The 72,089-nt window shown below is 36.6% G+C and overlaps 2 protein-coding genes and 1 long non-coding RNA gene across 5 annotated transcripts; 2 read left to right on the top strand and 1 right to left on the bottom strand.

Annotated features, from left to right (window-relative positions):
• Positions 1-252: 252 nt before the first annotated feature.
• On the bottom strand, positions 253-11,999 carry LOC127839140 (uncharacterized). 3 transcript variants are annotated; one of them, XM_052367340.1, is made up of 10 exons: positions 11,600-11,992; positions 10,109-10,333; positions 9,315-9,563; positions 8,591-8,785; positions 7,954-8,202; positions 6,803-7,012; positions 6,461-6,558; positions 4,370-4,493; positions 3,518-3,605; positions 253-2,520 (listed from the first exon to the last, which is right to left on the bottom strand). In XM_052367340.1, exons 5-10 carry the CDS (start codon positions 7,997-7,999, stop codon positions 2,394-2,396), a joined length of 693 nt encoding a protein of 230 aa, XP_052223300.1. In that variant the 5' UTR covers positions 8,000-8,202; positions 8,591-8,785; positions 9,315-9,563; positions 10,109-10,333; positions 11,600-11,992; the 3' UTR covers positions 253-2,393. The 3 variants fall into 3 exon arrangements, 1 of the variants encoding a protein (XP_052223300.1); XR_008030178.1 differs by having other exon boundaries at positions 260-2,520; positions 4,370-5,142; positions 11,600-11,996; XR_008030179.1 differs by lacking the exon at positions 7,954-8,202 and having other exon boundaries at positions 257-2,520; positions 4,370-5,142; positions 11,600-11,999.
• A 12,849-nt stretch (positions 12,000-24,848) lies between these two features.
• LOC127839694 (protein sax-3-like) lies at positions 24,849-27,048 on the top strand. Its single transcript, XM_052368078.1, has 5 exons — positions 24,849-24,976; positions 25,362-25,459; positions 25,637-25,789; positions 26,339-26,464; positions 26,873-27,048. Exons 1-5 carry the CDS (start codon positions 24,849-24,851, stop codon positions 27,046-27,048), a joined length of 681 nt encoding a protein of 226 aa, XP_052224038.1.
• Positions 27,049-42,571: 15,523 nt separating this feature from the next.
• Positions 42,572-48,695, top strand: LOC127838434 (uncharacterized). Its single transcript, XR_008029806.1, has 6 exons — positions 42,572-42,750; positions 44,402-44,626; positions 45,151-45,399; positions 45,932-46,129; positions 46,632-46,859; positions 47,607-48,695. It is a non-coding gene; the product is annotated as an uncharacterized LOC127838434 (long non-coding RNA).
• Positions 48,696-72,089: the final 23,394 nt, after the last annotated feature.

Here is a 72,089-nt window from a genome sequence, read left to right as displayed (position 1 = left end):
TTTGAAGACTGGGTATTGCCATTATGTACATGTGTTGCATCTGAAAACATTACGTCGTTATAATCAGCTTTTGAAACAAGCCACTTCTTTCTTATACATTCGGACCATATTTGTATGTTTCATATGTCATGTGGTTGTATATATGTACATAATGATCGGTTTACCTTCATGAGCAACATAAATTTAACCCAGAATGTTACATAAATAAGAAATGGATGTATTTCGTTGTTAGTGCATTTTTAATGAAGTAATCGTATTCACATATTGTTAATGGATTTGAAAAAGACAATAACCACATAGTATTACATTAATAATTTCAAGGAATACATTGACACACATGTAATTGTAAATGTATAAAGGCATATAATTCTGCCCATTTCGTGTCAAAAGGTTAATACATAAGCAGTGTCTTATTGCAACATCAAGGGTATATCACTGCTGTCCTTGCGTGAGAATATGTAAGTTATCCATGACATGAGTACCTTTATATGTTAGATTACATGTCAACTTGTTTTTGGTTGGACGCTTCTTTTGTTTAGCAGCTGAACTACCGTTAAATGTTTCCTGACTTAGTATTTTATTTTAAATAGAAAAACATATTTGCATTTGTCATTGTAGCAGACAATCTTTGCAAAGCAATTCGTTGATTCTTCTATATTTTTAAAAAGCGTTAAACTCTGGCCAAAACGAACATGATATTTATTCAAATGATACCAACTCAATCTTAATACATACACAGGTAAGCTTTTCATGCGCAATAAATGCCCAGTCTCACTATGATGCCAGTGGAGCACCGGTGCGTGAATCGGGATCTACCGGGATGAACCGGGGCTCTACCGGGATGAACCGGGGCTCCACCGGGGACGACCGGGATGAACCGGAGACGACGGGGGACAACCGGGGGTCCACCGGGTAAGTATTTAAATGTCTAATACCTCCGGCCTGAACCGGGAGTCACCGGAAAGGACCGGCAACGACCGGCGCGGCACCTGATACAACCGGGATGGCACCGTAGCTTCACCGGCGCCTATAAAGACCCCGACAGAGCTATGGCAACGCCCCGGTTGTCGCCGGTGGTGCCCAGGTGGATCCCCGTTGAATGCCGACAAAGTCCTGGTATAGCTATGGTACATCGGTAAACTGGCGCTCTGCCGGGAGGCCACCGGTATTCACCGGGGCTCCGCCTGTGCATTATCGGCGCCGACCGCGATTTACCCGGGGCGTTGCCGTAGCTCTGTCGGGTTCTGATGCCGGTGTAGCACCGGTGAGTGCCGGCGGAGTTACGGTAGACCGGGGCTCTGCCGGGACGCTGTCGGCTTTCATCGGGCCTCCACCTGGGCATTACCGGCGACAACCGGGGCTCTGTTAGGGCTTCACCGGGATAAATCGTTGCTAGTCCGGGGTTGACCAGGAATCTGCCGGGTTGTTGAACGGTTTCAACCGTGGCGGCACCGGGAAATAGTATGACCCCGGCAAAGCTATGGCAACGCCCCGGTTGTCGCCGGTGGTGCCCAGGTGGAGCCCCGGTGAATGCCGACAGAGTCCCGGTATAGCTACGGAACATCGGTAAACTGGCGCTCTGCCTGGAGGCCACCGGGTAAGACTTGGGCTTAAAGCATTGCTATGAACACATACCAAGATGAATGTATCATCTATTTGTAATTGATCATGTATTCAACAATTATTGATTATCAAAGGACGGAATTAGACTAGTTTCATAAATGTATGCTATATATAGAAATAAATACCTTTGACAAACAGGTGAATAAGGTGTCGAAAAGAACATCATAATTACGATATCAACGGGCACAATCTACTACCATTAATTGCACATATCCTTTTAGAGACCTCAGAAGATACGAATTAAGTCACATAATACAATTAATCTTGCTCGACAACAAAAACACGTCTACAACCGCAATAAACGTGAGTCCTATGATTTTTCCATTCGAATACCATCCGATGTTGGGTTTTCCATTAGGTCATTATTGTTTAAAACACCTGCCAATAACCACACCTCGATCAATTGTGTTTTAGTTCAAAGGCTGATTATACACAAATCATGCAAAAACATAAACCATTATCTCAGATAAATGACAAACTCTTTCTGCAACGCTCAGAAGTTTTTGACCACACATCAAATAAAAATATGTTTCTAAATGTAAAACATTTAATGAAAGTAACAACAATGTTTCGAGGGATGATGTCGTGTTATCATTTTTATTTTTAACAATTGGAATTCAATTTTATTTTCAAACTTAGCCATTTTATAGCATACGTGCTAACATTTATCTTTGTTGTACTCGCATCAAATAAGGCTGTAAGACGAAATTTAAACGGATTGATTAGTTAACCGTGCTTTTGATGAAACTGCGTTTGTGTTCGACGCATCGTTAACGGTTCGTTCCACTGCCCTGCCCTGTGACTGTGTATGTGTCAAACATGTCGTATTTTGATTGGCCCTTTAACACCTCGGTTGTTGTGAAATAGTTTGTATCTGTCGGTTTCTCTGTTTGCTTTCTAACGTTTATGAAAAACAAAACAAGATAACATTTACATTTAAAACCAACATGTTTCGTATGCGATCGAACTTATTTAACATAAAGATATACTTCCAAAATAACGAAATAATGACATCGAAGAGATGTCTTAAGGACTCTATACTGAGTACTAAGTTCAAGTATGCGTGTATGCAGACCTTACTATTGCTTACAGATCTAGATAATGTCATCACACGAACAACCACGCAGCAATTCGTGCTCGCTTACATGCTAGTTTGCATACATTTCAAGCACGTTTGTGTGATATGGTATGCGTTGGGGCCAAATTTCGTGGTAAGATGCTGAACCATTTTGTTCATGCTCAGCTTTATTCACTAACATTGATAAGCAGTCTGTGAAAACGCGAAGTAACGCTACATGCACGCACACTTAACTTACGGAAAAATAGACAAATGCGCTGGTCAAACGCTCCTTATTAGCAATCTATAATACGTCATTTGTAACTCATCAACTCATTCGAAAGACATGCGCATTGGCATTTTTTTCGCGTAACGCCAAATTCTTTGCTATAAGCAAAGGACAAATCACGATATCATTATTTTTATTTTGTTTATTTATAGGTATTTTTGTATTTTCTTAAAATACAAATGGTTTACCAGATAATGTGCATGCAAGGTGAAGTATATTGTTCAACAAAACCTTAAACGTTCGAATAGTGTGTATTCAAGTAAATCATATACGTTATTTTAACGTTTATATTAATTTCCGTCATGTTTTCAATGCATCTCGACATAAATAAAAACTAAACATATTATTTGTTTAATAAACAAGACATTATTAATAACATAGTGATTATATTTTTGAAAACCACAATTACAAATAATTGCACAATGTTGTTAAATATGATTGTCTTATTTAATAGAGTTTCAATAAGTAAGATTTTAAACTTTAAAGGCATATGCAGTATGTGTTTAATAGTTCCTTGGAAGGTTTGCGAAAATGTATTTATATCGTACCTTTTAAGTTTACAGCAATGAATAGCTAGAGCAATGACTGCACCGAGTAACGCCACCGAAGTTACCACTGAGGCGATCATTATTGTTGCTGAAATACACAAAATTAGTGTTGGAGAAGTGCCCGCGACGCTTAAATCGGGTGCCTGTAATTGTTTTTATTTAGCTAACAAGAAATCCCGTGTATCATATCAACTTTGGTCACAGCCTTAAACAGCATTGATTGATACACATATAATAAGGAAAAAGTGAACAATTGCATGTTATATGTCAGCTATATTTACAAAAATGAAACAGATCATAAAACATGGGTAAACTTTTTATTTTGTAAACAAATGAAACATCTGTCTAATCATATTAGGTTATTTAACTGCGTGGTGTACTATACTGTGTCTCCGCGGTGTCTCTAACATAGTGTGAGGGTTGTTTAGAATCCTTATCGGATCTTGCCCTAACACAACTATGGTTTCATGTTTGTAAATAAGTGTGTATGTATCATTGTACATTCTGTGTATGTAAAAAATGTTCCCACGTCGAGATGTGTTGCTGTGTAAGTTCGAGATATATAACTGTGAATGAACCATCTTTTTTGGGGATGGGGATTTCATAGTATGTATGTCTCGTTCTGCACCGTAGCTAGGCGCACACGCCGAAGTCTCAAATGGGAATATGTATGTCTGTTTGTATGTCTGTGTATCTGGTTGTTCACACACCTTTCTCCTTATATATAAGAGTCATCAGAGAATATTATGAAAGAAATTTAAAGCATATTGAAATATAGTATAAGTTAAGCATGTTTTCGCAGTTCTGCAGTATGTCAAGTTTCAACGTCATGGAATCCTTTGGGAATGATACCTTGTTTATTTGAAATTTGTTGGTTTCCTCCATCGCAATTCGGCAGGGCTGGATCCCAACGAAGATCTCGGCACGTAGAGTCATAACTTGATATCCCTTTCGATGCGATGCATTCTGCGTGAACCTAGGAAAGGATAAAATAACACACGATATACATTGGCATTCAGTTTACTTGCCAATGTTTTGGTATCAACGCAAGGTCAATACACAAGTTAATCGGCATATAAATGTTTACAAATGTGTTATTTGTTCATGGGAAATTATTTCTGCTTTAAATACGTTTTGATAGTTGATTAATTTGATTAATAATAAATCAAAATAATTGACCATAAAGACCATTCAAAATAGGCTCTCTTAAGGAATGTGTGCTGTAATGATTTTGCAACAAGAGATCTTTTCTACTTCACGGTTAGTAGCGTCCCACATGTGTTATTAGCCAAACTATGTCTGTCAAATTCTACCACGATTTTAAGAATTATATTTATAAAATTACACACTGGAAATGTTCTTTGAAATGATACTTGATTTTTGTTGTTTTTTTACCAATGGATTGATACCATAAAGTATGTATTCTAGATTAAATATCCTTTCCGTGCAATTCCATTAGAACTATACATGTCGCCATAAGACAATGATACATCCACATTGCAATGTTGTCTCGAAATATCACTGATGTCGTGGGAAAATATCGTTGACTAATCTTCCCTGATCGCATCGGGTTTTGTCATCTATGAAGTCAATCTTGTCGAACGTATTCATCGCGGAAATTTCAACTGTTCAAAAAAGGAATAAAACGATCAACTGCAAGCATTTGTTAATCGGGGTCATCGTATCATCGCGCGACAAATGTTTTCTAATCGTTTTGGTGATCGCAGTCGATCTCGTGCAAAACAAAACGTAAGGTTCTGCTTTGATCTTTTGCGATCTTAGATTACATGAAACGGACAATATATCATGTTATTATTATATAATTCTTTTCCAGTCCTGGCTCTTATCGTTAATATAATATATTAAAAGACAAATATATCGCACTCATAATCGAATCGTATCGTAACGGAGCAAATCGATTCTTGATAAACGTAAGGCAACGTATCATCAAATCGGGGCACAATTCTGGAATAATTCGAAACACGACCACCGAACCGTCTTAAATAGTATCTGAACTGGACAACATACTTTATCAGATGGTGGCACCTGTAATTGTTCAATCATTAACAAATTTCAAAGCAGTGTAGCATAACGTTATATCATATTTAAGCCTCAAATCTCAGAGAAATATATTAGTTAAATGTGGCCAATCTCGTTTCGAAACACAGAATAGTGCGAACTAATTTAAACTAAATTTCGTTTGTCAAGTCTCATCCCTGAAGAAGCAATAATGTTTAGTTACGCACGTCATAAATTACAAACATGCCAAAAGGGTGTTTAGTTCAAAAGTCCCAACCAAATTATAGAGGTGCCCAAGTCCACATATTGATTTATATGTCTGCAAAATTTCATCACTCTCGTAGCATACAAGCATATAAGTCAAAACATGTATTTTATTTTGTAAAAAAAGGACCATAACTGCGGTTTTGTATCAAGCAAATATGACAGTGCGTGAGTTTACATGCTGGTCAATATATTCTTATAGTGTCATACTTTTAGCAGCAATACGTTGTAAGTTAGGTGCGACGCAAAACAAATTCCTTACAAAATGACCTTACTTCAATATTTAGGAACATTCGGCATAAAAATGAAGCATGATAATTAATATATACAAATATGTTTTGCACAGTTCCATTTTTCTACCAGAAATACTTTTAAAGTGTGGCACACAAAAATCGAACGGACGGAAGAATGTACGATCGGACAAGAGAAAATATGTTGTGGTGCACGTGGCATTCACGTGAAGTCGTCATAAGGGCAGTTGAATATATTCATACATAAAAGTCAGCGCCAATTAATTGTTGTCAATCTAAATACTATGCAAAAGTCAACTCTTAATAGTTAATAATCCACGAAATTACAAAATAGTTAAGTCTTATCTCTTCAGAATTATGATATAAAGAAAATGCTTAACATGAACGTTAAGTAGACCGTAGCGCTTACAAATGTTCCAGAGTTTACGTATTCCGTGGTTCGGCCAAATCCGTCCGCAGTAATGTTCGGTGTGAAGACATATCGGGTCCTGTCGTACACACACCGATCTAGATCAAAGCAGAAGGTGTTTGTTGATGCAGATATTAAGGCGTAAAGTCGAAAAGACTTGACCAAAGGTACGTATGCCTTCAGTGGAGTTCCCGAGACAAAATTATGTAAGTAGTACTTATGGCATTTCAATTGTGTATGAGTTACTAATGATGCATGTGCTTTATAATAAATATACCAATATCGGTCATCGTATAAAGTAGTAATATACCGTTATAAATAATATTACAACCTAGTTAGTACCTGGATTGCAGTTAGCATTAGCGACCCATTGGCCTTCATGGCAGGTATAGCTTCCGGTTCCACGATAGGAGCACCGGGGGTCCACCACAGTGAGGACAGTTCCTTTCGGATGCCGGGTACCAGAAAGATCATCCATCTTTGTCTTGTTGTTGATCAACCAATGGATGGAAAAGTCAATATCCGGGTTTTCACAGAACACTGATGGTATTCCTAAGAGAGAACACGACACACATATAACACGTGTACGCGATAACAAGATATGTCCGATTAATGGCTTAATACGTGTTTCACAGAAACAATATGCAAGTTTGAATACCAGGTGTATTCATAAGAACGATTTAAAATGGCTCGGGGACTTGGTCGTTATGTGGTTTCATGGAAGTTTGATCTATCTTGTTATATTTAACATGGATGCTTCGATATGTGTGTGTGTGTTTGTGCGGGTGTGTTTACGTGTGTGCGCGCGCGTGTGTGTGCGCGTGCGTGTATGTGCGTGCGTGCATGCGTGTGTGAATGTATTAACTGCTTTATAAATTATGTTTTGGTTCTGAATACAGGTTAAATATTGCATCCAAGGTCGCCCTAGTGTAATGGATAGTGTGTCCGCCTAGCTACCGGGAGGTCATGGGTTCGATCCCCACCGTGGGAGCGTTCTTTAGATCTCTCCCAAAGACACCAAGTACTGGTTCGAAGCCCAGGAAACGAACTTGAGAGCGTTTATATAAGCCTCAGGCTTTCGATGCAATCGAGCTAAAATAAATGGGTTCAAACTCAATATTGCATTCGAACAAACAAACTAATGCATTTAAATTACAAGCTATATTATATGTGCAAAACACCTGTTGCTAATTGTTTAAGGTTGATGTACCATTTTCTTTATGAATTCACTTAAGATTGATTCGGCTTAATTGCAGTGCAGTATTGCTTAAATATGATTATAATAAATAAACGAAATAAAAAAAGACCATTTGTTTTCTAAATTAATTAACTTATCAGTTGTTTAAAAACTCCGATGATGTATATGTTTATATGATTTTTTTTCTAGACATACAACACTTTGTCAAAATTTAAAGTTAACAAAATTCGTGTTGACTTTAAACTTATTTTATGACTAGATCACTTTGATCTATATTGTTATACAACTTACTCACCGTTTTGAGTAGTTGTTTCAATAGTCTCTTTTATCTCTGTCGTCATCGTTGTCCTATCAACGCAAATGACGTCGGCTGACGTCCATTCGCCGTCTACGCACTTTACGTACGATGTCGTTCCACGCTTATCGAAGCCTGCTTTACATTTGTAGGTTACAACAGTCTGGTGGGGAAAGGTTATGTAGGGCGTGATTCTTTCGGACGCTGTGGCATTCTCAACCCTAGGGGGCGCTCCACACCGCGCGTGTTCTAAAATTGAGCCGTGTTCTGTGAAAACGGGGCTTTATGCACGTGTGTAAAGTGTCGTGCGTACAGGCTCCTCATGGACGACACTTTCTGCTTGTATTGTATTTTTCGCTTCAGGGAAGTCTTTTCTTAGCGAAAATCCACTTAATGCGGAACGTGTCGTCCCTATTAGAATGCGTGAACTGCACAGTCTAATCTGTGACGACACCTGACGTACATGCATTAAACCCCGTTTCCCCCAGAGCGAGGCTATATTATAAATGGATAAAAAAATTGAACTTCAAACTGTAAGAACAAGTGAAAATTAACACAGTTCGTTGTTATGTCTCATTCCTGTATCTCAGTAACAAGATTACACAATTGCATGAAGGTCTCGAATATTTTCACTTACTTGCACATTGCGGTATCGGCTCGCTCCAAACTCCTCTCAAGCATCTGACACTTTAAGGTGATATAACTTTGAAGCCTACGTCACAAATGACGTCATAGGAACCGGAAGAGACGTTCTTCACGAGCTTGCCGTATGGAATGTCTGGTTCTGTACACAATGGTATCGTCCCGACGGTAGTTATTGGGATGCGAAAATCTGATTAATGTAATAATTACAATAGTGACTTCATAAAATAATTAAATAAGTAGTTCCACACCATTAATGCATTTGAAATTACGGTGAAAAAATACAACGACATTTTTGTTCTTTGAATACATTTTATGATTTATAAAATATCTGTTCGCCCTTAATGCAGTTAAATCGTGCATTCGATTTTAAACATACGACAAAAAAACTCATTACTTAAATTACAAACTATATTTTATGTGAAAAAAAATCATGTTTTTTACTATTTATAAAAGAGTAAATCAACTGATTTGCAATGCATTAGTGCTTATTAATATTACAGCAATATTAAAATATTAATATTCAAATATTCGTATTATACAAACGCTTGTTCGTTCAATTAATTAATAAAATCCTCTTTTTCCGATGATTTATCATTATTTTATATTCTAGCCACGAAATACAATACTTTCTAAAAATTAAAGATAAACAATATTCGTGTTGACAGCAAACTTTATTTATACCTTGATCACTTTGATTTATATTTTGGTCAACATACTATTTTGAGAAGTGATGTCTACATTCTCTGTTATCTCCGACGTAATCGTTGTCGTTTCAACGCAAATGACGTCGGCTGACGTCCATTCGCCGTCTACGCACTTAACGTGCGATGTCGTTCCATGCTTGTCGAAGCCTGCGTTACATTTGTAATGAACAACAGTCTGGTGGGGAAAGGTTATGAAGGGCGTGATTCTTTCGGACGCTGTAGCATTCTCAACCCTAGGGGGCGCTCCGCACCGTGCGTATTCTAAAAAAAATGGTCCGTTCTCTATGAAAACGGAGCGCTATGCATATGCGTAAAGAGTCGTCCACACAGGCTTATCAGGAACGCAACTTTCAGCTTTTATTTTAAAATAGTTTTCGTTTGAAGCGTCCTTCAGTCTTCTTAGCGCAAATCCACTTTAGGCGGAAAGAGTCATGCGGAGGCCTGTGCGAAATGCTCAGTCTAACCTGAGACGGCACTTAACGCACATGCATTACACCCCGTTTCCTCAGAACGAGGCTCAATTATGTCTGCATATAATGTTTTAGTTAATACATATATTTTCTTTCAATATTTTATTGTTACAGATGATGTGCTTTGAATACAGACTTACAATCTTATAAACTTATTATAACTATCATAACAGATAAGAATGTTTATTGCTTGTTTTGTGGATATGTTGTATGCCATTAAACTGTGTAATTGCGAGAACGATTTATATCAGCTGAAAGATACATTTATAAAACTGCAAACACGAACGATTCTCCAAATAATGCTTGACAGAACAAATTATTCCAACATTTTAATACCTTGGCAAACCGGAAGTGCTGGGCTCCAATTTCCGGCGCTGCATAAATGATTGCTGACGTTTAAAACAGAATCCCCTTGACGGTCCTTGTTACATACCACCCGGATCCACGTGCCGACATTTACCCGCTCTCCGGCGTTGTAGAAAGTATTTCCGGAAGCAGTCAGCCCGTGATACGGCCGGTAACTCGCCCTGCTGAACTGCGAACCCGATGGGATCACACAGTCTGAGGAAAAAAATAACTATGAGCCTCGCTCTGTGAACATTGGATGTAAGTGCGTAACGTGTCATCCAAAATAGACTGTGCAGTCCGCACTGGTTTATTAAGGACAAATAAGTGCAATAGCTCACTAACTTAACGGTATGATGGGTACGTATATTGTAGGAGGTGAAGTGATTTTCGCTACGAATGGACACGCAAAAGATAAGCAACATAAAATTCACTTAGTAAAACCTCAAAACGCACCTTTGACATAATTGATTGGCTTCGATTGACCGGATCTATACTTCAATCCGCCTACAGTCAAGTGAAGTATTGCAAATAAGACATTACGCAACAAACCTGCATTATTGTCACTAGTGATTTAGTTCGAAAACTCGAACTTTAACGTCATTTCTGTTCATCTTTCGCGTACTTCATAAGAACTTTGAACAATTACCAATACCGACCTTTTTGACATTGTTTATATTCTTTCGGAAAGAAGTATACAATGTTATTATATATAGACCAAACATTTATCATCGAGTTATAAGTACAGATTCTGACAATGAACGGAACAAATGACATTGGTAGACTGTTATATTAAGACAACCTACTCAATTTAAGTCCCTGCGCTCTTATGTTACTAAAATATGGAAGGGTAAACCACCAGATAGAAGCCCACTGCCCAAGCCTCTGCTATCTTTGTTGACACTTAAAACGTTATAATCAAACAAATTCATCGCGTTCACCCGGAAGTTATCTTACCATCCTCTATAGATAACTGCATTATCTTGTTTTGCCCTATGAACGTATGGCAGAGGCTTTAGTGGCATTGTTCCAGAAAAAAACATTTGTTGACATGTATTTACACTTGAGAACAAATAAAACATATGCACATCGAAGACGACGTTCGTGCAATCAAGATTAAGCACGTAAGCATTTATAAACTGTTATATTGATTTTAATCGACCTTCGCGTGTACAGTATTACCGAACTCATTTGAGAACCTGAGAAAACGAGTCTTAATGCATGTCCGTTAAGTGTCGTCCCAAATAATCCTGTGCAGTCAGCAAATGCTAATCAGGAACGACACTTCCCTCTTTAATATAATTTTCATTTAAACGAAGTCTCTTCTAAACGAAAGTCCAGTTTTGGCGTAAGGTGTAATCCCTGATAAAGCTCTGCGGACTTAATCGGCAAATCTGGAACGACACATTACACACATGCAGTAAGACCAGTTTTCCCAGAACTCGTCTGATTAAGTATAGTGAAATACAAAAACGTTCTCACCTTGTGCTGAAATCTTCGACGCACAGGCTAGAGCGATTATCAATTGTCCCCACATGCTGTTCAAATGTTTGAGGTTAAATGACTGACACGGTTGAGCCCTCGTTTTGATACCGACCGAACGAATCATTCCAAAGTGATTGTCGTGTAGATAAGTGTTCATTATAATATAATAATTATGCGTTTCATCTTGATAAAGCCAAATCGCAGTCAATATTTGTTCTTCAAACAACAATACACACTTGACATAGTCCTTTCTTGAAGTGTTAAAGCGTCTTGCTCATCCTCAGTGCACTGGAAATCCGCTATTTAGGTTGTTATCAGACTTTACTGTAACATGTCTTTCAAATTCACATGCCTCGAGGAAGTTGAATGGCTGAGTTCTTGAGTACAATTATGTACAGTGGTACTTCATACGTAGTAAGCTTAGCAAAGAAACAAACACACCAACGTCATTTAACGGAAATGTTCGACAGTAATGATTGTAATGGCATGCAGTCCTAAATGCTGGTATGCGCCACGTCTAAAATCATAAATCAAAGTGCTGTTGTGTTTGAAAGATGGTGCTGCTATGTGTGGCAAGTCAGTGTTGTCCAGCATAACAAGTCTCTTTTGTCATGTATGACAAGTGTTGTTATATATAAAAGTCAGTATTGTCATGTATGACAAGTCAGTGTTGGTATGTATTAATTCAGTATTGTCATATATGACAAGTCAGTGTTGTTATATATAAAAGTCAGTATTGTCATGTATGACATGTCAGTGTTGTTATGTATAAAAGTCAGTATTGTCATGTATGACAAATCAGTGTTGTTATGTATAACAAGTCAGTATTGTCATGTATGACAAGTCAGTGTTGTTATGTTAGTGTTATCGTGTGTAAACAGTCACTGTTTTTATGTTTAACAATTAAGTGTTGTTATGTATGAGAAGTCAGTGTTGTTATGTATAACAAGTCAGTATTGTCATGTATGACAAGTCAGTGTTGTTATGTATAAAAGTCAATACTGTCATATATGACAAGTCAGTGTTGTTATATTTAAAAGTCAGTATAATCCTGAGTAAAAGGTCAGTGTTGTTATGTATATAAGTCAGTATTGTCATGTAAGACAAATCAATGTTGTTATGTATAACACGTCAGTATTGTAATGTATGACAAGTCAGTGTTGTGATGTAAGTTCTATCGTGTGTAAAAAGTCAGTGTTTTCATGTTTAACAATTAAGTGTTGTTATGTATGACAAGTCAGTTTTGTTATGTATGACAAGTCAGTGTGTTCATGTTTGACAAGTCTGTGTTGTTATGTATGTGTTGTTATGTATGACAAACTAGAGGTGTTATGTATGAAAAGTAACTGGTGTAATGTATGACAAGTCGGTGTTGTTATGTATTAAAACCAGTTTTGTCATGTATGACAAGTCAGTGTTGTTATGTATAAAAGTCAGTATTGTCATATATGACAGTCAGTGTTGTTAAATATAAAGTCAGTATTGTCATGAATGACAAGTCGTTGTAGTTATGTATAAAGAATCAGTGTTTTCGTGTGTAAAAAGTCAGTGTTTTGATGTTTAACAATAAAGTGTTGTTATGTATGCCAAATCAGTGCTGTTATGTATGACAAGTCAGTGGTGTTATGTATGACAAGTCAGTGTTGCCATGTATGACAAGTCTGTGTTTTTATGTATGACAAGCTTGAGGTGTTACGTATGAAAAGTCAGTTGTGTTATGTATGACACGTCAGTGTTGTTATGTATGACAAGTCAGTGCTGATATGGATGACAATCTAGAATTGTTATGTATGAAAAGTCAGTGTTGTTATGTATTACATGTCCGTGTTGTTATGTTTTACAAGTCAGTATAGTTATGTATGACAAGTCAGTGTTGTTATGTATGACAGGCTAGAGTTGTTATGTATTAAAAGTCATTGTTGTTATGTATAAAAAGTCAGTGTTGTTAAGTATGACAAGTCAGGGTTGTTATGTTTGACCAGTCAGTATTGTAATGTATGACAAGCTAAGTTTGTTATGTATGACAAGTCAGTGTCGTTTTGTATGAAAATTTAGTGTTGTTATGTATAACAAGCTAAGTTTGTTATCTATGAAAAGTTAGTGTTATTATGTATGACAAGTCACTGTTGTTTTCTATGAAAAGTTAGTGTTGATATGTATGCGAGTGAGTGTTGTTATGCATGAAAAGTCAGTGTTGCTATGCATGAAAAGTGAGTGTTTTATATATGACAATGCAGTGTTGTTATGTATGACAAGTCAGTGTTGTTATTTATGACAAGCCAATGTTGCTATGTATGAAAAGTCAGTGTTTATGAAGGACAATTCAATGTCGTCATGTTTGATAAGTTAGTGTTTTTTAATGTATGAAAAGTCAGTGCTGAAGGTTTGTTTACACACATGCACATTCAATACGTTTGAAATTCTCTCCGAGCTCATATTTTATTACATCTTAATTAATATCTTCCACAGTTAATTGACATTAAATATGAGATTAATGATTAATGAAATTCTAGTGTTCACACTTATGAGTTCTTAGAGTTTTACAAGTTCGTGTACTTTCAACAATTACACACTTTAAATAACTTCCTAATTTCCCGCTGTGAAATTAACAATGGTTATTGATAAGAAATGAAGTGACATCCTTGATTAATCTAGTGCTCGTTTGTGCTGGCTAAATGTTCTAGGAATACCTTAAAAGGCGGTAAGCGGCTCAATAGATAGTGTGTGTAAGTAGTTCCTGTTCATTATACTCAAAGCTTTCAACGACGAAAATACAAAAATACGAAATCCGAAAGTCATGCACGTCAAGAATTCAAATTTTTCGTAGATCGCATGCTTAAATAATTTTTACTTTATATATAGTTTTGTTAATGGGGATCAGATATGATACAATATTACAAAAACAACAACAAACTGTGTGAATGAATTTGTGTTTGTTACTGCAGCGAATCGTTTTTGTTTATCGGGAAATTTTAATAACAAAACCTGAATGAAATAGTTAATTAAATTCTTTGTTTCAATGTTTCAAATACCGGATTTGACATTTTATGACACAATTTTAAATGATAGACATTAGTCTCTGCGTTCTTATGTTTATAAATATGGACATATTCCGGGCAGTGTTTCGTGTAAACCACCAGAAAGATGCAGCCGCTTCAAGAAATATGGTCAAACGTGTAACATGGTTACTTAGCCCACTCACCATGCCTCTACCCTCTATTTTCTCATCTTTAATACGTTATTATAAATAGAATAAAAGAACAATGAAATATACGAACAGACACATATATATAAATGCAATTAATTCATCGCGTTCACTTGAAGTTATCTTTACTTTCTCAAGAGATAACTGCAATATCTGTTTTACCTTTTTACTTATGGCAGATGCTTAAATGATATCAGTACTTGAAAAACGTTGTTGCTCACAGGCCGTTTTTCCAGAGCCCGTATTAGTTAGTTATATATTTCTAGATGTGTTGTTTTCAGGCGTTTTCGGTTATGTAAACATTCGTTAAATCTTGAAAATATGTAATACATATTCACATTGTGGACGATGTTCGTTCCAGAAAGATTGAGTAAAACAGCAAGATATAGTCTTATCAACCTCCGCGTTTACAGCTGTATCACCTAATTCGTTTGAGATTCGCTCTGAAGTAACGCAGCTAAATGTATGGGCGTAAAGTGTCGTCCCATATTAGCTTGGCATTCAGCCCATGCTTGTCAGGGACGACATTTCCGCTTGTATGGTATTTTCTGTTGAATGAAGTCTCTTATTAGCGAAAATCGCGGGCTGAAAATTAGGCTGAAATTTTCGTCCCTGATAAGCCTGTTTGAACTGCACATACTTATTCTGGACGACACTTTATGCACATTCATAAAGCCCCGTTTTCCCAGTGCACGGCTAATTATTTTCAGTGAAATACTTAGCGTTCTCACCTTGAGCTTAAATCGTCGAAGCACAGGCTAGAGCGATTATCAATTGTCCCAACATATTGTTCCAGCGTTTGAGGTTAAATGACTGACATAGTTGCGCTCTGGTTTTTATTCCGACCGAATGAATCATTCCAAAGTGATTGCCGTTTGGTGAAGTGTTACGTGCTCTTGAACATAATTATGCATTGTATTTCGATGAAGCAGACTCGTAGTATATATGAGTTTCGTTCTTAGACAACTGGGCGTTATGCATTCGCGTTAAGTGTCTAATCAGGGATGCATTGTCGTTAAGTGTCACCGCAGAATAACCTATGCAGTCCACACAAGCTAATCAGGGACGATAATTTCCGCCTTTACTTGATTTTCGTTATGAAGAGACTTCCTTGAAACGAATACTTCCGTACAAGCGGAATGGGTTGTACCGATTAACATCTTTAAAACAGTCCATTTGATAACAATGTTTAAAGCTCTTGTAAATGTGTAACTGACCATGCAGTTGTGCTTTCTTGCGTCTGCGTACCTTATGACCATCTTCAACCCCGCGTTTGAATATTTGAAACTTTTTTTTCTCCTGAAGAATGAATAGGCAAATTTAATGATAGGCATGTTTGTGAATTTTTCTGATAAAAGCTGATAGTGCTTTATTTAAACTACATGTATATTCCAATCCAGGCTTTAAGCTTTAGATGTGTTACTGTTTTATTAAACGTATACGAAACGCTCGTGAATCTTTTTTATGTTTGTTAATATTTGTTTTAATTTGATGTGTGTTTGTGTTGTGTTAGTACTAGTCAGTATGTGAATTAGATTGAATTTCCTTTCTTGCCTACAACGCCATCTAACATAATTGCCTTCAATGCCATCTAACATAATTGCCGAAACTCTTGAGCCACTTATGTGTTTATCTTCCACGTATGTCATCATTTAAACATTAACACTGTATGTATCATCGAGTGAGGCAAGAACTCCTGAGATATTTTACATGTTTATAACATCTTCTTTCCTAAAGGTGTGTGAGTGTGTGTGAAGGTCTTCAAAAACTAGGTTATTAGGTCAAATATTAGGTGAACCTAAGCTGTACATTACAATTGTTTATATTTATAATATCTAGGCAAACGTTTGAAAATGGATCATGTGTGTCCAAAACTAGGTAACCAGGTCAAATGTTCGAAACAGTGTGTAACCACTTTCGAAGGTAAATTCATGACTCGATGTTGGTGAAAAGTGGTCAGAACGTTAATCTTGATAGTATTTACCTTAATAAGGTGTGTCCGAAATCTAGGTTAACAGATCAAACATAAATTTAAACCGTGTTTTCACTCTATAATCCACATTTTCGACTCACAAACTGATGATAAGCAGGTTTATCGTGACCATTTCAATGTTAAGTTTGAATATAGGGCAGATATATTCAAAAGCTAGATCACCAGATAAAATCTTTATAAAAAGTTTGTACAATTTTGGAAGACTTATATATGTCTCGATTTGAATTGATATTGGTCAGATTGTTTATTTTGACAATATCTAAGTCATTTTTTGTGTCCAAAAAGTGTCACCAGGTGACATTTTGTTTGACTCATCCTTCATGTACTTTGTCAGAATTTTTATCTTTACACTATCAAGCCATCTTTGAGTCTGGATCAAGTGGGGTCAAAACCTAGGCAACCATGGAAAGTCTTCCAACATTAATGTATTTTAAGTGCGCGGTTCATGGCCATCTGGGCCCTCTTGTTATTTATAGCAGATAGGATCTGTGTCCTTACAAACCACCTCATGAAATATGAAAATGGAATGGCAATAGTTACAATCACTAATTTTATAATGAGCCAGAAATGTTTTTATCGTTCAATGATGTCCGCGCTAAATGCCGCAAGACATTAGTATTGGGTTGCCTGTCAGGATATGAATGTTACATCTAAATAATACACACAATAATTTAGGGCAAACACTTTAAGATGATATAGTAAGAGTTATGCATCTTGTGATTCTACAAATCCTTTAAATATGATCTACCTTAATATTACTTTTCAAGCTGATACCTCTTTTACTTTTCAAGACATGCTACGCGCACAATTTAAATAATAAATAACAAAAGGTGATAACTCTACGGAACAGTTACACGGAGGAAATAGTTATCTTTCTTGTGAACTACAAATTCCCATTATGAGGCTATACCAATCTTTTTAGTTTCTAATTGATACCTCTTGGTTTTCAGAATATGTTTCTGACACAATTTGAGAACACAAAATTAAATTTGGCAAACTCTCTACAAAAAGGGATTATGAGTTATGTTTCTAGTAGACTGCACATTATTCAAGCGAGATTTACCAAAATTTTAGGTTTCAAATTGAAACGTACGTCAGTTTCCGAGTAATTTGTTCGAAATTAATTATGAATTAACATAAACATAGGTCAATTACTCTAAGAAAGAGGGAAAAATATTAATGTTTCTTGTAAACACATTCCAAAATTGAAATATACCTACCTATACAAATTTAATTGCTACCTCTTTTAAATGTTCAGATATGCTCTGTACAAAAAAAATCGAAGGACAATCAATCAAGGGTGATTCCAAAGTCCACGGTGTATTTTGCTGGTTATTATACTTAGCTTTCATGGTATGCTTATATATCAGAACCTTTTGTGACGATCACATCAAACGAGTGTTTGTGACGAACACTGGTTCAGTTAAAGAGCGGACACTAAAACATGCGGACATGTGGAACAAAGCGTGGAAACTGTATGTATCCATTCGTGGGCCAAAAATATGGGAATACATTCTCAGATTAAATATCTTAAAGAAGATTATATATGTCTTCATTGTTGTGTACTTTTCTTTTTCATTAGTCTCTAAGTTGTTATAATAGTGACTAGTTTCTGTAACAATATAAGTAATACCGGATTGTTTACCAAGCACGACAGGAACATGATTAAACTAGTCTCGAATGCGATGTCTTTGGAATACGCAAAATGCCTGAGGTCGATCCCTGCATTTAGTTTCGATTTTTTCTACGTTTTGTTCTTTGATGATGATGATGATGATGATGATGATGATGATGATGATGATGATGATGATGATGATAATGATGATGATGATGATGATGATGATGATTCTTATTATTCTTATTCTTATTATTATTCTTATTCTTCTTCTTATTATTATTATTATATTGTTAGTGAGATGGTGTTTTTGTTGTTGATGATAATGTTTGTTAATACAACGATCGTGCTATGATTCTAAGCAATAAGCATCAAACCCGCTTGTTGACTTTTCAACTGATTCCCCAGTGTAAAAGATGTCTGGCGTGTTCATGATGTTAATGACAAAAGTGTGCCCTAAACATTAAGTGCAATACGACTTCTGCGATGTGAACACTAGTCAATCTAATAACAATGAAAGCTTTTTTTCTTGATGGACTCGTTATTTATTCAATGATGTGTGTGTTAATTAAATATTTGGCACAAACGCCGACAGCGTGTGTCTATAAATTAGGGGTAATTGTCCAGACAGTTCATACAGCGCTGTAATGAAGAAACAAGCTATTCAGTACTTAATAACCAAGAAATTAGAATTTACCTGGAATATCACATTTTAAAGACTATAACAGACTTTTAGACATGGTGAATTAATAAGTTTTCAGTTTCGAGTTGATTTTCGTCGAACGGCTTTTTGTTGACTTTGGTACCAAACAATGATGTAGTTTTGCAAATTTCGAACGAAAAACAACGTCAATACGATGTACGCAACACATTCTATGTGTTTATTAAAAAGTATTACGGTCTTCAATATTTGTATTAATTTTTGCAAACGGAATTTGTTCATCGCGAAATAAAACACTGGCCACATGATCGATTGAAGATTATTCTTAACAAATCGAGATTTATGTATACAATTTTTGATATTTACGAGTTTTCATTCATGTATTAAGATGGTTTACATGCATCATACACTATTTGCGAGAAAGCGGAAGAAGTTTTTATTGTAGCACATTTGAATTATATAACTAACAATTACATCATTAAAGATATTAAATGATGTTATTGTTAGTTATAAATATATTAGAAACAAACCAAAAAATAAAATATATACTGAAACATATAACGCAAGTATCTCGAAAATATCTCAAATTAATGATTGGCTATACCAGAAAAATTGATTCATTTATAGGAGTAACTGTATTAAAATATTAGTTTTTCTTGTTTTAGGCAAAATCTCAAACTGCGTATTTAATTTAAATGTGCACTTCGTAAAATTAATAGTTATAATTGCGTGTATGTAAACTCAACGCTGACATGTACATGAATGTTTGTACTACTCAAAATACACATTTATATAATATTATATTAAATGATTGACATTTGTGACAATTTATTTCAAAATCCATCACCATATGTTATTGGTTTTGCGGTGACAGGAAAGCACAGTGGTAGACGGACAGAACACAGGCGGACAGTGCAGCTGCAATATTTCGTTTTGATTGAAGGGGAGGTTCGAAATTAAAAAAACAACAATGAAACGTCATTATTGGAAAAACATTGCAAAGTACCACTATCCTCGATAAAATACCAACAGTGTGTCCTCATGATACTACATGGCATTTGGTTGTCTGGAAACTAATCCATGTGACATGTTTCGTTGATCATTTCATTAACTATATGTTTGTTGATAAATTTATCGATATGGATTTAATCGTGATATTCTTCATATATGTAATGGGTAAGTGTTCGGAATATATTTTCTCCATCTCCATTGATAAATTCAGCTTCGTTCTTGGAAAACTGGCCTAAATACATGTGCGCCAAGAGTCGGATTAGCCGGTGCAGTTCGCATACATTTCTATGAGACGAAAATTTTGACCAACTCTTTATTTTCGTCAGAAAACAGACGAAAAATACCATATAAGCGGAAACTGTTACCCCTGAGAAGTATGTGTGGACTTCACAGGCTAATCTTGATACTTCACCCACATGCATTCAACCCAGTTTTACCAGAACGACATTCAATTGACTCGAATTGCTTAATCAACACAGTTGCCACAGCACAGAGGCATCCAACTTCGCCTTTCAGGTCTTCCAGACAAAACAACGGCATTAAAGGAACAATTACAAAGAAATAAGCCATTGCAATTAATAGTAAGGCACCGATTAATCATTTTAATGTTTTCTATTATTCTGCTTAATGTTAATGGTTATATACAAAATAAGCCTTGTAATTGTGTAACGATTTTGTTATTATTTATCCCAAGCATTCATTTATGACACAAAGTACCAACCATGAAAAAGTGTGTAGCAATGTGCGGGGAATTTCTTTGAAATAATCTTCATTTTATCACACACAATTTATGTGATAAAACTGTCTAAATACAGATAACTAAAACATGTTTTGTATGACATAAATGATTAAATCGAATACCTGATGAAAACGTTTCCAATACCTGGTGACACATTTTTTGTTTGACATAATACATAAGTTGTCATACCTGGTGAACACATTTTTTGTTTGACATAATACATAACGTTTCATACCTGGTGAACACATTTTTTGTATGACATACTAGATAATAAACCAATTCCAATGCCTGGTGAACACACTTTTGTATTATATACTACATAATACATAAATTCAATACCTGATGAAGACTTATTTTGTGTGGCATACTACATAATACATAAATTCCAATACCTAGTCAATACCTTTTTTTATAACATACCGTACTACATAATACATAAATTTAATATCTGATCAACACATTTTTTGTATGACACAGTACATCTATTTCAATACCTGGTCAATATAAAGAAGTAAAACTCCAGCTGCTGGAGCAGTATTGAATTCTCATTATAAACAATTAGTTGGTCCTTTATTTAAGGCAAGTGATCAATTGCCAAAACAGTAGAAAACAGCACAATATAAAACAACATACATAACACATAAAAAATAAAGCTGGGGTCACCGCCTTGGAACGGTCATGGCAAAGCATTGGGGTTTAAACCGGTTTAAGAGCGCTCAACCTCACACTTGGTCCAGCAATATCCATGATACATTTAAGTGTAAATAAAATTTAACCTCATAGCATTGCAACTCAAATGAAACAATAATAAAAGGGAATTTAAACGCATTCAATTTAATTACCATTTAATTACTCAATAGTAGGAAAGTGACTAGATTAAAAAAGCTACAACTTTTTGAGGAACGATGGAATGAAACTAAGAACAAGTGTCAACTATATTCCTTCTTTATAGAAAAAGATTTAGGAATATAGCATCATAAAGATAATATTTCAGATCATCATCGCGCAAATACAAGAAGAAGCAGCAATAATGGGTGTAAAAGTTCCATATTACATAGCTTGGTTGTTTATGTGACTGCTAAAATATCAATCAAACAAATAACGCCTGTCAGAGAGAAAATAAATAAAAAATTGAACGCTATAAACCCAATGACCTATGCATGTATATTTTACACATTTTTGTATGACATAATACATAAATTCCAATGTCTGATTTTGACCGAATTTTAAAGGATGAGTATACTAATAGGTTTATATGTGATACCGCAACGATCAAGATATTCGAAATGTAAATATTTCGTATTTCACATCAGAGAAGTTGCAACTGTTAAAAAGCTTGCACATGTTTAGTTTCTGTTTTTTCTCGCAGCGCTCGAGGCTGTGGCAGACACAATTACCATACCGGAAGGAGGAACCCTTCGACTCCCGTGTATACTTCCGCCAACAGCTAACGAGAATATCACGGTACGGAAAGGTCATGGTCTCGGTTTATCCTAATGTAACAACTGACACCAGTTTGTTTTAACTTTTACGAAATAAGCTTTAAAAAAATACTTTTAGCATTTTAACAATCTTAATACAATTAAAATAGAATTTAGGGAAACGTTTGCATTTATCGATATTAGACGTTTTTTATTAAAAATTAAGCCATTATTTTCTATATTGTGCACCAGTACCGAACCGTTTGTTTTGTCGTGTTTTGTTTATGTTGTTTGGTTGTTGTTGTTTGTTATGGGGAGGGGCGAGTAATTCAGAGCTAAATCAATGTATTTCAATCTCAGTCAGTCAAAATCAGTTGAACAGTACCCTGAGAGAACATCGCATTGACATAAGCAAGACAAATAATTGTAGTAATATCGTACGAATACCCTCATATCAACAGTCTCCAGGTATCGATAAGTTTATTTACCATAGGAACGAGGCTATCTTGATGACGTCACATGCATGCTCTCCCAGTATTTTGTTTCACTATGCTTGATAATGAATACAATCACAATCAAAATGAGGAAAAAACACCTTTAATTTCATTACAAAATTTCACTTTAACTGAAATAATAAAAATGTATCGCATATTCCATTCATTTTTGTTTTCGTCCTCTTCATTAAACTTCCACATAAATCGCAAAGTGAAGCAGACGACTGTGCTAGTGTTAACACAACACTCACATGTATTTGATTTATTTTCAAGAAAATACTCAAACTTTTTCTCGATTCTAAGAAAAAGTCTTTCATAAAAATTATTAGCATACATCGCGAAAATAGGCGACGTAACGATATACATGTACATATGTTAAGTGGGAATACCCCCTCCCAATTGGATACTAATTTCATCAAATCATTTAGTAGATGCATACATGCCGAAATTTATTTGAACAAATTGCGAACGTTTGTGTCTATGTAATTCTTCAAGTGACCCTTTCACGTTTTGGTTAATTGACAAAATTGAAAAATTTGCACCCAATATTTTTTTGCGAGTAAAAAATCTATTGTACTATAAGTTGCACCCAACTTTATTCCACGCAAAAAAAACGGTTATTTATCTTTTCCCGGAATCCAGTTAGTCCTCGTATTTTGGCGTTACAATAATGTTAAATTCAATAGGCTACTGACAGGTCACCATATACTTAATTTCTCGATGAAGTCATTTCCAATATAGCGCGTGATTTTTTTTACAATTCATGTATTTGAAATATGATTCAATAAATCGTTTAGAAAAAGATAACTAATTTGATAAAAATAGTTAAAAAAATTAAAGTAACCAGTTATACATTTATGATTTCTGATTAGTAGAATTAGAGCAGATTAGAGAAGATCCAGTTTTGTTTATCAGTTTTTGTTGTACAATACACTATTAGCACGTTTAGAGCAATGCTAGGCCTCTAGTACTAGCAGATAAACAATTGTTTTGAAAAAAGTAGAATATTTTCTTTTGTTTGATTTATGAATGGTAGAATTTTGGAATGGTAAAATACACCAATGTGTTCAAGATTCCAAGATTCCAATAAATAATGATATTTTAAACCGTTCTTATTGTTGATTTTACATTCTATAAATTTGTTGTTGCATATGTAAACAAAATGTGTTCGCGCATACAAGTGTCGGGTTAAACACCGTATAAAATCATGTATTTCCGTGACTGATCGCAAAAGGTGGTTATTGAAAAACGGTTGTGGGGAATACATGTATGTTATATCATTTTCATGTCGATCAGTCATTGAGTATGGTCAAGGAAAGTGAAATTTCATATAAAAATGCTCTATAATTGCAGTCTCTAAATACAGATAAAATGTCGCTAAAATGCAGGATTTAACGTTTCGTTTTCAAAATTTTCTAGGGTGAGGACACTCCCTCCCGCACCTACCCTCTTCGCCACTTTGTTGTTAAATGACAATCGTTGATGGGAAAATTCGCACCCCCCTTTTCAAAACCCTGGCTGCGGGTCTGCACCAATCACTGTTTAGACAGGGATGGCTGAGTGGTTTATGTGATAACGGAAACTCGTTCGGAAACTATGCGGATACCGAACTATCGTTCGGACAGCTTCCGGGAATTTCGTACAATAAGCGGAAATGCTGATCGATATCGTCTGCATGCGTTTTATAGTAAGCTCGTTTGTGACGAAACACCGGCAGTACGTAGACGTTATTATCCCCGTAATCGTCTTCATGACACACTCAATAGACGTATTTCAGAATAGTCTTCTTCTCGATTGTATCGTCATTTCAGCACCTCATTTTAAACAGTATTATAAAAATAATTACAACAAAATTGGGGACACAATGAACTGTATTAGTTCCTTTTTTCTGTATAAATGCTAGAGTTTAAATATAGTTTTCAACGTAGTAACCAGTCAGAAAAAAAGTAATATAAAGTTTTCCGGTTTATTCTGAATGATGTCAAACATGACGCCATCGGATTTGACGGCGTATATTTAAGCGTTAAAGCGTTAACGGGACCATTCGTCGAATCGGACATGGGACAAGTATTTAGCTGTTTAAATACTGCACACTGACGCTTTCACTATGTATGTGATTCAGGTGAGGTGGCTCTACAACTCCTTGGTGGTGTCGGAGGATGACAACGTTACCATGGAGATGGTCGATGCCGACAGGGCGCGCTTCACCATCCAGCGGCCATACGCCAGTGATTGGTAACCGGCGTGTTGTAACTATGATGAAAGTAATGTACACATGTGCACTTCAAGTCAGTAAAGCAAATATCGCCCCACTTGTTTCAATATTCAAAGTTTCTGCATTGACATATATTAACACTTAATACATTCTTGAACTCATTTGAATACCTATGATCATGGTTTAATTTTAATTTTTATTGCCTTAATCAATAAATATTGAGGATGTTTATAACTTGAATGTATAATCGGAAGATGAATATTATTATCTACACCATTATTATGAACATACTGAAATACAAGGGAATTCACAACATGTGTCGTATACAAACACTTTACTGCCGCGATCTAAGGTGGGATATTGTTGGTTAATTGATTCGAGTCCATCTTTTGTTTCTGTACCCAGGTTCCTGGTGATCAAACCCGCACAGAGAAAGGATGCTGGCTCGTACGCATGCGTGGCGAATGCATCCACCGTCATATCCGCCCGAGTGGTCATAGAGTGTAAGTAAACTGTTGTTATTGTCACGGTCTTTAATGCTACACAACTAAAATGGATGAGCGATTAAATAATCCGTCGGTAACTGAAAAGATACGCATGTGTATACAGAGTTTTTACAACAAATAGTCAGATGTTGAGCCACTGTACTTTGCACACATATATGTATACGACCCTTTTAGACGCCCCGAAGATCGTTGGTTATCCATCACGTGACATCCACATGCAGGTGTGCGAGCGGACACCACGTGTCGTCATGTGGTGCAACGTAACCGGTCAGCCCTCTCCCGCCGTAAAGTGGTTCTACCGGAAGTACGAGAACTCGCCTCTGACTTGTGAGCAAAGCCATCCTTGTTCGTATGTGATATTGTCCCTGAGTTATTTTATTTTTTACAAAGAAATAGTTTTTTTCGTTTCAATGGAATTTGTCAACAGTTTTTTCAGCCATATTAAGGCGATGTGTTAACATTCATTATTCTGGTTTAACTGTATTAAGTGCACATACTTATACCATTAACTGACATTCGCCCTACATAAATCAGAGGTATGGAAGGAATGGTAATAGAAAATTTTTTACGACTAATCCCAATCTAAACGCAGAGTTGTCGTTCCATGCTTTAGTTTAAGTATTATATAATGAAAAGTACTATCGTTTTCTTATATGTTTTTTAAATAGTGTATAAATTTATGTTTACAATAAAACATAAATTACCTTAATTAAAAATAGTATTAAAAAACAATTAGAAACTTATTGTACCACATGTATCATCAGGTGGTTGGTTATGAAGGCAGTGATTTGATACAGCTATGCTAGTTCCAGTTAAATCTCTGCGCGAAGCTTGGACTTATCCCACATGAGTTAAATGAGGCGGTTTGCATTGCAGATATCGGCCTCTATAATCACATGATTTTTATTCCGGACGTGGATCACTCTAACCAAGGTCAATATCGATGTGAGGTCAGCAACGCGCACGGAAATGACGTCATTGTATTCCACGTTCACGTCATAGGTAAAAGGAATCATATTAGAATTGCTGCCAAACGTGTTAATACCCGTGATTTATCTGTATTATTTTTTTCACAGAGAATATTGTGCATAATGTTATATTGTATATAATAGTCCAAATATAACTATGAGCTTATTCTTCACAGTTAAAGTGTAAAAAAATGTGCTAAACCAAAACAGGTCATGATGGGCATAGAGACGAATTACACATCAAACTTTGAATGCATTTGCAAACTTCACAGACAGTGTGGACAGACTATGATGATTGAAGAGTTTGCTAGAGTTCACTTTCAGTTGAAAGTGTCAAGGACGTGATTAACAGGATTTTGTTTAAAAAAAATAGTTCCCCTGTTCTCATGACTACGTTTAAATGGCTGTAAATCGTAAACTAAGCATATGTGTTCCATTTCAGATCGGATTCTAACACTGGATCCAAAAAACCCAAGCAGGCCGGGAATCATGATAAACACCGGAAATGCCGCCGAAGCTTCTTCTAACGGGGGCCATAATAACAACAATGACAACAACAACAACAACGCGTTCACGCTAATGCTGGCGGGTCTTGTTTTATTGAATGTGCTTGAATGACTTAAACCACTAAAAATATACATCACAGAGAAACGACATATCAATGAAATACTTAAGTTTAACCAGAAAACAAAACATCTAAACGTGTGTTCAACTGTTGTTAACACATCATAAATGAAAACTAATGAAGTAAGCAAAACATAACACATCCATTTTATGATATAAATTGGCTGTGCATAATTTCGAAGGCGTATATCCACGGAAATTACATAAACGTTTGCAGAAATACTTAATAAACGATCAATTAATTGTTTTAATGCTGAAAAATGTGAACAAGTATCGCACTATTGGTTAGAATCGAACAGCTTGATTTCTATAGTATGGAGGTCTGTTCAAATCCTATTTGAAAGGTGCCAATAAAACCTAATGATCCATTTAAAATACAATTATGTATTAAGACATCGAAAGCCCATTAATCAATCATAATTGCACTTATTTTTTTTCTGATATGTAATTTCGATGTCATAACATTTATAATTATAATTATAAGTAATTCTAAAAAATCTGGCATTCCGCGAGGAGACATTTCTCTGAAAACATTAATAAATGGAGGAAACGTCGATCAACGCAGTAAATGATTACGTCCAGATCTTGGGTCCAGTGCGACCTGTCATCATCTTCGATGGATTGGGTTCTGAAATAAGAATGGACAAAGCATAATATGTGTGTATTTAGAAGTTTAAGAGGTGCTTACGTGTCTAAGGCTGCTTTATGAGCGGACCCGGAGTGTGTCCCAGAACTACTACCAAATTAACTGGCTTGACTCTCAACAGTTTAGACGAATTTTAATTACATGCTTATGAATTAGCTGCAATTGTCATCTTTTTCTTTGTTGCTGAGTTTCAATGTGTGTGTGTTTTAGAGCCAGGGTAAAGTAAGTGATCACCAACCAAACCACACCTGTCAGGTAAAGTGATCACCAACCAAACCACACCTGTCAGGTATAGTGATCACCAGCCAAACCACACCTGTCAGGTATAGTGATCACCAGCCAAACCACACCTGTCAGGTATAGTGATCACCAGCCAAACCACACCTGTCAGGTATTGTGATCACCAACCAAACCACACCTGTCAGGTATTGTGATCACACCAAACCACACCTGTCAGGTATAGTGATCACCAACCAAACCACACCTGTCAGGTATTGTGATCACCAACCAAACCACACCTGTCAGGTATAGTGATCACCAACCAAACCACACCTGTCAGGTATAGTGATCATCAACCAAACCACACCTGTCAGGTATTGTGATCACCAGCCAAACCACACCTGTCAGGTATAGTGATCACCAACCAAACCGCACCTGTCAGGTATTGTGATCATCAACCAAACCACACCTGTCAGGTATAGTGATCACCAACCAAACCGCACCTGTCAGGTATAGTGATCACCAACCAAACCACACCTGTCAGGTATTGTGATCACCAGCCAAACCACACCTGTCAGGTATAGTGATCACCAGCCAAACCACACCTGTCAGGTATAGTGATCACCAACCAAACCACACCTGTCAGGTATAGTGATCACCAACCAAACCACACCTGTCAGGTATTGTGATCACCAGCCAAACCACACCTGTCAGGTATAGTGATCATCAGCCAAACCACACCTGTCAGGTATAGTGATCACCAGCCAAACCACACCTGTCAGGTATAGTGATCACCAACCAAACCACACCTGTCAGGTATAGTGATCACCAACCAAACCACACCTGTCAGGTATTGTGATCACCAACCAAACCACACCTGTCAGGTATTGTGATCACCAGCCAAACCACACCTGTCAGGTATAGTGATCACCAACCAAACCACACCTGTCCGGTATTGTGATCACCAGCCAAACCACACCTGTCAGGTATAGTGATCACCAACCAAACCACACCTGTCAGGTATAGTGATCACCAACCAAACCACACCTGTCAGGTATAGTGATCACCAACCAAACCACACCTGTCAGGTATAGTGATCACCAACCAAACCACACCTGTCAGGTATTGTGATCACCAACCAAACCACACCTGTCAGGTATAGTGATCACCAGCTAAACCACACCTGTCAGGTATAGTGATCACCAACCAAACCACACCTGTCAGGTATAGTGATCACCAACCAAACCACACCTGTCAGGTATAGTGATCACCAGCCAAACCACACCTGTCAGGTATTGTGATCACCAACCAAACCACACCTGTCAGGTATAGTGATCACCAGCCAAACCACACCTGTCAGGTATTGTGATCACCAACCAAACCACACCTGTCAGGTATAGTGATCACCAGCCAAACCACACCTGTCAGGTATTGTGATCACCAGCCAAACCACACCTGTCAGGTATAGTGATCACCAGCCAAACCACACCTGTCAGGTATTGTGATCACCAACCAAACCACACCTGTCAGGTATTGTGATCACACCAAACCACACCTGTCAGGTATAGTGATCACCAACCAAACCACACCTGTCAGGTATTGTGATCACCAACCAAACCACACCTGTCAGGTATAGTGATCACCAACCAAACCACACCTGTCAGGTATAGTGATCATCAACCAAACCACACCTGTCAGGTATTGTGATCACCAGCCAAACCACACCTGTCAGGTATAGTGATCACCAACCAAACCGCACCTGTCAGGTATTGTGATCATCAACCAAACCACACCTGTCAGGTATAGTGATCACCAACCAAACCGCACCTGTCAGGTATAGTGATCACCAACCAAACCACACCTGTCAGGTATTGTGATCACCAGCCAAACCACACCTGTCAGGTATAGTGATCACCAGCCAAACCACACCTGTCAGGTATAGTGATCACCAACCAAACCACACCTGTCAGGTATAGTGATCACCAACCAAACCACACCTGTCAGGTATTGTGATCACCAGCCAAACCACACCTGTCAGGTATAGTGATCATCAGCCAAACCACACCTGTCAGGTATAGTGATCACCAGCCAAACCACACCTGTCAGGTATAGTGATCACCAACCAAACCACACCTGTCAGGTATAGTGATCACCAACCAAACCACACCTGTCAGGTATTGTGATCACCAACCAAACCACACCTGTCAGGTATTGTGATCACCAGCCAAACCACACCTGTCAGGTATAGTGATCACCAACCAAACCACACCTGTCCGGTATTGTGATCACCAGCCAAACCACACCTGTCAGGTATAGTGATCACCAACCAAACCACACCTGTCAGGTATAGTGATCACCAACCAAACCACACCTGTCAGGTATAGTGATCACCAACCAAACCACACCTGTCAGGTATAGTGATCACCAACCAAACCACACCTGTCAGGTATTGTGATCACCAACCAAACCACACCTGTCAGGTATAGTGATCACCAGCTAAACCACACCTGTCAGGTATAGTGATCACCAACCAAACCACACCTGTCAGGTATAGTGATCACCAACCAAACCACACCTGTCAGGTATAGTGATCACCAGCCAAACCACACCTGTCAGGTATTGTGATCACCAACCAAACCACACCTGTCAGGTATAGTGATCACCAGCCAAACCACACCTGTCAGGTATTGTGATCACCAACCAAACCACACCTGTCAGGTATAGTGATCACCAGCCAAACCACACCTGTCAGGTATTGTGATCACCAGCCAAACCACACCTGTCAGGTATTGTGATCACCAACCAAACCACACCTGTCAGGTATTGTGATCACCAGCCAAACCACGCCTGTCAGGTATAGTGATCACCAACCAAACCACACCTGTCAGGTATTGTGATCACCAACCAAACCACACCTGTCAGGTATTGTGATCACCAACCAAACCACACCTGTCAGGTATTGTGATCACCAACCAAACCACACCTGTCAGGTATAGTGATCACCAACCAAACCACACCTGTCAGGTATAGTGATCACCAACCAAACCACACCTGTCAGGTATAGTGATCACCAGCCAAACCACACCTGTCAGGTATTGTAATCACCAGCCAAACCACACCTGTCAGGTATAGTGATCACCAACCAAACCACACCTGTCAGGTATAGTGATCACCAACCAAACCACACCTGTCAGGTATTGTGATCACCAACCAAACCACACCTGTCAGGTATAGTGATCACCAGCCAAACCACACCTGTCAGGTATTGTGATCACCAACCAAACCACACCTGTCAGGTATAGTGATCACCAGCCAAACCACACCTGTCAGGTATAGTGATCACCAGCCAAACCACACCTGTCAGGTATAGTGATCACCAGCCAAACCACACCTGTCAGGTATAGTGATCACCAGCCAAACCACACCTGTCAGGTATTGTGATCACCAGCCAAACCACACCTGTCAGGTATAGTGATCACCAGCCAAACCACACCTGTCAGGTATAGTGATCACCAGCCAAACCACACCTGTCAGGTATTGTGATCACCAACCAAACCACACCTGTCAGGTATAGTGATCACCAGCCAAACCACACCTGTCAGGTATTGTAATCACCAGCCAAACCACACCTGTCAGGTATAGTGATCACCAACCAAACCACACCTGTCAGGTATAGTGATCACCAACCAAACCACACCTGTCAGGTATTGTGATCACCAACCAAACCACACCTGTCAGGTATAGTGATCACCAGCCAAACCACACCTGTCAGGTATTGTGATCACCAACCAAACCACACCTGTCAGGTATTGTGATCACCAACCAAACCACACCTGTCAGGTATAGTGATCACCAGCCAAACCACACCTGTCAGGTATTGTGATCACCAACCAAACCACACCTGTCAGGTATAGTGATCACCAGCCAAACCACACCTGTCAGGTATTGTGATCACCAGCCAAACCACACCTGTCAGGTATAGTGATCACCAGCCAAACCACACCTGTCAGGTATAGTGATCACCAGCCAAACCACACCTGTCAGGTATTGTGATCACCAGCCAAACCACACCTGTCAGGTATAGTGATCACCAGCCAAACCACACCTGTCAGGTATAGTGATCACCAGCCAAACCACACCTGTCAGGTATAGTGATCACCAGCCAAACCACACCTGTCAGGTATAGTGATCACCAACCAAACCACGCCTGTCAGGTATAGTGATCACCAACCAAACCACACCTGTCAGGTATAGTGATCACCAACCAAACCACACCTGTCAGGTATAGTGATCACCAACCAAACCACACCTGTCAGGTATAGTGATCACCAACCAAACCACACCTGTCAGGTATAGTGATCACCAGCCAAACCACACCTGTCAGGTATTGTGATCACCAACCAAACCACGCCTGTCAGGTATAGTGATCACCAACCAAACCACACCTGTCAGGTATAGTGATCACCAACCAAACCACACCTGTCAGGTATTGTGATCACACCAAACCACACCTGTCAGGTATAGTGATCACCAACCAAACCACACCTGTCAGGTATAGTGATCACCAACCAAACCACACCTGTCAGGTATAGTGATCACCAACCAAACCACACCTGTCAGGTATTGTAATCACTAGCCAAACCACACCTGTCAGGTATAGTGATCACCAACCAAACCACACCTGTCAGGTATAGTGATCACCAGCCAAACCACACCTGTCAGGTATTGTGATCACCAGCCAAACCACACCTGTCAGGTATAGTGATCACCAGCCAAACCACACCTGTCAGGTATAGTGATCATCAACCAAACCACACCTGTCAGGTATAGTGATCACCAACCAAACCACACCTGTCAGGTATTGTAATCACTAGCCAAACCACACCTGTCAGGTATAGTGATCACCAACCAAACCACACCTGTCAGGTATAGTGATCACCAACCAAACCACACCTGTCAGGTATTGTGATCACCAGCCAAACCACACCTGTCAGGTATAGTGATCACCAGCCAAACCACACCTGTCAGGTATAGTGATCACCAACCAAACCACACCTGTCAGGTATAGTGATCACCAGCCAAACCACACCTGTCAGGTATAGTGATCACCAACCAAACCACACCTGTTAGGTATAGTGATCACCAGCCAAACGCACATGCTTACGGGTATGGGGATTGAGCCAGGGTCGAGTAAGGGAACCAACCACTGCGCTAATTGGAAGCATAATATTTTCGCAATACTTTTAATAGAGGTGTGAATTCACTGCGTTCGTCTGATCTCTAGTCAATAAATTCATAATATAATCATTTAATTGTGATTTACCAATCGAAGGCATGTGTATAGCGATCATTTATTAAAGTATATATTGTTAATTAATTTAACGGAACATGTCCATGTACGCCCCGTGATGTGCTAAATAAAACATGTTAGTTGAGAATCGGTGAAACACATCGAGGAGACTAGTAAAAGAAACAAAAGTACACATAATTTGAACTATTCATTCACAAATTCCGTCATCAAGCACATGTTATTTTTATAGAGACGAGGTTTTAGAACCAATCTTAAGAATAAACACAATATATAGCTCTGATCACGAAATAATTTGACTTAACTTAATACATTTGCCATCCTCTGCGAAAACGGAGTTTAATGGATGTACGTTAAGTGTTGTGCAAGATAAGCCTGTGCAATCAGGGACGACACTCTCCGCCCGAACTGGATTTTGGCTAAGAAGAGTTTTTTCTTTAGGCGGAAAGTACCATACAAGCGAAAATTGACGTCACTGATTAGCCTGTGAGGACTCCACAAGCTAATCAGGAGTTACACTTTGAGCACATGCATTAAATCCCGTTTTCCCAGATCGAGGACCGTTTACAAACAGTTTCTGCACGTACTCAGCGGTGGCTTGGGCTCCTTGAAGTCGAGCACGGGGTCTGACTTCTGGACGGTGGGACCCGTCTGAGGTTGCCGCTTGTCCCACATCATGGGGGGCGCCGGGGACTGCACCTGGGTTGGTTCCGGCTCCCCAAGGGTGATGCGAGCCACTTCTTCGTCGCCTGCCTCAATGCCGGCCTGGGCGCGCAAGATAGCGCGGTACTACCGGCGCTTCTCCCTAGGCAAAGGAAGATTTGTTTGCTTATTTGTGTGTGTGCTTATATGTTTGTTGGAATTTTTCGATGTTTTCAACAGTATTTTAATTATATCATGGCCGCCATTTAACATACGCACACAGTTCGCTGGTTTAGGACATTCATGTAGGCAAGTGAGAATTTTAGGGCAAACATGAAACTTTCTTCGTGAATTTTCGCTTTTAATTAAACGTGTCTTCTTTCTTGTGTTTGTACATTCCTCATTTGATCTTAATCGATAATATTATATATGTGTTGTTGTTCTTATGTTTTTTTCGAGTTTTACATTAGTTTAAACATCTATAATGGTGGCCTACTCGCCATATTCCTTTGAAAGTTTTGGCCAACGAAGGGGTATACCAGTATTGTGCGTACATAATTCTGACAATAGCGTGTGGATATATGCGGTAAATATTGTATTATCTTACCCCGGAAATGAACATCGTCATGGATGCCGTCGACGCGTGGCGCGTTCCAGTATGGTCTGCCACGTTCTCAGCGAGCACCCCGAGATCATACGAGACTCCATACGCGAACAGAGGTTTCCTGCACGACTCGTTAACGTAAATATTTCCTGTGTGCAGACACAAGTAATTATATAGAAAAGGTTTATCTGTCCATGGTAATGATGCCTTTAAGATGGTCAATTTTTGCCGAAATGAGGAGAAACTCATAATAATGCAGACGATTGTAATTTTAAAGCAATTAAAGCAGCCCAGTGTATACAGCTCCTTTATGTAGATTGATATAATGTATTGAATACTTTCACCTCAACATTTGTCGTAACAAAATTATAATTCTTCTTTCCTTTACGAACATTTGAAAGTATATTCGACTCTAATAAGAGGAATAAATAAATAAAATCCTTGGAAAAAGAAAACGATGTAATGCATTTAAAGTTCATGGCATTGTATCTGATGAACGAAATGTGCGACTGTCGATGGAAGCAATTTCGTTTATAAAAAGCATTTTAACATGTTAATGATCGAAAATATGCGGCTAGAATGTAAAATGTACAGACAATTGACGCTTGGTACGGGAATGTAATACAGACTATTGACGCTTGGCACGAGAACGAAATACAGACTATTGACGCTTGGGAAGATTGTAGAATGGAATACAGACTCTTAACGCTTGGCACGTAGGTAGAATGGAATACAGACTATGGACGCTTGTCACGAATGCAGAATGGAATACAGACTATTAAAGTTTGTCACGAATGTAAAATGGAATACAGATTATTGACGCATGGCACGTAGGTAGAATCGAATAAAGACTATTGACGCTTGGCACGAGAACGGAATACAGACTACTTACGCTTAGCACGAGAATGAAAAACATACTATTGACGCTTGGCTTGAGAGCGGAATGCAGACTATTGACACTTGGCACGAAAACGGAATACAGACTATTGACGCTTTGCATGATAACAGAACACATACTATTGACGCTTGGCACGAGAACGGAATGCAGACTATTGACGCTTGGCACAAGAACGCAATACAGACTATTGGCGCTAGGCACGAGAATGTAATAGAGACTATTGACGCTTGGCACGAGAACGTAATACAGGCTATTGAAGCTTTGCACGAGAACGTAATACAAACAATTGACGCTTGGCACGATAATGTAATACAGACTATTGACGCTTGGCACGAGAACGTAATACAGACTATTGGCGCTAGGTACAATAACGGAAAACAGATTACTGACGCTTGGCACGATTATATAATACAGACTATCGACTCTGGCACAAGAACGGAATACAGACTATTGACGCTTGGGGAGACTTTAGAATGGAATACTACCCATTGACGCTTGGCACGTAGGTAGAATGGAATACAGAATATGGTCGCTTGTCACGAATGCAGAATGGAATACAGACTATTGACGCTTGTCACGAATGCAGAATGGAATCCAGCCTTTTTACGCTTGGCACGAAGGTAGACTGGAATACAGACTATTGACACATGCAACAAATGTGGAATGAAATACAGACTATTGACGCTTGGCCCGAATGTAGAATGGAATACAGACTATTTACGCTTGTCGAGAATGTAGGATGGAATACAGACTATTTACGCTTGTCACGAATGTAGAATGGAATACAGACTATTGACGCTTGTCACGAATGCAGAATGGAATGCAGCCTTTTGACGCTTGGCACGAAGGTAGACTGGAATACAGACTATTGACACATGCAACAAATGTAGAACGAAATACAGACTATTGACGCTTGGCCCGAATGTAGAATGGAATACAGACTATTTACGCTTTTCGAGAATGTGGGATGGAATACAGACTATTTACGCTTGTCACGAATGTAGAATGGAATACAGACTATTGACGCTTGTCACGAATATGGAATTGAATAAAGACTATTGACGCTTGGCACGAATGTAGAATGGAATACAGACTATTGAAGCTTGATACGAATGTAGATTGGAAAACAGACTATTTACGCTTGGCACATAGGTAGAATGGGAAACAGACTATTGGCGCTTGGCACGAATGTAGAATGGAATAAAGACTATTGGCGCCTGGCACGAATGAAGCACGAAGTTGAACATACTTAAACAGCTTTTGCGTCAATGCAACTGTACAATACGTATTTAGTATATCGGTATTTTTTTGCCGATTGTCATTCGTTTGTCATTCAAGCTTAGCCTGCGCACTTGCGCAGTCTGGTCATGGGCTACGTTTTATTCTATAAAAACACGCAAGGGTTCGTGGTATATCCTGATCTCCTGAGTATCCTTTTCATTATGCATTCACTGACAAGACTGCGGGGTTGCGAAGGTATGTATTAGAACATTTGCGCATGACGCGGGTCTTTATAAATCGTATTGCGTCTTGTAAATGGAATATCAAATCACGATATTTTCCGATTTAAAATCAAGTCTCACATTGTGATGTTTATAGCAATCTGGCAAATGTTGGTAGCGTATAAGTCACACATGTGTGGCTAGATAATTAAACGATTTGCCTTCATTTATGGACACTATACCATTTCGGTTTTGTCACAAGATAAATGACATTTATCGACGGGTTTTCATTCATTTTTTCCTCTGAAATGTTTGTTATTTGATATCATAAAGCTTTTATTGAAAGTTCATTCCACCTTTCCTGACGATTTACTGACCCAGCATTGACTTTGAAAGTTTTGGGGTTGTAATTAACCGATAGAGCGTAATTGTAACTGGGCGAAAATGTGTATGTTGAGTATGACATGCAGGGAGTAGTCGTCATTTCCCTACACTGAACAGTGTTACGCCCTACAATACAAAGACGGATGATTAGGCTCAAATCCGCCAATCGAATGAATAGAGTGTTTTCATTCGGGTCTGCTGGCGTTATATAAAGGTCATCTAAGGTGAAAAGCTAAGGCAAAACAGCCACGGCGAAAACTGCGTACCGAAATCGTTAGTAACCAGGAAGCCTTTTGAGAACGGGTTTACAAGGAAGCTGTATTGGGTGGAACTGTGGCTGTCAGCAGCAGTCACCTGACCGACAAACTGGCCGGCCGCCAGATCCGGCACCTGGAAAATGTAGTAGTCGGTCGTCTGTGCAAAAACGGTCGCGTTGTCATTGGCGTCCTGCGGAAATAAAATATTTGTCTTATTAATTGGTTGTAGTTGGATTTGTTTCACCGAACATCTCTATATACAGTTTAAATCTTTCATATTCATAGGAAATCCAATTACGTGGTTCATTAAACACGCGGATTTCTGATTTTGGAAAACAATAATTAATTTTGTGTAAGTCATTTTCCGGTGTGTGTGTGTGTGTGTGTGTGTTTGTGTGTGTGTGTGTGTGTGTGTGTGTGTGTGTGTGTGTGTGTGTGTGTGTGTGTGTGTGTGTGTGTGTGTGTGTGTGTGTGTGTGTGTGTGTGTGTGTGTGTGTGTGTGTGTGTGTGTGTGTGTGTGTGTGTGTGTGTGTGTGTGTGTGTTTGTGTGTGTGTGTGTGTGTGTGTGTGTGTGTGTGTGTGTGTGTGTGTGTGTGTGTGTGTGTGTGTGTGTGTGTGTGTGTGTGTGTGTGTGTGTGTGTGTGTGTGTGTGTGTGTGTGTGTGTGTGTGTGTGTGTGTGTGTGTGTGTGTGTGTGTGTGTGTGTGTGTGTGTGTGTGTGTGTGTGTGTGTGTGTGTGTGTGTGTGTGTGTGTGTGTGTGTGTGTGTGTGTGTGTGTGTGTGTGTGTGTTTGAAATACAAATTCAACGAAAACTAATGTCCCGGAATAATTTGCACCATTTTAAGGCTTCACAGCAGAATATTTTCTTTTGAATTATTTAACTCTATTTGCATAAACGACGCGATTGAATTCTTTCCTTTCGACATATACATATCCGGTTTTGTTCAATAAAATGTTTCAACGAGATTTTGATCACGGAGCACGTTCAGGGAACACATAATGATGAATTTAAATTTGCAAAATGGGTCTGGAGATACAATATATATCTATTTATCCCTTATATAAACCCGCGTAAATATAAAATTGATCGTTGATTTTTTAATAACATGGCGTGTATGTTTTTGTGTTCATTTGTTTTTGCTGTTGTTTTATGGTGGTGGGCCATTAGAAATGTTCAACAGCATAGTAATACTAATATAATCGCTGCTTTGTTTTGTTCGAATACCAGGCCCCGAAACACTTTGTTCGTGTCAAATGTTTTTAGGTAATAGACCATACCCTAAAATTTCTCGTTGGTTCTATTCAGCCATGGTTCTATTATCTTTAAAAAAATATGAGCTTCGTTCTGACAAAAAAATGTGTTAAATGGCTGTGCGTTAAGTATCGACCCAGATTATCCTGTAGAGTCCGCACCTTCTTATCTTGGACGACCCTTTCCGCCTGAATCGTAGTTGTGCTAAGAAGAGACCTTCTTAAATCGAAAACATCATAAAAGCAGAAAGTGTCGTTCCTGAGAAACCTGTGCGGACTGCACACGCTAATCTGGGACGAAAATTTACGCACATGATTTTATCCCATAAAATCTCACATCGATGGAACCTGCTACAGTCAAGTCTGAAACAAGCGACCATACTATGGCATGGTATCTGCTACAGTCAAGTCTGAAACAAGCGACCATACTATGGCATGGTAACTGCTACAGTCAAGTATGAAACAAGCGACCATACTATGGCATGGTATCTGCTACAGTCAAGTCTGAAACAAGCAACCATAACATGGCCTGGCACATTTATAAACTCAAATAAAGGCGCTTAAGAACTACCAAAAAGTATTCATTTTATTTATTTGTTTACTTTTTTATTAATTAAATAACCCTTTATAATTCACATGAATTAATGCTGTGAATAGTTTTTCTTCTATGGGTCTGTATGTTGTCCTAATGTTAAATTAGGTCATATGGGTATTTTTATTACCGAAAACATTTCAGACCTAATTTGCATTCTTTTTGCCGATGGCTTTGTGAGATGCACTGATAGTGCGATCGAGCTACAATCACAAGTAAACTGATTAACATTTAGGGATTTTAAAATAAGAACAATTATATACATATTCATCAGTCTATTTTAATAATATATGTATTGAAGAATAGTTTCATGTTGTTTTTTAAAATGTCAAAAGATTAACCAAGAAATGCAAGTGTATAGTTCTTCATGATATATTGGTGACCAAACTTTCCAAAGGCTTTGCTATCTTATGCAAATTTCTGATGAAATAAACCTAAAATGCACAACCTTTTTTTAAGGAAATAATAAAAAAGAGACGTGTAGATCAAAATTGATGTTAAACATTAATGTATTAAAACTCATAAAGTGTATGGTGTTACTTATATATTCTGTATTTATACAGAATATAGGACTTTAATTCGTAGCACAATATATACCATACAATATATAGGGCTCGGATATTCATAGCACAATGTATATCATACAGAATATATGACTAATATTCGTAGCACAATGTATATCATACATAATATAGGGCTCGGATTCGTAGCACCATGTATATCATACATAATATAGGACTTATATTCGTACCACAATGTATATCATTCAGAATATAGGACTTATATTCGTAGCACAATGTATATCATACAGAACATAGGGCTCGGATTCGTAGCACCATGTATATCATACATAATATAGGACTTATATTCGTACCACAATGTATATCATTCAGAATATAGGACTTATATTCGTAGCACAATGTTTATCATACAGAATATAGGACTCGGATTCGTAGCACAATGTATACCATACAAAATATAGGGCTTGGATTCGTAGCGCAATGTATATCATGCAGAATGTAGGGCTTAAATTCGTAGCACAATGTATATCATGCAGAATATAAGACTTATATTTGTAGCACAATGTATATCATACAAAATAAAGGACTCGGATTCGCAGAACAATGTATACCATGGATAATATAAATTTGTATTCATAGCACAATATATATCATACACAATATAGGACTCGGATTCGTAGCAAAATGTATATCATACAGAATATTGGACTCATATTCGTAGCGCAATGTATATCATGCATAATATAGGACATGAATTCGTAGCACAATGTATATCATACACAATATAGGACTCGGATTCGTAGCACAATGTATATGATGCAGAATATAGTGCTCGGATTCGTAGCACAATGTATGTCTTGCATGATATAGGGCTTAAATTCGTAGCACAATGTTTATCATACAAAATATAGAGCTCGGTTACTGTAACGTAACGAATATTTGTGGCATTATTGAATTAATAAAATTAATCGAAATTAGTATCGACGCTATAAACAAACCAAATGTGCATACAATCTTCAAAAGGCAGTCACGCCTAGATCAATATTTCATTGCCTCGGGTATCAAACGTCAATAAGTACCGGACACGAGTCCTTTTTTGCCAAAACATTAGTCAATTCCGTATGTATTCGTTATGTGTCCGTTGCATATTTACGTTGCAGTTGTTATACACGTGACTTTGCACCTGGCGTATCATAATTTGCAAAACTTTACAATCGACTGTTTACATCTGTATTTGTTTACTTAAGAAACTTGGGAGTCCCACGCTCACTATTGGGCATAGCGGACACCCAATTGTTTGTGGCGTGAGCCCAGAAGAGGCTCGCTTTTATCTTGTATTTCACAAACATTTGAAAACGTTGTGTTAAAACAAAATAAGCAAACATGAAACGCAAAGAAAACTGAAATGGACGTTTATGTTATTGTGTTCTCTACGATCTACATGACATCATTTCGTAGCACAATGTAAATTAATTAATGTGCAGAATATAGGGCTTTGATTCGTAGCACAATGTATATCGTGTATACCATGCATCGCAGATTCGGAACACAAGCACACAAAAGGTCTCAGATTCAACGCACAATGCAAACTGATGACTTATACTAGAAGCAAATCGTAATTTAGGACAGCATGACAATGCAGTCATTACTCATACACATTTTCTCGAGTGACGTATATAAATTGTTTCTTTTGCTATGTACGCTACTTATGAAGTACCATCGTGCATACTTGTACTCAAGAACGCAGTCATTCAACTACTTTGAGTCATTTGAATTTAGAATGGCGCCATCACATGCGAATATTACTATGAAGTTGACATTAAGTGAATCACTTAAACTCAATTTAGTAAAGGTTACTGACTCTTGTGAAGACTGTTTCCAGAGGTCCATTTCACAAGGAATGTTTTTATTTACTAATTCTTGTTCAAAACTTATATTTCTCACAACCCTCAGTGTTTTTAGTGGACATATGTTTGTCATAAAACTTGTTTTGCGTGAGGACCGTATACATTTTTGCTTTGATTGCGAAACAAAATATAGTTTCGTTCATGAAGTAAATAGATATTATTACTTATTATTTTCGATTGGAGTATACGTGTGATCATGACCACATTTTTAACTATGGTTCTTCGCCCATCAGGTCCTTTCTATTGTAAAGGTCAAATGGTCAGTTTCTTTTAAACATCGGACTGACTAAATATAATTGACAATATTATTGTATAATAAGCAAAATATCATATTGTATCTTGAATGTATTCTCGATTATTAAGTGATTTCAGCAATGCTTATAATATTCTGGGCATTTGTCAGATGTCATTTATTTAAGGATCATATTGATGAGTAAGTATCACAGGGCCACGAAACTATTGCATACTTTTTATGTAATTGAAATTCGCGTCTTGAGGCACGTGAATACACTAAATTATGTCCCGACGATAACTTATGGATGCGAATCTGATCTAGCCAACGTATGGAAGTGGCGTCTCGACAATGCAGGAGACTCATCATGAGTAATGGTTTTTATGAACCATAGTTCAAGTGTGCATTTATATCTGAAACACTTAAAATAACATATATTCAGTGCAATCAGGATGACTGAAGTCGCTGTAACACTTACACAAGAGTATGCCAAGTGTTTGTTGTTGATCGAAGTACGCATGAGCCTCATCTGGGACAACTAGGCGTAATTCATGTGCGTTAAATGTAATCCATGTCCATATTAAGTTCAAGTCTCCTTCAACAAAGATAAAACGCATACTCATGTTCAAGGGCACGTAACACTTCACTGAACGAAAATCACTTTGGAATGATTCATTCGATCGGTATAAAAACAAGAGCGCAACTGTGTCAGACATTTAAACTAAAACATTTAACAACATGTGGGGACAGATGATAATCGCTCTAGCCTGTGCTTCGGAGATTTTAGCACAAGGTAAGAACGTTATGTACTTAAACAAGAAGCCGCGCTCTGGAAAACCAGACATAATGCTTGTACGCAAGGCTTGTCCGCACATGCTTATCATGGACGTTACTTTCCGTCTAAACCGGATTTTCCTTAAAGCGAAAAAGACAGTTCCTTTAAAAGAAGAAGTCAATGTAAACGGAACGTTTCGTCCCAGATGAGCATGTACGGAGAGCACAGGCTAATATGGGACGACACATAACGCACATGTATTAAGCCCGGTTTTCCCCGAGCGAGGCTTAAATGAATCAGGTGATACAACTGTATACCCGATGGTTGCTAGAAATCGACATAATCGTATATCAAGGTTAACGTGTTGTGCTAACTCAATCTTGCTCGGACGAACGTCGTTTACGAAGTTAATATTTTTTATTTATTTTCCAGTTAAAAAAAGTTTTTATATACCGCAAATGCTTGACAATTTAAAACACGGCATGCATATTATTAAATCTTCTCAGATATTGAACCTAAGCACAAAAAATAAGGAGTCTTGACAAAAATACACGGTATGTCAAAAAGTATTTTGTCGGGTACTATGACACTTAAGCCTAAGCCATTAGTAAATAGGTCAAAACTACGTATTGCAAGTATCTCTATATAATGTTATGACAATCCATTGTCTGGTACTATGTCACTTAAGCCTATGCCATTAGTAAATAGGTCAAAACTACCTATTGCAAGTATCTCTATATAATGCTATGACAACTTCAAAGTGCACGCGGTAAATTTTATGTTAAGTATTGTGACGGCTATAGTCTCAGAAACGAATGGTAAAGGCATGCATTGGCAGTGTGTATAGTAACTATTTCATACGTTTGATCATACCTCTCATAGGGTGTCTTCTTTCTGGTGGTTTACATGAAGCTCTGTCCGGTATACTTACATATTTTACTATCATATGTACGCAGGCTTTTTGTACGTCTGCTTTTCTTTAAATTGTCTTCCAGTTTATTTTGTGCCGTTAAATGTCAATACGTGCACTGATGACTCAATTATTGTTTTTTAGATAATTAAATTATATTTCTTATCAAAATCAGCGGTTCGTAAAGGGTTGATGATACTTGTGATTGTTTTAAACGCTGGCAAGAAGTAGGTGCAGCGTGAACAAAAATGACGTAAAACGTTGTAGTTTCGGAACATTGTCGCTAGTGTCACTAATGTTTATTAACATTATTTGATTGCGCGCATGTAAGTATTGACCAGTCACTAGAAGCCAATCAATAACGAAAAACTTGGACATTGACGTTTTAATATGTGAATTTTATGTTGCTTCTCGTTTGCCTGTTCCATTTTCAGCGAAAATCAGTTCATCGCCTTCAATATACAGAATTATTATTTTGCGTATATACGAGTGTTGCTCTGGGAAAAAGGTGTTCAATGCATGTGCGTCTCGTATTAATTTGTTCAAACAGAACAGGCTAATCAGGGACGACACTTTCCGTTGTTATGTTATTTTCTCGTTTTAAGGAAGTCTTTTCCTGGTGAAAGTCAGATAAAGACCGAAACTGTCGTCCCTGATTTGTCTGAGCGGACTGCACATGCTAATCTATGACGACATTTGGCGCACATGCATTAAACACCGTCTTCGTAGAGCGAGGCTTAATTTCTTACGTTTCCTCAGACTGTGTGATCCCATCGAGTTCGCAGTTTAGCAGGGCTTCTTATCGGCGGTATCACGGGCGGACTGCTTCCGGAAAGACTATCTACGACGCCGGAGAGCGGCTTATTGTCGGCACGTGGATCCGGGTTGTATGTAACAAGGACCGTCAAGGAGATGCTGTTTTAAAAGTCAGCAATCATTTGTGCAGCGCCGGAAATTGGAGCCCAGCACTTCCGGTTTGCCAAGGTATATATATGTTGGACAATGTGTTTTGTAAAGCATTATTTGAATAATCATTTGTGTTTTCATTTTAGATCTGTATCTTTTGGGTGGTATAAATCATTCTCGAAATAAACCAGCTAAATGGTTTACAAACATCAACAATATCCACAAAAAAGCAATACAATACATAACTGTAGGTTTTATTATATAAAAATGTATTCACATAGTATCATCTGTATCACTTAATTTTCACCGAGTTGTAAGTAAATATATGTGTTTACTGAAACAATATAACAATTAATAATTTAGCCTCGGGGTTAACGGTTTAATGCATGTACGTCAAGTGTCGTCACAGATTATAATGTGCAGTTCGCACATTCTAATAGGGACGAAACTGTCTGCGTTAAGTGGATTTTCGCTAAGAAATTACTTCCCTGAAGCGAAAAATACAATAAAAGCAGAAAGTGTCGTCCATGAGGAGCCTGTACGCACGACACTTTATGCACGTGAATTTAGCCCCGTTTGCACATAGCATGGCTCATTTTTAGAGTATGCACGTTGCGGAGCACCCCATAGGGTTGAGAATGCCACAGCGTCCGAAAGAATCACGCCCTACATAACCTTTCCCCACCAGACTGTTGTACATTACAAATGAAATGCAGGCTTCGATAAGCGTGGAACGATAGCGTACGTGAAGTGCGTTGACGGCGAATGGACGTCAGCCGACGTCATTTGCGTTGATAGGACAACGATAACGTCGGAGAAAAAAGAGAATACAGAAATAACTACTCAAAATAGTATGTTGATCACAATATAGGTCAAAGTGATCTAGGTATCAATAAAGTTTGCTGTCAACACAAATATTGTGAAATTTCAATTTTGAGAAAGTATTGTATTTCGTAACTAGAATAAAAAAAGAAATATAAATCACACGAAAAAGAGAAATTTATTTATTAATTGAAAGAACAAGCGTTTTATCGTATATTTATAATAATTTTTTAATACTGCTGTAATATAAATAAGCACTAATGCTTTTCAAATTAGTTGATTTACTTTTAAATAACTTTTTAAAGAAAATAAAAAAAATTCACATACAATATAGTTTGTTATTTAATTGGATGAGTTTGTTTTGTACGTTTTAAATCAAATGCATGGTTTAACTGTATTAAGGACGATTTCAAACATATTTTATAAATCATAACATGTATTCACAGAACAAAAATGACGTTGTATTTTTTTCAACATCATCTCAAATGCAGCATTTGTGTTGAACTACTCATTCATTTATTTATTTAATAAAGTCATTATTTTAATTATTGCATTTATCAGATGTTCGCATCCCAATAACTACCGCCAGGACGATACCATTGTGTATAGAACCAGACATCCCACACGGCAAGCTCGTAAAGAACGTCATTTCCGGTTACTATGACGTCATATGTGACGTAGGCTTTAAAGTAATACAACCGAAAAGTATCAGATGCTTGAGAGGAGTTTGGAGCGAGCCGATACCGCAGTGCGACATACGTAAGTGAACATCCTCAATGCAATAATTGTGTAATCTTGTTACTGAGGTCTAGGAATGAGACAGAACAACAAACTGTGTTCATTCTCACTATTTCTTACAGTTTGTAGTTCAACTAAGTTTCAGAGGTAACCATGGTCAGATACATTCTGTCGATAAAAACAATAATAAGCATGAAATAGCATTTCGTCACATCCGATTGTATTATCAAAGTGTTTTGCGAACATACGTTTGTAGGTAAAGACAGAATTATCTGTACGTATTCAGTCATCTGTAAGAAAATACCAAATTGTTTCGTTTACATACATTATGCAGATCTGTTCCAGTGTTCATACGTAACAGATAACAAATAACAATAATTATTATAATAACATACAACCGCTATTATATTTTAAATAGTTAACAAAAATTATTGCCGTCACTGTCATGAATGAACATTGTTCTATATTAATAGGTTATATGATTATAAGGTATAACTTTAATATTTTTTAATTAATATACCAGTGCGCTGCCCACAGTTGAGTGCCAATTTCACACTATATCAATCACGTCGATATTCAACCAGAACCGGGTCCGGTTATGCACAGCCCGTCGGTCGGGCATTGAACTCTGGACTCCCCCATGGTGCGGCGGTGAAGATAAATTGCGGTGACGACGCATACCCAACACTCGGAGTTGAAAGGGCATGGTGTCACGAGGGCCGTTGGTTGCCAAGGGAACCTATCTGCAAAAGTAAGTAAACCATTCAATCAATGATATCATAGATATGAATGTGTGTAATTCCTATTGTTAGAAGAATATTTACTTCAATACTGAATATGGAAAGCTTACACTTTGCAGTGCTTGGGTATGTATGAACGTGAATGTCATTACAATAATATGGTAGTACTGAAATACAAATATTATACATATTTGTATATGAAAAATGAGTTTTAGCTTTTGAACGATATATTCATGAAATGCCATAAATTTATTGTATTTCTTGGACGTTTATTGGATGGAAATGATTTCTCCACTATTGTCTCATCTTTTAAACATTCAAATTGACAGTAATGTTTAAAGATATTATAAATGCTTTTTTATGTTTGACTCAAACTGAATAACTCTGCATACCATAAAACCATTCTATAACCACATGTTTGCATATTTAAAACACTATGCTCCTATTTAGAACAGTATACTCCTGAAGGACAACAATATAGACAATTTCCAAGATATATATTTTTCTGGTTGCTATTTTCATATTTCTTTTAAATGAGTCCATCTATGTTGCAGCCACTAGGATTTTGATCCGCCTGTTGTTTCATCCCAGCGTAATATGTCGAAATCTGATACACTGTAATCTCGTTCGAAGGCGTATTAATGTTTCTGATAATAGCTGATAATGCTTTCTGTAAACTATATTCTCACGCAGGCATGGAGCTTAAAATGTGTTTTAAATTCATTTCATTAATCTCATTTCATTATCGCCTCTTAAAGAGTATTGCGCCCGGCCGGCGTCTGTGAATCTCAATGATGCAAATACACAACTACTTCCGGTTCCGGAACTCGTGATGGACGGTGTCAGTGTAACACAGACTTGCGCGGACGGAAATACCCGGGTGAACTATTGCGCCGACGGAAGTTGGCTCCATGGTTTCCTACCATGTCTGTAAAGTGGCTTACTACCGTACGACGTTATCGCCATTGATGGAAACCGGAAATAACTGACTAACGTCTTCACAATTCTAGATCTCAGTCTCAAGCCTCATTATCTGAAATGTTTGCTTCATTCAAGGTTAAATAAGCACATTAATTGAGCATTTAAGAGTGGGACTAAATGTCTACTCAATCAAATAGGACCTGGCTGTTTTACATCTAAGGCATCTCATTTGCTGATACAATTTTGACGCATTTGCTTCGAAACTGTAAACGGTGAAATATCCTCATTGAATGAGAGATTAGATTGAGTGTGAAGTATAGGAAACTCAATGTTTTTTCCACCTCAGAAATGTCATTTTCAGATATTGTTTTTACCCTTTGTTTTCTGAAATGTAAAATAATAGACTAGTGTGATGCCAGGTAAACGAAAACTCGAAGTTTAAACATAAAGAACGTTTTGAAAATAATTATTTTATACAAGCAAAAACAGTATTAATAGGCAGCCACCTTAAAAATATGTATGTTCTGCACTCTGATTGTAGGTACATGAAAACAAAAGGGACAAATATGCGTTTGTTTGGTGAGACAAATTTTAGATAGTTTGTTACATCGCGTTTGTGTTTATAGGATACAGAGTTCACGGCTATAGCTATAATTCAAAACATTGTTAATTATTGCAAATAGTATGTTTACTTTTCATATGATATATTCACAAAGTTTGTAATACATTTTTCATTAATACAATACGGAAAAATGTACTTTGTTTATCTTTATACTTAAGCATGAAGTGCATATTGCGAGCTTTTGTGATTAATCTATGTTCGGCGGTGACTGCTGGCTAGATTGTTCATCAAAAGTTCACGAAACTTAAACAGAATGATTATTTTGTAAATCTACATTCATGACTTAATAAAAGTGAAACATGGTCAGATTGTTTATCTTGACATTATCTAGGTCAAGTTCAGAGTAATGTTAATAGAGTTGTTTACCCTCGGGACTTCGGTTAAAAACCATTTTCCGAGCACACTGCTTAACATAAAAACTATGCGGTAAAAAGGTCGTATACGGACATATGGTCAGCCCGATTTTACTGGGCTTAACCATGTATACATGAGGGTACTTTGCAGTGTTGGTGCGGTGCTTTAACAGCAATATAATCATCTAAAAATTTAGTTACGTATAATTGTTAAAAAATTCAAATTAGGTCACCATGTTGATAAAAAATAGGTCAACCTGCCGAATGACTGGTCAGAGCGATTATTTTTTTCGTATTGATGTGTTGAATTATGCGTGACAGACAAACAATTCGAAACATATATTGAATTTTTCAATGCTTATTTATTTAAAAAAAAATAGTTTCCGGTCGAAACAAATCATTTGGATTCATCGACCCGAAAATAAAGACAGTACAGCTTCAACTGGTTCGTCTAATCAAAGAATTTACATCACTTGAGATAAGTTATAAAATGTGCACATAGTGAACCATCAAATGTCCAATTATAGGCGTACGGCCCAGCTATGATGTATGTTTCTGACTAATTATTTATTAATCAGAATCAACTTTAATACTGAAGCAATCTTTGATTCTGCGTTATGTGTGGTTAACCTCAATAGCAAAGCAATCTTTGATTCTGGGTCAAGTGGGGTCAAACTGATTTACAATGTATAATATTGAAGCAATCTTTGATTCTGTGTCAAGTCGTGCCAACCTTACTATTGAAGCAATCGTTGAGTCTCTGTCACGTGGGGTCAACCTTAATATTGAAGCAATATTTGATTCTGTGTCCAGTGGGTCAATCTTAATATTGTAGCAATCTTTGATTCTGTGTCAAATGGGGTCAACCTTATATAATATTGAAGCAATGTTTGATTCTGTTCCAAGTCGTGCCAACCTTAATATTGAAGCAATCTTTGATTCTGTGTCAAGTGGGTCAACCTTGATATTGAAGCAATCTTTGATTCTGTGCCAAGTCGTGCCAATCTTAATATTGAAGCAATCTTTGATTCTGTGTCAAGTGGGGTCAACCTTAATATTGAAGCAATCGTTGATTCTGTCTCAAGTGGGGTCAATCTTATTTTCAGCGGTTGTCTCAAAAATGTTTTGAACCATCACAATCAGCGTTGCGTGCTATTCTGCTGTAAATCATCTGTCAAGCAGGAAGTTGAAAAAGAGAAGAAGAAATAATTACAAATTACAATTATTGTGTATTTTGTGATGGTCAAATAATAGTATAAAATTCTTATTCAATTTAATTGTATTTGGAGATAAACGTCCAATAAATTATCTACAGTGTATATTATACTAGTTCTAAATGAGCAGTCTAGAATTGAATCCGTTGTGCATGTGGATATTATCAGATTTGATTGTATGCTTTCCGGTGGTATATATAAAAAGATGAGTGAATTAAAACTGATAATTCAGTATTTCAAACAGTGAAAAATAACAGTAAAAGTTATCGATAATTATCATTGTTTTCCCTGATTGTTTTTGGCAAAAATACAAAAATAATCATTTGTAGCATACAATAACAAGAGGTCCATGATGGCCTGAATCGCTCTACTGCTATAAACACTGTGCAAGTTTGGAAATTATAAGATGAAAACTGTGTACTTAATCGCGCAAACAAGGAGAATTTTCTCAAATTCAAGGGGAGATTATTGTGTATTTATTTCTCCGATACTGCTCATATTCAATAGGGTTCAAGTCCTCATTGATATAAAGATACTGTGCAAATTTGGAAATAATTGGATGAAAACTGTGGAATTAATTGCGTAAACAAGTGGGATTTCAAAATGTTCTCATATTCAAGGGGGAGTCATTCTGGACTTATTACTTCGATATTGCTCTTTTTAAACAAGAGCTGTCAGAGGACAGCGCGCTCGACTATTCGAGTGCTTGACAGTATAACGTAAGCCATCATGGGGAAATTTATGAATAATTTATAAGACGATCTTTCAAAAATAAAAAAGGAAAAAAAAATATGTAGGGGTGGGGTAGGGGGTTGAGAGGAGGGTATAATGTGGGGTGTGGTCATTTATTAGATGATCTTCCAAAAATAAAAAAAGGAAAACAATTTTATTTTATTTTTTGGGGGGGGGGGGCAGGGATTCTGGGTTGGGGCGTGGGGTATTGTTTGGGTGGAATCCATTGTGGTATTCAGGTAAGTGTTGTTTTGTCAAAGTATTAATAAAAAAATATTTTGGGGTGGGGTAGGGGGGTTGAGAGGGGGGTATAATGTGGGGTGTGGTCATTTATAAGATGATCTTTAAAAAATAAAAGAAGGAAAACAATTTTTTTTTAATTTGTTTGGGAGGGGGGAGGAGATTCTGGGTTGGGGCGTGGGGTATTGTTTGGGTGGAATCCATTGTGGTATTCAGGTATGTGTTGTTTTGTCAAAGTATTAATAAAATCTGATCATAAATAAAGAAGTTATGGCAATGTAACTAAAGTAATATGCATATTGTAAATGGAAAAAGGACCATAATTCTTACAAAATGCTTGATACAGTTGTCTGCTCTTGTTTATAGATTGTGGTCATGTTGGTAAAGGAGTTTGCAAAATATGAAAGCAATATGTCAAGGGACTGTGCAAGTTTGCCAAGAATTGGATGAAAATTATGGACTTTATCACATAAAAAACTGAATTTTCATTTTTCTCAAATTCAAGGGGAGATAATTCTGGACTTATAACTCCGATATTGATAATTTTCAATAGGGTTTGACTCATCATTCAGATAAAGACACTGTGCAAGTTGGGAAATAATTTGATGAAAACTGTGGACTTAATTGCTCAAACAAGCCTTATTTCACAATTTTCTCAAATTCAATGGGAGATAATTCTGGACTTTTTACTCTGATGTAATCCCTTTTCAATAGGGTTCGAGTCCTCATTAATATAAAGACACTGAACAAGTTTGAAAAGGATCGGATCAAAACTGTGGACTTTATCGCGTAAACAAGAACAAGTCTAACGCAGCGACAGACGGAAACCACGCCATCCCATAAGCTCTTCTGGCCTTTGGCCAGTAGAGCTAAAAACTAATAAAATGTGTTGGATTCGTTGAAATATCGACGTTGATTCACTCGCGATCGTAGAAAAATATGTTTTCACTCGTGGCTGGTTCACTCATGGAAATGTTTTTTCTATGATTACTCGTGATTTAAAATCGATATTCCACCAAATCCAACAAAGATCCTCTTTATTGTTTATAGTATCAAGTGAGCCGCATTCTATTTAACTCAGCTTAATGCGAATGCTTAAAGTGTCGTCCCACTCTGCAGAGAATATCAGGGACGACACTTCCCGCTTTCGTGGAATTTTCTTTAAAAGGAAATACCCTCTGAACAAAAATCCAGTTGTGTGCGGGCTGCGCAGGCTAATCTGGACTGACGCTCAGGCATTAAGCTGAGTTTACCTAAAACGAGGCTCATATTATCAAGTATTTGTCTTAATAATAATTTGTTTGCAACCTTTCCCTACATAAAATGGTTTTGTTGTGAATCAATCAAAATGCATGTCAATCGTTCAACATTATGATTTATAATAAAAACATAATGTTGTCATAGGTCATATACCAAACAGTATTGTTCGTATGTAAACTGCCTCATTTTATGTAATTACTTCGCATACAGTAAATGTGTACATTAATTTTTGTGAGTGGTGACAAATGTGTGTTTTTTTCAATATATCCACCCATGTTTATATTATGGAGTAGGTCATAAATATGTAAAATATGAATTGTCATCATTATCATCATCATCATTATCAGCAGCAGTAGCAGCATCATCATCATTATCAGCAGCAGCAGCAACAGCAGCAGCTTCATCATCATCATCATCATCATCATCACCATCATCATCATCATCATCATCATCATCATCATCATCATCATCATCATCATCATCATCATCATCATCATCATCTTCATCATCATCATCATCATCATCATCATCATCATTTTCATCATCATCATCATCGTCATCATCATCATCATCATCATCATCATTAGCATCATCACCGTCATCATCATTAGCATCATCATTAGCATCATCATTAGCGGCAACAGCAGCAGCAGCATCATCATTGTTATTATTAAGATTATGTTGATGTTGATGATGATTTCGCTTGGAATATCAAATCCGCTTGTTTTCTTTTCAACTGATTTCCCAGTGTGAAAGATGTCTGGCGTCTTCATGTTAATGACACACGTTTGTCCTACAACATTCATTGCAATACTATTTCTGGGTTGGGGACAATAATCATTCTAGTATCATTATTGTTGACTCGTTATGTATTCAATGATGTGTGTGTTTGTTAAATGTTTAATGCAGAACGCTGTTCTGGTGAATAATAAATACTCGGATAAGAATCGAGACTTAAAACAGAATCATATACATAATACAATGAAAATCCTTTTAAAGATACTTGTTGCCATATTGTCATAAAAAGTTTCATTTATATGGTATATGTAATTCATTATGCAATTATATATGAACCGTGCTCTGTGAAAAGGGGGTTTAATGCATGTGCGTAAAGTGTCGTCCCAGATTAGCCTGTGCAGTCTGCACAAGCTGATCAATGACGACACTTTTCGTCTGAACTAGATTTTGCTAAGAAGAGACATTCTTTAAACGAAAAATATCATACAAGCGGAAAGTGTCGTCCCTGATTAGACTGTGAATAGAACATTTTTTAATTTCCATCAAGCATTGTTTTTAAACAAAAATATAAAAGTCATATTATGGACATATTATAAAATGTAAAACTTTGTAATGTTTACCATTTATAACAAAGGTAAGTTTATTACTTGATTGGCTTATTATGAAAGCATGACAGAAGCTTTTTTGTTTTATTTTTCGAGGGTTTATTTGTTTAAAATATATTGGTAATATAAAAACATCATACTCTGTATGAGGTGAGAAAGTCTTGTCCACTTGTCTCTTTATTTCATGCAAAGGCCCATTGCCTATACTATACACGAATGACAATTCCACAGCCCAACAATTAACAAAAATGACTTGAGCTGTGGTCACAACCATGTAACGATCAGCGCAAAGAATAGAATAGGTGTTAATCAAATATCCACATACAAGTACACGACTCGGCAATTGATAAGGAATATACACAAAATTGATGTGATTTTAATTAATATAGGAAATGATATAGAATATTATTGACATGAGTTTGTTTGTGTATAAAACACCACATCGATGTATGCATACTTGTTGAATCTTTTTATTGAGAAAACCCCTTTAACTTGTACCGAACGCTCTTCTTTGTTCTTAAAACGTTTTTAAAAACAATTACAACAACACAACAACTTAAAAATGTATTTAACTAAACTTTCTCTTCCACTGACCAAGTAAGGTTTCTCCCCTGCATGCATGGCTTGTTATCTTTTCTTTTTGGTCGAACATTTGCGGCAATTTTTTGTTTCCGTTCAGCATGTTAATCTAGAACAGTCCGGGTAGCAATCGCAGTACGCAGGGCATTTGCGCCCTCGAATGTTTAAGTTGACGATATTAGTGCCCATACAGTACGAGTCGTCCGGTCTGGGCGTTGGACACGTGGGAAGAAGCGCCTCATCGGTGGAGCAACACCAGTGCGTGCAGCTGTACAGACAAACGGTGCCGTTCACATTACGGTAATGGTAGGTCGACTCACAGTCGATGGACGGCTGGGGTAGATACGGGGGCCGACCAGAGCACACAGCTAACAGTGGGCAGAAACAGAAGGCTGTTATAATGGCGGCATAATATGTAGTTTAATTCAATAGGGATAATTTCGAATACACGTTTAACAATTGATACAAACATCAGTGAAACAAGTAAACGTATCTACATAATTTTGGGTGTTGCGATTGATATAAAGTTCCGTTCTGAAAGAACTCGAATATTTTTTTACCAATATGTTCTTAAGCGAAGAATACGTATGAGCTACTTATGAAAGTTACATTATTTCTGAATAACTAAAATTGACTAATTAAATATGCTTCTTCAAAACAAAATATTAGAGTTTGTCGTACGATTTGGAGTTCGAATTGAACAATATGTGTATACAGAATATAAAACGTCAAAATTTAAGAATTTAAAATCAATAAAACAGCAGTGCGAAATCACCAATTGGTGGCACTGTTGACACTGTTGGCAGAACAGTTGTGGTCCTACGCCTGAAAATGCAAAAGAATACAATGAGTTACATACATTATTGGCTAAATTAATAAAGATTGCTTTAATCAAAAGCAATTTCGGTCAAGTGTTTTATTTACTTACTTCGCTCAGTTGAAGACGGCATTTTGCATTGTTTCTGTGAATGACTCGTTACTTTTAACATTGATTTTTAGGTTTTCGACTCACAAATCCGTGAGCATAATACTTGCATCCACGTAATATTGTGTAGGTTCCCGTTCGCCTAAATTTTCACTTATTCTATCGTTCTTTTTCAGTTTGTTTTGAAATTAAATATTTAAAAAAGTATGTTACAAATTAGGTCGTAAGATAGCATACTTAGTTACTTACCACGTCCTTTCCGTTCATAATCACCTCCTCCTGTATAAAATTAGACAGTTTAGTTAACAGTTTAAAGTCCAAACCACAGATCAATATTTCAGCCACTGCTCTTCCTGCTATTCACTGGCCGTCTTATATAAAGAAAGATCATACACATAGGAATTCTAAGATCAACCATATGTAGCGCAAAGGAAAGTTTTGAAATATAGTAATATAGAATATGTTGCTACCATTTCAATTGTTCATATATAAATAACAAAATCGTGTCAAAGCACTTGTATTTTTATTCTTACACAAAAAGAACAGCACATCCTAGTATATTGACCCATACATATGGCAAGCATTTCGACGCACAATCCCAAGAAACTAAGTATTTAATGAGAACCTAGGTTCTCATTCTGAGAACCAAGGTTATTACCAGAACTTATGATCCCGATGAAATCTTGGGTTCTCAGGAAAACTTAGGATATCCGAGAGAATGACGCCAAAAACTGTCGAGAACCTAGGTTCGTCTGATAACCTTGGATATCAAACGTGAACTTCGGTTCTAATGAAAAACATAGTTTCTCGTGACACATGAATACAAAATTAAACTGTTAATGAAATAGATCGTTAATTGTAAATATTATTCTGAGACTAAAAATTGAAACAAATTCAGATCAATCGTTACATAATTCATTGTTACCGCATTAAATGAGTTTCAGATATTCAGTTCCCTTGTTCGGGCCTCAAACGACTGTACGGTACAGCAATGGGCTATTTTTTTAGTTATCTATTTTAAGTATGTCTGTGACATATTAAAGCAATCATTATGGTATAAATGGAAGTTTAATCTCTATTGATAATATGTAATAAAAAACTTATAGACTAAATACTTTGCATACATATTTCAATAACTTGAGATATCTGCAAAAATAAAGTTCTTAACAGCGTGTTTTCATTCTGTCCAACCCGTGTGTAATAATATGTGAACCCCATTGATCCTGCACGCTGAATAATATGTGTCCCGTATTCCAAACGAGCAAGTTTCCGCAGTCCGACGCGTAATTCTGGAAACCTAGGTCCTCATGAGAACTATGGTTCCAAAAAGAAAACCACGGATTTAGTATTACAGATGAGAACTTACGGTCTCGTCATGAGAACTATGGTTTTCACTTTGTAATTCTGGGAACCTAGGCTCTCATGAGAACTATGGTTCCCAAATGAAAACCACGGTTATGGCAAGCGGTTCGTCGCTTAATCCCAAGAAACTAGATTTTTTCATGAGAATCTAGGTTTTCATTCTGACAACCTATGTTCTTACCAGAACCTAGGTTCTTACCAGAACCTTGGTTTTCAAATAAGAACCTGGGCTATCGCCGTTTAATGAACATTTCATGATAACTTGGGCTCTGATGAAAACCTTGGATATTGAATTAAACCATGGGTTCTGGAAGCCATGTGCAATCTTCAAGCGAAAACCTAGGTTCTCAGAATGAGAACCTAGGTTCCAATGAAAAACCTAGTTCCTTGGGATTATGCGTCGAACCGCTAGTCATACATAAACGACGGTAAGTTACATTTTACTTATGAAAACAATAAATATTAGATGATGGTCATTCACTTGGAATATCTTGTTGTATTTAATGCTTTACGGTGGTTTATAGAAAAATAACAGTGAAATAAAACTGGTATTTCACTGTTTTAAACAGTGAAAATATCAGTGAAAAATATCGATATTTTTCACTGCTTTACTGTAAAATGACGTCATTTTTCGACGAAATGTCGTTAAAAATCCAGCAAAATTATCCAGTTACACTCTTTTACAATGTATATTAACGGTAACAAAACCATAAAATAAAAAGAAAGTTTGTTGGATTTGATGGAATATCGATTTTAATTCACTCGTGATCATAAAAAATAGTTACGTATTTTCACTCGTGGCTGCGTCACTCGTGAAAATATTATTTTATATGATCACTCCTGAAATAAAATCCATATTCCATCGAATCCAGCAAAGCCAACGAGGAAACACAGTGCATGAACTTATATCTGCCAACAGTGTATGGGCACTATTGCAACACTAAAATACCGTGAGTGGGTCCGGCGAACAGAACTATTACAACGACGTATGCCTGAAGAAGACGAAGTATTCTGTCGATAAATCCGGCGTTTAAACTGGAGAGATAAATATGACGCATTCGGATTGTAAAACTACTTAACATTAAACAAATGTCCGGACAAAAGTATATAACATATATGGGCATTATTGTTATAGTTGCAGTTGCACATTAATCCAAATATTTTTCGAGCTATTGTGACGAAACCAATTAAAAATTTCTTTGTCGTTCTGAGACTAGGAAATAATACGCGTGATTTCATTGTTCTTCTACAATGAAATAAAACACACATATTTATATCGTTCATAAACAAAGCAATAAAATACAAAGGTTTAAGACTCTGGATCAGAAGACGATTTATTGCAACAATCGAACGGAGATTTCCGGAGATAGTGGTTGAATCACGTTTTACGCTCTTACATCCCCGCAGTTCAATTTATTCATATCAGAAACTCGAAAGTTAGTTTTTGACCGATGAACGACCATTTCAAAAATTATTTCTTAAACCTTTCAATAAGAATGTCAAATAAAATTAACAGATACGTTGCAATAACTTTGAAATTGTTCTTATAAACTTTGGATTATTGTGTATGAACCACTCGTCTATATGTTTCCTTTAAACTAATGACTGTGAATGTAACAAACGTCATCTACTGTGAATATAAGATTAATTTATAAATGCTATTTCTTTCTTTAATAGTTTTGATAACGTCAAATCAAAACAAATTGTATCGAACATTGAGAAAATGCAATCCGAATAGACGAACCGTTGATTTTATTCTCTGCATAACTAAAATTAATTTATATTACATATATATTAAATACAAAATACGAATAATGTACACTAAACACATTGAATACAGATCATGGTGTTGGTTTTGTTTCATAATAATAAGGTAATGTAACTTACCGGTCAAAGAAGTCTTTTTTATTCGACTCTTTTAACAATTAAAAACAATTAAAAAAGAGTATTTATACAGTCGCCTTTGATATATGTGATGCTCTGTTACATCCTGAAGAAAACCAGTGGAGTTCGCATACATCAGGTTCGTATTCATCTTTCATTTGGCGTAATTTATTTCCGTCTCAATTTATGCGAAGTGGTTGTCGTTCAGTTGATTTAATTGTCAGAGATTTTATTGTGCACGTTTTTGTACTTTTCTTTTTGAGACCCCTAGAAGTAAACACACTCAAACACGCAATATTATATATATATATATATATATATATATATATATATATATATATATATATATATATATATATATATATATATATATATATATATATATATATATATATATATATATATATGTATATATATAATACTTTATCTGACAATAAAATCAACTCAACGACAACTAATTCGCATATATAACTATCTGTTGTTGGCAGGAAGATTTACATGACAGCTGATAAAAAAGGTGATATATGGTAATATAAATGGTCATTGTAATGGCTATATAAATATATATATTGACCAACATAGCCATTAAAATGATCATTCATATTTCAACAGACAATTTACCTGAATCTTAAATTAAAAAATGGTCTGATTGTAATGGTGGTTGCAAAAAGCGATTTAAGACACCAACAACCACTCGATCAGGAAGATTTTGGTGACAAATATCTGCAGAAATAATAAAGCGATGCGTTATCCTTGATCAATTAGTGACTTAATTAGTGCTGTTTATTAAGATTAACTTCTTGTACTGTTCGTCTCTACCTTAGTGTGTTATCATAAAGAATCTTTTGTGTCTAATATGCTGATGATAATTAAAAACTCATTGTTACTTAATATGCATATGCCTGCATATACTGAGTTTCTTTTTTTCATGTTGTTCCTCGTAAATTTAAACACATTTATGTAGAATTTATTATAGACTTTATATTTGAATGCAAATTATTGGGTTTTTGGCTATTTGAATTTAATTCGTAAGTCATAAACCACAAGCATCTATTGCAATGATACTTGTTGTGTCTTTATATGTATACATAGGCATTTTTACACTTTTGGTGCTTATTTACTTCAAGCACTGAAACATTAAAAAAATTATTTTAATATCCGGTTATATCATAGAGTTTGTATTATTATTTAAAATGGATTCTTTTTTAATTTGGGCAGTGGTTAATTACGGCGTCACACAAAAGCTTTACATTTGTGTCAAAGCAACTATTGTGAAAAAAATAAAATGTACTGTCTCCTCTTGTTGGATCTATATTAACTATGTACTTTGCTTCATTAAAAGGAAGTAGTTGTTTATGATGTTGACGACTGTATAAAAAAATAGCTTTAAAATGTCTTCGTTAGCTGTCATGCTTTTGTATTGAAGACTAAAATGCAAATTCATGCGTTATAACGCAACACTGGTCACATGAAATCTGTAAGATATTAAATATTGATAGCTGAATGAGGATAACTGTGTTTTCTGTATTACAAAAACACTACACATGTAGAATAAATCAAGCATACACCGCTAAAATTAATCCTCAAAGCTATGGTGCATCAAAGATCCACGTTCTGCGAAAGTGGAACTTAATGCAGGTGCGTTAAGAGTCATGCCAGGTTAGGCTGTGCAATCCGCACGGGTTACTCTTAGACGACACTTTCCGACATAAAAGGATTTTCTCTTACACGACATTTCATAAAAACGAAAACAATCCATAAAAGCGGACAGGATCGTCCCTTATTAGCCTGTGCGGACCGCAAGGGCTTATCTTGCTTGCCATTTTAGGGGAAGCATTCATTAAGCCCTGATTTTCCAGAAAGAGACTCCGATACTCGCTCATTGCTACACTTTAAAAGTGTTAAAGGTCAATTTTAACACTCTTGAAAACTATATTATATTAAAGATAATTGTTTGAGACGTGGAATAAAACTATTTATGCGTTGCGCCTTAAGTCATAAATCACCACGAAAATCTTCCAAAAACGCGCCGTTTCTTAAAAGTTTGACTTACTTACCTCCCTTTCTGTGACGTCATATATGTACATCCGCTATTCTTAACAGCGTTATTTCTGTCGAGACGATCAGCTGCATTGCTATTACATCAATACTTTTATGTAAAATTATGGATTTTTCTGACGAATTTGATCATTATGAAGATGAACTGCATGAACTTAGACCGTATATGTATAGTACACGCCTTTTTATCGATTTAAAAAAAATCATAATTAAAACAGACTGCTTTTCCCGAAATGCCTGGAAAAAGCCCTAAAATGTTCGTTATTAGATTTTTTGTCATCTAGATCTACCCAAATTATTGTATTCTTTCTTTTTAAATAAATGCAAGTGAAAGAAATCGTATTACTGTATTACATAATTTAACTTATAACAGTAATTCTAATCATTTGCACCCATCGATGTAATTACATTAATGCTCTAACTGTTCATCGCGCATGTTTGTTCTAGTTCGTAATCTTTTCCACTTATGCATAGTGCAAATGTAAAGTTTAATACAATTTTCAGAAGACAGAAAACACACTGCCGTATTTTCCGGGGTTTAAGACGCAATTTTTCGGAAGCTTCTTATATATGGATAAAAATGAAAAACATAATGTCCGAATTTTTGCAAAATTGCGCGACTGATAACCATAAGCCGTACTTTGATAACCTCTGAATTATCCCCGTGTCACTATCAATCGACAATTTATTTATTGCACTTTTATGGCTTGGTTATACCTACCACACGAATCCTTATGTGTACTCCTCCACGATACAATCGTGGTCAGTCCTCCACGATACAATCGTGGTCAGTTACTTAAGTGACTGATGATAGCAACCGGGTGGAAATTCTCCTGGAAATCGTGCTTTTCATTCATTTTAAAATCAAAATATTTTTTCGGCACGAAAAGCGTTTTAACAAATTAATTTTTCATTCATTGCAAGTTTAATACAAATATAAATGTTTTGTTGAATTCCCCATTAAGTATACCAATTTGTAATCCGAAACACACTTCTGATTGTTTTATCTTAACGCGACGTTTACATATTATAGCGTCAAATATACAGTCCTAGTATACCTCGTGTTTTTCTTTTGTTCAGACAAAAAGCGCAAAAAAAATATTTGCGGTAATGTATAAAATCACGCCAAAGGTCTTTGATCACGCTTAACGCAAGGAATGAGTGCGTGTACTGATTTTTAGATAAAAACTTGGTTGCGCAGATAACGCTTAGATTTGTTGATTTCGGTTTCGTTGGTCTTTTAAACACAATTATATCACGAATAATTTGAAATGGAAATGTCCTCCAAATTAATTTCAAATCAAACACGCCCTATCTTTTTCGTTACGGTCTATATTATATGGTACAATAATACGATTAATAAACGATTTGTCTGTTTGTAGAATAATTCGGCATTGTAAGCATATATAAACGGAATCTGTCACCTTTACCAAATTTCAACATATATTTCACACCCATGCACATGACAGTTTTTTGTCGTTGTATACTCCGAGGATAAAGGGAAACCGTGTTAGCGCATAGAGAAAAGATAATTGCGTGATGTTTTTCAGTTTGAAGCCACGACGAACCCAAAATTGATTGAAATAATTGCATTATTTATGTCTACATGTCGAATTTTATATTGAAACATTAGCTGGTGACCATTTTGATTTGTCGGCATTTTGTTTTATTTCAGACTCCGTGCAGTTTTCAGATCATAATCAATCTCTGTGATTTATTACTCGACCTTGTAAGTTTCTGGACACGTGTGCTTTAGAAAATAGCCATCGGTATTGTGTTTTATGGTGTTGTTAGGCCCAAACAAGCACACAGTGGCTACGACCCGTGTTTTTATCCCTAAATTTAAAATAAGCACGTGTACTATTAAACATTATGTTGGTCAGTACAAATGTTCTACCGAAAACCGCCGACTGCGTCTTTGTTTTATTGCCCAATCCCCAATCAAGCCATGAACTTACAATATACTGTGTATTTCGACACACAAATTTTAGGATAAGCACGTGTCGTCTGTCAAAACAATGATATTATAGGTCAGTAAACATATCGAAGTACCTCACAGAGTAAATTCCCGTAACGAAAATATCAATAAAAACAGGAAAATAAAATCCTAATTATGAACTATCGCTTATCCTCTAAGCGGACGCGAAAATGCTTGTTCAGGTGTGACGTCACAAAACAGGGGAAAATAGGGGAGGTAAGCGAATCAACGTTTGCGAGATACGCATAAAAGTCTACAAAATCATATTTTTATGTTAAACACAACACTAAAACATTATTTACCCGATAATTTAATCATATTTCAATGTAAATCGCGTTAAATATATTGACTTAGGTATTTCTTTGAAATTGACCTTTAACTGCTTAACCCGCAACTGGTCATATATTAAATTTGACATTTTTCCTAAAGTTTTGCATTAATGCCCAACAAGATTTCCTATAATATTAAAATGTTGCTTATAATTGATAATTATTTATGAAAACAAAATCATTAGCATGCCAAGCTAAATGTATGCCTATGTTATTTTAACGCTTTTTTATAAATGATAATTAGCAGATTATTGAGCCGCTTTAAAGTTGCGAATGCAGATCTGTTGTTTGTTGTGTTTTATTTTTAAATTAAATTCCAGGCGCTTTTTCATTAACGATATCAACAAAAATAAAGAAAAAAATGAATAAAATACATATTTGTTGTATAAAATATAACAACGCCGTAATAGGTGTTTAGTTAATTGCCCTTTTATTATCGTCCTAAGCGATGAGATCTCTAACAAAACACCACCGAAATTCCGTTCGTGGGGCATTCGCATTCGAACTGACGGACAATCGGCATACGGCGTGACCTATGCATATGGGCCTAGTTATTTGCAGAGGGGTTTAATGCATATGGTGTCGTTGCAGATTAGTCTGAGCAATTCGCAAAGGCTAATCAGGGACGGCACTTTTCACTTCTATGATATTTTTTGATTAAAGAAAGTTAACAAAAATCGTGTTTATGCGGAAAGTGTCGACCCTGATTAGCCTGTGCGGACTGCACAGGCTAATCTGGGACGACACTTTACGCAAACATTTTAAACCCCCTTTCAGCGAGCGAGGCTCATATACAGTCTAACGAAAGGGTTTCGGCGGGCCAAGGACTTCTTTTAAAAAGTATAAACACGATTTATATTCCAAGAAACAACATTGGAAAAATATTATCATGATATAATTAATCCGCCTTTTTAAAGCTGTACGCTAAGGCTACATGTGAAATATAATTTTTTTCGTTGCATATTAAATTGTGACGAATTGGTGGGGTACGTATGAAAACGTATAAGAACCTCACCTCTTTTCGAAGCCTCCATCTGTTAACAGTTCGTGAGCATGCGCGCACTATGTGGCCGTTTTTTGGTGTATAAGAAATTTGTTTACGAAGACTCGCGCTTAGCCGTAAATCGACGTAAATGCGTCGAAAACATGTAGAATAATTAGATATCTCATAAAACATGTAAAAATCATTGTATGTCTTAAAGCTTTTTACATATATAATGCTTTTCATTAAAAAAAAACATGGTCTTATTTTCGTTCTCAACTTTGCTTGGCAATTTACACATTTCGGCTGCTGCGATAACTCACGTCACCATGGTCAATTCATTTGACGAATTTATTTTTAATGTTGAACACTGAAGGGTTCGAAAGTAGGTACTCGTTGTTTGGGCAGCATTGACAGTTTTACTGATATGGTGGTGCTGAAAACTTGTTAAAATATGTTATCAAAAGAGGATTTACATAGCAATTAAAGTTGCCGGCAATATAGAAGCAAGTTATTTATCAAATAGAGTACTTATTTTCAACATTTATCGTCATCGTATTTGACGTGTCTAAAATTAAGGGGTTCGAAAGAAGGTTCGTCCATGATACATATTTTTTCACACGTGTGAACAATGATATCGTTTACATGTGTGAAACGTTTTAATTTTGCGAAGTTAGGTCCAATATAGCTCAACAATACTGGCCTAACACTATGTGACTGAACATGCGATCGAGAGTGAAATGTTAAAGGGACTGTCCAACAGATTAAATCGTCGTTCGACGCGAATCGATATTTTGGGAAACTACGAGGATTGCTTATATTGTTAAAAAATAAGTACACATACGACGTAAGCGTGTGTGGTCGAGTGGTAAAGTCGGGAGACTTTTTGCTCCAAGCTTCCATGACTCTAGGGGTCAGTGGTCGAGCCCTGTGGAGGTTAACGTTTTTTCTTCTTTTAAAAAAAATATTATTCTTATTTTTTACTGGAGATTTTTAGTTCAAATGTTTAAATGTAAAAATATAAAGCATTTAAAGCAGTTAATGACATGCTTTAATACATGCAGACATCTGTTGGACAGCCCCTTAAAGGGCCGTACCCAGGATTTTTTTACTGGGGGGGCCCAACCGGGGAGGGTATGGGAGGGGTCCCCCCTCCCTATATATATACTTTTTTTTAATTTGGCACTTTGCAAGATGAATTTTAATGCTTATAAAAAACGTATTTTGTGATATGAATTAATGGAATATAACAAGTAAATCAGCACATTTCGGAAGTCTTAAGCTTTTAACATTGGTGTGAATTCACAACAATATTAAAAGCTTTAGATTTCCGAAACTTACAGGTTTAAACTGACGATTATCCACATCTACTCTCGTATTGCTTCCACCATTTTTTCACAAATCAATAACGTCACAGGTTTTTTTTAATTTGATTTTTTGGGAAAGACCTTGTCATTTTTGAGAAAAAATGCGCGTAACGCCTAATTTTGGGGGAAATAATGAAAGTCTTGAATAATCAATTTAACATATTTTACTGTTTTCAAATAAATTCAAGGAAAGAGATAATTCAATTATACAATATTTTTCTACACTGGATCAGGTTAACTTCTATAATGAGATCGATTTGTTGTTTCAATTTTCATTTTTTTACCAATGTGCCATTAATAGGTTGATATTACTCAATTCTCGATACTCAATTATTTTAAATACTGAATTCTGCCAAATTCTTATCTGTTGCTCGAAAAATTTATGAATCTGTTTTTCTTTTAAACAAACATGTTAACTATCTCATCGTAGTCTTTTTCAGTGATTTCCTTTCAAAAAATATAAATACTCAGTTTAAATACCTTTGTCAGTATTATTGTTCCGGTTCAAATTCAGGGCCCTATTCTCAAAGCAAAAAGTATATATTGGGACCTAAAAATTCCCAATAAAAGGTTTAAAAAAAACTTTTAGAAGGGAAAAAAACGTCAAGGGCCTTCTCAAAGAAGAAAAAAAAACTTGCGACGGCAATTATCAGACCATAGTCTACGAACTCCTGTAGCAGTTGCTTCCATTCGCTGCACGTATCAAAATACATGTTACATCACCATCGATAGATGAAGCATTCATGATCACAATGGGGGAATGATCGGTGATGTGTGTACAAGGCGATAAGAACACATTGCCTAGAGGCTTATCTCGTTTGGCGAGCGTTGATACCCTTGTTTATCAGGGACAATAAAACATAGCTGCTCTTATGTTTTGAGGAAAAGTATACTGTGGGCCCTTGCACGAGAGAAAAAATTGCAGTGGGCCGATTATTAAAAAACTCATAGTTCGACAGCCAGCTGGGGGGGGGGGGGGCGGGCCCTTGGGCCCATGGCCTGGGTACGGGCCTGCCCTTTAATACGTAGGTTATACATATTGAAAGTCAGGTGTTCCTTTCAAGCTCTAAGAACTTGCCGCTTAAAACCGTTTTTGTAAAGCAACACAAAGTTAAATTCAGGCTTCTTCAATTTAATTTACGAATAAAACATATAAGATTTGTACACAATTTCATAGTTATGAACATTTTTAGGATACAGAAATAAAATTGCAATTGTGTTCACTTGACCTCGCTCATCACAAACGCTTCGGACGCTACTGGCCGACGTAAACTCGATTTAACGTGGCGTGTTAGAAAGCTGAATCCTTCTTCAGCGACGGTAATATGTTGGAGGTTCGTTATTGACAACAGAAAATAGCATTTCGTCGGCGTTTGGTGGCTGACTCACGAGCGTTTTCCTGGTTATGTGTATTGTACACTTGTGTCTTATGTGAGTTTTCATTTCGTCCTAGTCGCGCGCTGCGAGAATTAGCTCTCTGTCTTTTCACTTTACCGTCGTCGCTAGTTCGACGTCTTTCCGTACGAATGTCTCGGTCGCCGTAGCGTCCTAGGCGAACAGGCGTCATAACACAAAGCGTTGGGGTCTCTGATCCACTGCCCGATGTTTAAATGCCGGATGTGACGTCAACATGTGGTGAATAACACCAATTTTCTTTGTTCTGAGTTGTTTGGTTGGATTTCGTTTGATATATATAATCATGAACTTTTATCGTGTAAATAACGTTGACCAGTTTCTCGTCTGCGAATTTCACGTGTTTAAATGGGTTCTTGTACTGCCTGCGAGATTTAAGTCTTTTCAGTTTATCCGCCATAAATTTCTTTACTCCAGTTAATTTGCTATGTTTCGGCTCGAGTAACTCCTTATAACCACTGGTACACCCGGTTCTTGGTTTTGGAATTGTGCCCATGATTTTTCTAACCGTTTTTATCTTGTTTGCAATGCCCATTTGTATTGACTCCAGTTGAAATATATTTTTTTTCGGACTTTATTGTCTTATATACGGGTTCTTTTTCAGACACTGTTCTGTTTATTAGATAACAGATTTTTATCAAAGCGTTTATATCGCGTGTCGCTAATTACACTCGAATGGTAGGGCGATATTCGTGTATTACGATTGTCTCGAGGTGTGACTATTATATGGGGCTTTAAACACGTTCGTAGCATATCAGATCACGTGGAATCTCGCGATATTTTAAATGGTATCTCTCGCAATCATTTGTGATGGTATATTTTATTAATATTGACACGTGGGAAGGAGACTGGTGCATGGGGGTCATTTTAGCTTGATTTTTCGAAGAAAAGGGAAGCTATTTTTCTCGCCCTGTTGTCGGCGTCCGAGCATTTAAAAAAGTTATTGGGTAAGCTAGTTTCTCGGAAATGGCTTGAGGGATATCATTCAAATTTAAAACATGTATTCCCTATGTAAAATCGACCCCATAGGCCAAGTTTGATAACTCTTGTTTACTTTTGTCGAGATTCACGGCCCTTTGACACATACGAATGTACATTTGCACTATATAGGCAGGTATAAGTTTTCTATTTTGACAATTGTACCTCGACAATTAAATGTGTGTTTATGTATCATGCTTATGTATCTACTAAGATATCTCATGTCCAGCAATGCACAACTTCAATGACCCGAAGAACAAACTATCGCTCAGTCACGCCCAACAGACGAGATTTCGCGCGCGACATCCCTCGATACCGCAAAAAATTCACGGACGCAATTTTGAAGAACTCGAGACGTTGACTAAGCGAAGTGTGCAGATTATGATAGCCAAAAGAACAAGTGTTTCCCACGAAGATTAATTCATTATGTACAGGTCCCTGATATACTTCAGATATAAAAATGAAACTTGACATTATATATAAATTGTCTTTATCAAAAGACACTGATCGATACCTAAAACTGTGACCAGATTTGTAACCGATTTATTCTCCTTTTTGAACTTAAAAAGGTAAAGTTAAGGTTGGCGTGCAAAACAAAATTCAGATAAAGGTCTGCATGCAACAAGAGCATATTTCTGTAAGAACCACATATATTAAATTGAAACTTGACACATGTCTTCGGGATCCTCATGCAAGATCACAGACCAATGCCAAATACATGTACATGTATAGCAGAGTGATGCCCATTTTTCTACATATAAAATTCGTATTAATATTTGCTTGCAACAACTCCACTCTGTTTCTTGTATACACTACTATACTTGAAATTTCTCACATATCTTTAAAGATAGCCTCCAGCTGGCTCAAGGTCAAGGTAACATTACAACAAACTGTAAGGATTGAGGTATTGTGCTAAAAATATTTGTTTAGGAAGCTAACATGCACATCTTTCTTTGGAATGCATATAGTTAGTTAAAAGTAACTTAATTGGTTAAACGTTGGAAATCTGGTTTCGTTACATAGCCATGCTTCTTGCTGTTATTGAACACTATAAGGTTTAAGTTTACACAAACATGTCTAACTACTAAAGATATTCAACTTCAAATACAAATATGTCTTTGTCGTCCTTAGATCAGGTGACTGGCAGAATAATGAGGGACATTATCAATGCGGAAGAATAATTTAGCGCGTTGTTTTATGACAGCTCTTGTTTTAGAAATATATTGTTTATATTCAATTCAATATTTAAAATATTTTACTCACACTACACAAACATTTAAACTAGTAGTATAGTGTTTTTACCTTATATACAACGTACATTCTGTGTAAATTCAAATACATTTTAAACACCTATAAGAAAAAAACATCATACACACTTATTTGAACTTGGATGTAAGACGGTTAGATACGTTTTACAGTTTAAGAAGGGTTGTCGGAGATCTGTTTCACGTCAAGAAAATACACGATCTTAAAAAACCCTAATATGAATTATTTTGAATGTGTTTCATATCTCTCCATCTGCGACTTTCTCCTTTTAAAGGGATCTTTTCACGCTTTGGTAAATTGACAAAATTGAAAAAAGTTGTTTCAGATTCGCACATTTTCGTTTTAGTTAAGATATTTGTGAGGAAACAGTAATACGGAACATTTACCATGGTCTAATATAGCCATTATATGCATCTTTTGACGATTTTAAAACCTAAAAATTATAAAGCGTTGCAACGCGAAACGATTGAATAATTTGGAGAGTTCTGTTTTTGTCGTTAAATTTTGTGAAACTACGAAGATTGCTTATATAAGGTATAAAATACGTCAAGTATGTGTACTCGGTGGAATATGAGGATCAGATCGAATTAGAGGGATGGTCAGCATTAACATCCCAGATCTATTCCCTCCTGAACAAAATGCACTAATACATATAATAACCATCTGTGTAACCACTAGCAATATAAACAGGAAGAAGAACGTGCGCGCTCTCTCTCTCTCTCTCAAAAACAAAAAAAGGCGCGTGAAAATTGTCTCCCAAAGAAAGAAAGTGTAGAACCAGATATTGTCCTCCCTGTACCACCAACAACCAATCAGTCATCTCGGTCCAACCACACAAACGCAGCCCCTTTTCTACTATATTAAACTTCAAAACTAGTCTGACCCTTGCAACACCATTAAACACCTGACAATATCCAACAGCACAACAGAGAGAGCCCATGTGAATTTACACCAAGACACAGGGCAATAGAGTAATATCTGTACTAATCTATGTTTATGTACTAACAAGTCCTCCGCGAGGGACGTTAAACGGGGGTGCAGTGTATCGGTGCTGTACACCGGGCACTTAAAAGAACCAGGGGCGCCTCTGGAATCGGGGCGCCCTCTGTATCCCGCTCGAACCCCCACTAACACCTCTTGGGGCGGAGAGCACAAAAACCACACACAAACTTTAAGGAATTAACATTAATGCCAATAAGGATAATGATAATCTAGAGATAATAGGAATACTGCAAAAACCATTTTGATAAAAGGCAAACCACTACATAATCCATTAAAAAAAAAAAAAAAAAAAAAAAAAAAAAAAGCATCTAGTCACATTAAGGTCTCATTGGCCATCGTGCTATGATGTATATTATGACCTTATTTTCTCCCCTGAAGGGTCACAGGGGCAGGTCGATACATCTGTAGTCGAGAAGACGCTGGACGACCTGTAAATAAATCTCAAATACACACACACACACACTCGGTGGAATAGCTCAGTAGGCTAAAGCGTTTTTACTTCAGGACTCTGGCAGGACTCCAGGGGTCACTGGTTCGAAACCTGCTCCGGGAAATGTTCTTTTCCTTTTTTTAATTTTATTCTTGATTTTTTACTGGAGCTTTTACGATCCCATGTTTACATTTATCAATATAAAGCATTTAATGAATAAGTTAAAAAATGCCAAAATCTGTGAAAAGGCCCCTTTAAATATGATATATGATTTCACGCTGAATATTTTGAGAAGGACTGTGCTCGTTTTGACAGATAAAAGGTATGCTCCACACATCTAAATCTACATCTAAATCTAATTATTCAAAACCAGTTATTTGAAACCCAATAAGCAAATCCATCTAAACAAAATCGGCATGTGCGAAGTCTTTCATGAAGTTAAGTGAGAAGTTAGTGTATTATTAACATCTATTCTTGTGTAGTATGATATATGAGTGACAATTGTGTATTTCGACAAATGTTGATATCCTATTTGTCAGCGAATTATGACAACGTTTTAAATACCTGCGCATGCTTGCCATCGTTTGCTAAAATCGTCAGTATTATTATATGAACTTAATGTAATAAATGTGATGATGTATACTAATTGTACTCGTTATAATAATAAAACTGCAGTAAATAAATGATATTTCTATTTGTTACAAAATATCAAATACAACGGGAAATTAAATGTTGAAACAGCTGCTGGTTTGAAATTAATAAGTGTCAAATAACACGACACAGGAGCGTTAACAATAACAAAATACATCGCTAGGAGAATCTCGAACTGCCGTATTGATCCTCAAGTAACGGCATTGGAACATATGTTATTGCGAAGACAAACATATTTAAAGCAATACCAACGTAGTTTGTTTAACAAATCGCGATTACACATTTATCAAGGTTAGTTGTTTATTGTATATTTTAAATCAATTTGCGTAAGAGATACAGAAGTGTTTGTGTACTAGTGCAATTAATAGATTTTGAATAATATTATGTTTTGGAAGCAAAATATGATGATACGTGTAAATGAATATATTTGATTTTCATGTGTTCATTTGGAATATTTGACCTTCTTAGTTAGAACAAGTTATCGAATATACAATCGCGTTGTTAATTCCTGATAATACACTTACACAGACAATAAGGTAATACAACAGAAGTAGTTAAACATATGTTACAACATTCATGTAAGTTATGTAGTAAACACAAAAATGTCGGCGGTAGAGATTTTGTTCTGGAAAGAAATCAAATTGGAAGATTATGAACACCATCGATTTCATCTCTGATAATTGTTTTAAAGTGAACGCTATAAATTCTATAATTTGTGAAGTACTAAATATTGTTCACTGTGGGAAAACAAGGCTTAATGCATGTATGTAGAGTATTGTCCCAAAAGAGCCTGTGCAGCCTTAGACTAGCTTTTGTTCACAAGAGACTTCATTTAAACGAAACAATAAATAAAAGCGGAAAGTGACATCCCTGATAAGCTTATGCGGACTTCGAACTGCGCAGGCTAATATTGGAAAACACTTGGTATATCGCAAGAATATTATAACATTAAAAACAAAAGCGAGAAAAAACATTGATTAATGACAATTGTGGATTCAAGTTGAGAGGAACTTTATAAAATTTATCAAAGCGTTCAAATTTAAGTTTCAGAACCACTAATGTACACACTGTTTTTCTGACCATTAGATTTATGGATATTATGTTGTTTAACTAACAAATACGAGTTAATTTCATTGAACAATAGACAATTTGAATCACGGAACATAAAACGGGTTATCTTTGTATCGTGTATAACTTTCCACCTTGATATTCTTGTATATTGCATGTGTGAGGTGATCAAATGTGGACAAGACAATCGTATACACATACTTTGAGGGAAATAATGCCTTATTCGAGAGTGTGTCTATGGTTACAGTGAATTAAGGTACGACAACAAGATACAGCCATCAAGA

The sequence above is a fragment of the Dreissena polymorpha genome, chromosome 7 (genome assembly GCF_020536995.1).
Source record: "Dreissena polymorpha isolate Duluth1 chromosome 7, UMN_Dpol_1.0, whole genome shotgun sequence".
NCBI lineage: Eukaryota > Metazoa > Mollusca > Bivalvia > Myida > Dreissenidae > Dreissena > Dreissena polymorpha.
Note: the sequence above shows the minus strand (reverse complement) of the source record. Positions and strands in the feature narration are given on the sequence as shown.

Excerpts from the sequence above, each read along its gene's own strand:
- LOC127839140 (XM_052367340.1), bottom strand. The coding sequence starts at position 7,999 with ATGACGACAGAGATAAAAGAGACTATTGAAACAACTACTCAAAACG. Across the intron at positions 4,494-6,460 it reads ACGTAAACTCTGGAACATTT|GTTCACGCAGAATGCATCGC; the intron begins GTAAGCGCTACG and ends ATCCTTTCCTAG. Across the intron at positions 2,521-3,517 it reads CATTGCTGTAAACTTAAAAG|AAAGCAAACAGAGAAACCGA; the intron begins GTACGATATAAA and ends CATAAACGTTAG.
- LOC127839694 (XM_052368078.1), top strand. The coding sequence starts at position 24,849 with ATGTATGTGATTCAGGTGAGGTGGCTCTACAACTCCTTGGTGGTGTCG. Across the intron at positions 25,460-25,636 it reads CGCCCGAGTGGTCATAGAGT|ACGCCCCGAAGATCGTTGGT; the intron begins GTAAGTAAACTG and ends CGACCCTTTTAG. Across the intron at positions 25,790-26,338 it reads CGAGAACTCGCCTCTGACTT|ATATCGGCCTCTATAATCAC; the intron begins GTGAGCAAAGCC and ends TTTGCATTGCAG.